A 69,892-nucleotide genomic window follows, 5' to 3' on the forward strand; every position below is an offset into this window, starting at 1 on the left:
CTTGCATCTTGTGTTTGTTGAGCTCCTGTTTCCTGGGGTTCCCATTTCCTCTGACATCAGCATGTATGAGATACGTTTCCTTGGCTTCCCCTTCTGGCTGCTCTTTCAAACAAGGCATTTCTAAGAAAACAGTTTTCTGCCTGTTGCTGAAGCAAAGCAGACCTGCAGCAACAGACACCTATCAGTGCAAGCTGAGCAGCTGAGAGGCCTCCTGGGCACTGCAGGTCTTGCCTTCTGTCCTCCGTCCACACTGCCTGATTCAGGATGCAAGGAGGGAAACCAGAGGCCTCCCTCACCAGGGATTCCTTTTCTCTGCTCACGTCAGGCAAGTCTCCTACATTTAGACTTAGTGGCGCTCTTTCTTCTTTTCAGTTCCTGATATGGGGAGCAAACACCAGAAGGTTAGGAAAGACTTGAGATGACCACGCATGAACGACCGCCCAGCCCAGAGACCATTCCGAAACCCACCCTAGGCAGTGGGGAAGTGTTGTGAGTTTGGCTTTCCTGGATTTAAATCTTGGCTCCCCAACTCTTTAGCCATGTCCCTTTGGGTAAGTAACTTTAACCTCTCCATGCCTCATCTTCCTCATCTGCTAAATATGGAAAGGAATAGCAGCGATTTCATGGGGTGGTTGTATCAGGGGCGCCTGGGGAGCCTGCGACTCTGGATCTCAGGTTCGTGGGTTCGAGCCCCCACTGGGCATGCAGCCTACTCGGACCCTGTGCCACAATCGTCTACAGTGATGCGGACGCAGTGCCGCCCTGAATCCCCGGTGAGGAGGGAGGTGCTGGCCACAAGCCTGGCCACAGGAGGAGCCACCGGAGAGCTCACGGCACCGTCGGCGGGGCTGTGGGCATGCCAGGCTCTGCGGTGAGCCAGCCCAGAGTTTGAATTCGGTTCCACCCCTCAGTGTTCTCCTTGGTGTGATGGGCGTGTTCAGGCCGCCGCGTGCGCCCCGACCCGCCCCGGCCAGGCCGCGCCCAGCACACGCTGACGCCTCACAAGAAGGCTGTCCTGGCTGCACAAACTACCGGGACGCAGGGGCTTCAAGCCCACAAACCCGAGGCACAGCAATCGGGTCCGGGCCGGTGGTTTCCTGCCCAGCTCCCACTCGGGGTGTAAGCCCTGTAGTTCAGGCGGGCACCCCTCTGCTGCTTCGGCTCAGGCTCAGACTGCGCAGCCTCGGGCAAAGGTTCCCAGGCCCGAACCTTAAAATCGCCTGGGGGCCCTGCAGCACTGGGGCGCGGGACGTCCGAGACCTCTCCATTGTCTGAGGTCACGCCCCTGCTGTGCGCAACCTGAGCCACCAGCCAGTTGGACCGGCATTTCCTTCCCTGACTTGAGATTGGCTTAGAAATACACACGTGATGCCTTGCGGGCCAATGGGATGGGAAGATGGTTGCCCCGTGGGATTCTGGGAAGGGTTTTCTTTGTGACAGACCGAGAGAGCAAAGGAGCGAGCTGCCTGCCTGGTCAGTCGGGTGTGTGCCTAGTGGTCGCATGACGGGGTCCCGTGAGGTGGTCCCATGAGGGGGTTTGTGACATGGTCTCCAGGGGTGGCCCCGTGTGGTGGGAGCGTCCCCATGAGGGGGTCCCACGAGGAGGTCTCATGCGGGGGTCCCCGTGAGGGGGTCCTATGAAGTGGTGCCTGTGTGGTGGTCCCACGGGAGGGTCCGTGACGGGGTCCCATGTGGTGGTCCGGTGCGGTGGCGCTGGGAGGTCAGGACCCAGGGCGGAGGTGGGGTGAGAGCCAGACGGTAAGTGGGCTGCGGACCCCACCACCGGGCCAGCCTCAGGCTTCCCGTCTTCAAGAGCAAAATCAGCAACAGCAGAAAGAGCCTCACTCCTCGAAGCTGTGGCTCCAGTTTAAAGCTTGTCCAGCCCAGGGTGAATGCCCAGGGACTGTTCATCTTCTGGGAAGTGAGCCTGAGAGACAGAGTTCTCGCACGTATTCCCACCCCGAGTTCTCCAAGACGTCTGGCGAGGAAGCTCAGCCCTCTCACTGCANNTGCTCGGAGGCAGCCGGGGCTTGCTCTTATCTTCTTCCAAGTGGTGTTTGGACGAAGTGCTTTGTTTGGTTTCTAGCTTCCACAGCATGTAAGGAATGCTAAGGGCTTCTTTTCCTCAGAATCAGTGGCTGCTCCTTAAAATCACCCGGGCTCTCTCCAAAGCTGGCTGGGCCTGGGCTCCGGGCCAGAGGGTCAAAGTTACTTGGGCTGGGCCGGGCCTGGCATCAGGGGTCCTAAGAGCCCCTTTGCCACTCCTTCCTTTGTGCTCATGTGAGGTCAGCTGGGAACCTCTGCTCTGAGGGCTCGATTGGATTGGGACTGAGGGCCACCCGAAAGAGACAGCGGCCCACGGAGTCCATGTGTTGGCTCCAGCTCTCTGCCCAACTTGTGCTTTGGGTCTACAAGGGCACCTCTGTTCCTTCAGTTAGTGGGTCTGGATCTTCTTGCTTAAACTGTGCCCTCTGCAGCCAAGGAAACAGTCAGAAAAACTAAGAGGCAGCCCATGGAATGGGAAAAGATATTTGCAAATGACACTACAGATAAAGGACTGGTATCCAAGATCTACAAAGAACTTCTCAAACTCCATACACGAGAAACAAATAAACAAATCAAAAAATGGGCAGAAGATATGAACAGACACTTTTCCAACGAAGACATACAAATGGCTAACAGACACATGAAAAAATGTTCAAAATCATTAGCCATCAAGGAAATTCAAATCAAAACCACACTGAGATACCACCTTACGCCAGTTAGAATGGCAAAAATAGACAAGGCAAGAAACAACAATTGTTGGAGAGGATGTGGAGAAAGGGGATCCCTCCTACATTGTTGGTGGGAATGCAAGTTGGTACAGCCACTCTGGAAAACAGTGTGGAGGTCCCTTAAAAAGTTAAAAATTGAGCTACCCTATGATCCAGCCATTGCACTGCTGGGTGTTTACCCCAAAGATACAGACGTAGTGAAGAGAAGGGCCATATGCACCCCAATGTTCATAGCAGCAATGTCCACAATAGCTAAATTGTGGAAGGAGCCGAGATGCCCTTCAACAGATGACTGGATTAAGAAGTTGTGGTCCATATATACAATGGAATATTACTCAGCAATCAGAAAGAATGAGTTCTCAACATTTGCTACAACATGGACGGCACTGGAGGAGATAATGCTAAGTGAAATAAGTCAAGCAGAGAAAGACAACTATCATATGGTTTCTCTCATCTATGGAACATAAGAACTAGGATGATCAGTAGAGAAAGAAAGGAATAAAGAAAGGGGGGGTAATCAGAAGGGGGAATGAAACATGAGAGACTATGGACTATGAGAAACAAACTGAGGACTTTAGAGGGGAGGGGGGGTGGGGGAATGGGATAGACCGGTGATGGGTAGTAAGGAGGGCACGTATTGCATGGAGCACTGGGTGTTATATGCAACTAATGAATCATCGAGCCTTACATCGGAAACCGGGGATGTACTGTATGGTGACTAACATAATATAATAAAAAATCATTAAAATTAAACTGTGCCCTCTGGAGCAGGTCAGACCTTGCTGTCCTCAGCCCAGCCATCCCATAAGAGCTCTGCCACAGGGGATAGTCTGAACAACACTGTGGCTGCTCGGACAGCCTCTCCTGCCACATTTGGGAACCATCTGGGAGAATGGAGATCAAACGCAAGCCTGAGAAGAAACTTCATGAGATCCAACTGGCAAAAGATGAATAAATATGCAGAACACAGGGACAGAACCCACAGAAAAGCAACACGAAGGCAAAAGTAGTGGGGATCTGACCTAGGAATGCTGTCCTGCAAAAGGCAAGATAGTGGCTGGCAGTGACCTGTATGCATCAAACACTTGTGGAGTGCAGTTATAATCTCCTTGACCCTTAATCTCACTGCCATGGGATAGGCACTTTTATCAGGTTTATAGACTTCATTTAAACACTTCTCATCATACTTAGCAAGTCCCAGTGTAGGTGCTTTACAAAGACTACTCTAGCATTCAGGACAGCAGTCTATTGTTGGTGTTTTTACTGCTCCCATATCAGAGATGAACAGGTGGAGGACCCAACAGCCAAGATCTGAACCCAGCTGGTTGGCTTCTGTGCCTGTGCTCTTAACCTTAGTGCCAGCTGCACTGGCATAGCAGGCAAAGGCCAAAGTCTGGAGCTAGCGAGTCTGAGTTTAAGTCCTGCAAAGATTAGATATGATTAGCTTTGACCCCAGCCTAGTGAAAATCCAGAGTTCCCAGGGATTTCTGTTAATTCATGGGGACTCTCACTTTTGTGACCTCTGTGTCCCAGCACCAGGGTCTGTACACTGTCCCTAGTTCTACTCTATATCCAGTGGGTACAGGACTCCTCACATCTCAGTACCTCTCAAAAACTTTGAATGAGAAACATAGACTATACTGAGTGGTACATGGGTAGTGGAGGAAGAGGTTCAGGTAAGAAACTAAGATGTGCCTGACCTTCTGAAGTCCACTTTGCTCTCTCCGGCTCACCTCCTAGACAGTCTCAGCATTTTTGTCCTCCTTCTCACATTTAAACTTCTTTAGTGACTTTAAACTCCCCCCTCTACGGTGTTGTACATCCCCATCACCTCCTCCCTTTTCCAAAGACTCGTTGCCCTCCTTGATCACAGTGAGGGGAGAGGAGGCCAACTCCTTTGCCTTTCTCCTCTAGTACTTTTTAGGGAGTTCTTTCCAAGAAAACAAGTGCTCTTTCCACCAAGACACCTCACACTGAATGAAACAATTTTTGGTCAGATAATGTTGCTTCTGTCCCTGCCATATTAAAGAAGTAAAAGTACAAGACAGGAATGAGAAGTCTCCATGCTATATAGCCCCATCACTCACTGGCCGAAGCTCTGAAAGAAGTCCCTGGTTTCTTCATCTATAAGCCAGGGATCAAAGCCACCACTCCACCCCTTTGAAGAACTGTCAATTACTTCTGGCTTAGGAGGCTGGGTGAAGCCAGTTCTCAGTCTCACTATCCTCAAACACAAGAATATAAACACAGGGATTTGGAGAAGCGAAGCCAAATAATAGTAAAAGCCTTTATTGTTGAAGGAGGGAGACCAACTCCCTGCTGCAAAGCAGCACTTGCCTCCACCCTGCCTGGAAGCTTTGGAGAGAGATGACGCAAGTCAGAGTCTTGGGGAAAATGCCCACCAATCCTGTCAGTATAAGAGAGCTGCAAGAAATGGAAGTCAGCAACCCTGGAAAAGGAGGTGAGAGTTTCAGAGAGAGTGGAGCCTTTCTTACCCCTTTCCTCTTGCCCCAACAACTGTAGTGATGGTGATTTCTCCTGGGATAGGATGGGGTGGCTAGCTGGCAGGGAGAATGAAAGATGGAACACCTAGTGCAGCTTATCACCACGGACAGACAGGAATGTGGCCAAAGACAAGGAAAAGAGAAGACAAATGAGTGAAGACCTGAGAGAGCAGGATAAGGGGCCTGGCAGAGTAAACGTGCTAAGGGATTCAGTGTGGTGGTCCTCAGCTGCCTGCTGTGAGCTTTTATTCCCTTCTGAATGGAGGGAAAGATACGAAAGGCGCCAACTTCCAGAAAGAGATGGAACAGACAAAAAAGCAAAACCAGCTATCAGACTTTGGGGTGACACCTGAGGTCCCCCTGTCCTGGCCCAGGTGTGTTCTGGACAGGGTAGAGTGGATTCCTGCACTAGACATTGAACAGAAGCCAGAGCCCAGGCCAGCAGCCAGCAAGGCACACAGGCTGGCTTGGTCTTCTGGTTTGGGAGAGCCCAACCTCCAAATGGTCATAGACGGGTGAAGGAGAACATTGAGATGATTCACCTGAACATATAAGAATAAGGAAAAGATTTAGCAAGAACTAAGCAAGGTACACATGAGCAAGGAAAATATAAGCAAAGCTAACATGCGGAAGCATTTCTCAAAAGGGCTCTTCAGCTGGACCACAGGACACAGAAAATAGTTGAGTAACTATTTTCTTAGTTCTCCCGGGATGGTTTATGACTAGTACTCTTCCAGATGCAGAGGAATCAAGTTGATTTGTTATCAGCAACAGATGTCTTAAGGTATTAGGGCTTATTTTTCTTTGGGAACCTAGTTGAGAAAGGCTGAAAGAAGGCTAATATGAAAAATTATTTTCTGGAAGAAAAATACCAAAGGGGTAAAATCCCACAGGCACTTTTAGTAGTGGAGGTAACGTCAATTATACTTTAAAAAAAGATTGCAGTGATACGATGGTTAACAAGAGAGGTGAAAAAGGAAATTGCCCAGCCGAAGATGGGATGAGGGAACTGAAGCGCTGAAAAGTCAACAAATGCTATGCCATGTCAAGTCAGTCAAATAGAAAAGCAGGAAAAAGATAGTCTCAAATATGAAATTACTCTGGGTGTTAGCTGCCAGGGACTCTTAAATAAAATAAAACTCTTTAACCAAGAGATGAAAGGAAAAGCTACAAGGCAAAAATAGATGATGAGCACAGACTTAACACTAGAAAGGCAGGTTCCAACAACTATAGGACAGAGTCTCAAAAGAAAATGTCATAAATCATGATAAGGTAAAATTGACAAATCAAGAGGTTTGGCAGAGGGAGTATGAGCGTATTAGAATATTGATCTTTCACAGTGGGAAGACACAGATAGTCTCTAACTTGAAAAAATCAAAGAATAGGGGCGCCTGGGTGGCTCAATCGGTTAAGCCTCTGCCTTCAGCTCATGATCTCAGGGTCCTGGGATCGAGCCCTGTGTCAGGCTCCCCACTCAGTGGGGAGTCTGCTTCTCCCTCTCCCTCTCCCTCTGCCCCTCCTGTCCCTGTTCCTGCTCACTCTCTTTCAAAATAAATAAATAAAATCATTTTAAAAAATTAAAGAAGCAGTTATAAAGGGACCCAGACCCAGGAGGAGAAGAGCTAAAATAGAAATGAACATGAATTAAAACCAGGAAAAATCAGAAAGTAAGCAAGGGGAGGAGAGTTGTGATAAAGAGGCCATCTTTGATTTTCTTATCTTCTTTAACAGACAGTCAATGAATACTGTCTAAATATGCTAGATCTATGAAAAGCGTTAGGGTATAATATATGAAAGAAGAAACTGGAATAATTAAACAGATTGTAACCCTTTCATATTATCAGAAGGAAAATACCCCACTTCAGAAAGAAGAAAGTCAAACAGCGAGAGTGAAAAAATTTAAAAAGCATTATAAATAGGGAATGTAAGATGCTGGCATTAAGGCAAAAACTCTGCTATATCAAATGCAGATTAAATAAACTCATCTGTTGAAAGTAATAGCAAAACCCACATACATGTTATAAATAAGAAATTAATCTAAAAGTGATTCAGAAAAGGTTCATTAAACCTTAGGAAAACAAGGCAGACTGAACTTAAGACACAAATTATGAAACAAGTTACAAATTACGAAACATCACTGTATATTTATAATGAAGATAAAATTGTCATAAATCTCAATGCACCAAATAATACAGTGATAAAAATACATGAAACTGACTACTTCTCTGGGACATGGACATACTTTTCCCTATTCCACCCACTAAGCACAGCTAAAAACCTGGATACTGTATATAAAACATGTTTTAAAAGATTCTGCAAGGTAGAGAGAAGAGAAACCAGTCGGGGACATTGTGATCTGAGGAACAACATGGTGGTGAGTTACCTGGGTTTTCTTTTTTGCCTCACACATTTCAGACTTGTTGCTGAAGAAGCTGGTAACTTAGAAGTAACGATGGGTGCAGACAAAAGGAGTTGCAACAAAAACTTTCTAGTCAAAGGACTGGGAAAAAGGCAACCTAGAAAGGCAGAAAACTTTGAGACAATAATCTCTCTGTTCTAGTTATAAACCACATAAAAGGAAAACTGTGGCACCATTCCCACTATGCAAGCATAGTCCAAGTGGGGGAGCCTAGACTTTCACCCTCACAAGAATGATATTACAGAGTGCCATGTACAGAGCCAGGATTTTCATCCCCACCTTTTGGTAATGAGGCATGACTCCCTGAAGTTCAGTGGAGACCACAGAAAGACGAGAATTCCACCTTTATCCAGCAGTCATGAGGTATACTTCCCCTTCCTCACGGGAGTGGTGTCAGAGGAGCCTGTTGAAGAGTTACGACTTCCACATGGCTCAGCAGTAATGAGACCCACCTCCAGTGTGGTATCTCTGGAGACCATATAGGGAGTTGGAACTCCCACCATCACCCAGAAGTAACAAAAAGTCCCCCTCCCCTTGGGTATCAATGGAAGATTTCGTGGGGAACATGGACTTCTACCTCTACCTGGCAGGAACAAGGTAGTGCTTCCCATGTTTGCCAGAGCACTGTAAAGAAAACCAACTAAAACAAGATTTAAGTGAAATCCAGAGTCACGTAACATAATACAAAAATGCCCTGATTTCAGTCACCCATTACTAATTATACCAAGAACCAGGAAGATCTCAAAATGAGTGAAAAAGACAATCAATAGATGCTAATACTGAGATAACAAAGATGTTAGAATTATCTGACAAAGTTTAAAGCAGTCATGATGAAATGCTTCACTGAACAAATGTGCTTGGAAAAAAAAAGAAAAATAGAAAATCTCAGCAAAGAAATGGAATAGAAAGTTTCACTAAGTAGAAGACATAAGGAAGAACCAAGAGGAAATTTGAAAACTTAACTATAATAACCTAAATAAAAGCTCGGTGTGTGGGTTCAACAGTAGAATGAGGAAAGACTCAGTGAAATGGAAGATAAAACAATAAAAATTACCCAATAGGAATATACAAAGATAATAGACTTAAAAAAAAAAAAAGAACAGAGGCTCAGGGACCTGTGGGACTATGACAAAAGATTTGGCATTAATGTCATCAGGGTCCCAGAAGGAGAGGAGCAAGAGGGTAGGGTTGAAAAAGTACTCAAAGACTTTCCCACAAAGGTGCAAAATGAGTTCAATAGAAGAAAGATTGCCATTTCAGTAGATGGTTCTGGATCAACTGGACATTCATAAATAAAAAATGAACCCCCACCTAAGTCTCACACCTTATATGAACATTAATTTAAAATGGATCATGAAACTAAATGTAAAACATAGAAATAACAAAACTGTTAGAAAAAAATAGAAAAATTTTAGGATCTAACACTAACCAGAATTCTTAGACTTGATACCAAAAGCATGATACATAATAGGAAAAGTTTGTAAATTGGACTTCATCAAAATTGGAAACTTTTGCTCTGTGAATGATTCTGTTAAGAGGGTGAAAAGCTATAGAGTCGTAAAAAATTTTTGCAAACCACATATCTATCAAAGGACTAGTAATTAGAGTATATAAAGAACTCTCAAAGCTCAACAGGGGAAAAAAACAACAATCCAACTAGGAAATAAGCAAAAGACATGACGAGAAATTTCACTAAAGAGGATATTGATGGAAAATAAAAATATTCAACATCGTTATCCATAAGGGAAATGTTAATTAAAACCACAGTGAGATTCCATTACATATTTATCAGAATGGCTAAAATGAAGGGTGGTGTTAGCACCAAATATTGTTGAGGATATGGCGAGACTTACTTATACAATGTTGGGGGTAATGTAAAATGGTACAGGAATTCTGGAGAACAGTTTGGAAATTAAAAAAAATGCAACTACTGTATGAGCCAATAGTTGCATTCCTTTATCCCAGAAAATTGGGCCTTTATCCCAGACAATGGAAGATTTATGCTCACACAAAACTTGTACACAAATGTATATATCAGCTTTATTCATAATAGCCTCAAACTTGATACAACCAAATGTCCTTGTGGGTGAATGGTTAAACAAACTGGCACATTTATACCATGGAACACTACTCAGCGGTAAAAAGGACTGAACTACTGATACGCACAACACCTAGATAAATCTCTAGAGAACTATGGTGAGTGAAAAAATACCAATTCCAAAACATTTGTGAAATGACTAAAGAAATGGAAAACATAGTAGTGATTGCCAGTAGTTAAGGATGGAGTGGAGGTGGGAGGGAAGGGCATAGGACCATAAAATAGCAATGGAGGGAGCTTTGTGTTTGATGGAACGGTTCCGTATCACAACTCTGTCAATGTCAATACCCTGGTTGTGTTGTACTGTAGTTTTGCAAGATGTTACCATTGGGAAAAATTGGATCAAGTGTACACAGGATTTTTCTGTATTGTTTCTTAAAACTGCATGTGAATCAATAATTATCTCAGAATAAAAGATTTTTAAAAATTTAAGTACAAGAAATATTACAAAATTGGTTTCACATTTGAAAATCCATTAATATAATTCACCATGATAACAAAAAAGAAAAAAAATGTATGGTCATGTCAAAAGATGCAGAAGACACATTTGATAAAATTCAGTATCTTTTCTTGATTAAAAAACATCCCAATAAACAGAGAGATCTACTATATTAATAGTATTGTTAAGATGTTATTTCTCCCCAAATTGATCTATTGATTCAATAAATATTTTAACAGACTATTTCATAGAAATTGATTAGCTGATTTTAAAATTCAAATGGGAATGCAAAAGAGTAGAATAGCCCAAATAGTTTTGAAAAAGAAGGTTGGAGGACTAATCCTAATTTCAAGACTTACAAGCCATAGTAATCAGAGCAGTGTAGTATTGAAACAAGATGTATCAATAGATCAGTGTAACAGAATAGAGTTCAGAAATAGGTCCACACATATATTTACAACTGATTTTTACAAAGGTGCAAATGTAATTCAGTGAAGAAAGAAGTCTTCAACAAATGGTACTGGGATGATTGGATATCCACACGTAAAATAAAATGAGTGTTGATCCATATCTTGCACCGTATGCAAAGATTAACTCAAAATAAGTAATTTAAAACATAAAACTATACACTCTATAGAAAAAATACTGGGTTGGGCACTTTTTACATGTGATACCAAAATATGTTACATATTTTTTTTAGAGATGAAACGGTCTTCAACAAAATTAATAACTTGTGCTCTTTGAAAGACATTGTTTTGGGAATGAAAAGCCACAGACTGGGAGAAAATAATTGCAAATCATACATCTAATAAAGGACTTGTATCCAGCATATATAAAGAGCCCTCAAAACTAAATAATAAGACTAACAACCCATTTTTAAAAAATAGACAAAGGATTTGAAGAGACGCTTCGATGAAGAAGATATATGGATAATAAGCACACGAAACCCCCTCAACGCCATGAGTCGTAAGGGAAATACAAATTAAAACTGTAGTGAGACACCACTACCCTTTAGAATGCCTACCACTTAAGACTGATCACATCAATCGTTGGTGAGGATGTGGTGCAACTGGATTTCTCATACACTGCTGGTGGGAGTGTAAAATGGTACAACCACTTGGAAAAGAGTTTGTTTCTTAAAAAGTTAAACATAACTTTGATACGACCCAGTCATTTCACTCGTAGGTATTTAACCTAAAAGAAATGAAAAGGTATGTCCGCACGAAGATTTGTATACAAATGTTCATAGCTGATGAACATGTGGAGAAATGGTCATGGCCATGCACTGTCAGTCTTGCAGAATCTTGGGGGGGGGGGGCGGAATTTAGCAACATCTATCATTTTTTCCCCAGAGAAACTTAGTCCTCAGCTTGTGTGAGGCTGGCTCTGTGGTTACCTCCTTCATTTGGAATGTTTTGGATTACTCTGGATATTCAGAAAGCAATAGAAATAGAACTGTTTATAGGAATGCACACTAAGATATGTTAATTATGCAAGACGAAATCAGGGAGGGAGACAAACCATAAGAGACTCTTAACCATAGGGAAAAACCTGAGGGTTGCTGGACAAGATTGGGTGGGGAGATGGGGTAACTGGGTGACAGGCATTAAGGAGGGCACGTGATGTAATGAGCACTGGGTGTTATATACAACTGATGAATCACTGAGCTCTACCTCTGAAACTAATAATACAGTATATGTTAACTAATTGAATTTAAGTGAAATAGAATTTTAAAAAAATATGCTAGTTATGTGTTTGTGAGGATTTTCCTTTACATGCCCTATTTTCCTTGCTTTTTATTAGTAGATTTATTCCAAATGGAAACTTTGTTGAAAACATTTTAATTGTGTGACTGTTAGTACTTTTGCAAAAGTTGCTTATTAAAACTTCTAAACAAAGGCTAATTTCATCAGTGAGTATAGTTGGTATTATTTTTATCCCTAAATACTTCAGTGTGTGTTTCCTAAGAATAAGAACATTGTCTTACATAAGCAGTGCCATGATCACATTAGGAAATTTAACATCGACAGAGTGCCATCATCGAATCCACACACTGTGTTCAAATTTTGATGATTGTCCCAGTAATGCCATTTATAGCTTTTTTTTTCTCCTGCCACATGATCCAATTTCAGATCACATGTTGCATTTAGTTGTCATGTCTCTAGTCTCCTTTAATCTGAAACAGTTCCTTAGCCCTTCTCTGTGGTTTATGACTTGACATCTTTGAGTAATACAGACCAGTTATTTTGCAGAACATCTCTCAATTTTGGGTGGCCGGATGTGTCCTCATGATTAGATTCTTTTAAGATTATTTATTTATTTATTTATTTATTTATTTATCAGAAAGTGAGAGAGAGAGCGAGCAAGTGCTCAAGCAGGGGGAACAACAGCAGAAGGAGAAGTAGGTTCCCTGCTGAGCTAGGAGTCCGATATGAGGCTCAATCCCAGGACCCTGGGATCATGACCTGAGCCAAAGGCAGACGCTTAACTGACTGAGCTACCCAGGCGTCCCTCATGATTAGATTCTGATTATGCCTTTATATCCCTATGTTATGGGCAGAAATACCACAGAGATGACATCGTGTCTTTTTACCGTATCATATCAGGAGGCCCATGAAATCTGTGAGTTTCAGGGGTTTTTTTTATATATGGCAGTTTGGTTTCTCTTACACTATTAGTTGAAAGAGTTTTCTTTCCCCAGCAGGTTAAATCTTTGCTTTCTCTTCCCCCTTTAATCTATGCTTTTCTTTGGGCCTCTTGCACGCTCCCCAAGTATGTGCGGTTCAGTGGTCAGCCAAGGATCTGGAGTTGACATGCAGATTAGTGGATCGCCACCCTGCCCCCTCTGTGGCCCTTTCCTTTCACAGACCCTCCACAGACACATACATGTTATAATATACACGCAGGGTAATTTGAGGTGGCTCATAGGCCTACATGTAAATGTGGAAATAAATGTTAGAAGAGAGTGTCCTCATGACTTGGGGTTAGGAAAATATTTTTTTAGGACACAAAAAAGTAATAACCATGATATAAAAACTGAATATTAGACATAAAGATTGAAATCTTCTGCTTATCAAAAGGCAACATTGGGAAGGTAGTAATTTTACAAGTCATAGAGCGGAAAAAATATTTGCAAAGTATATGTAACAAAGGACTTGTATTCAGACTATTAAAATAACTTCTACACAACCACAGACACAGAACTAGAAGACTACAGAGCTCTTGGGCAGAAGATTGCAGCAGGCACTGAACAACGGAGTGACCAGTCAGTGAGTTAGTCCTTAGCGATTAGGAAAAAGAAAATTCAAGCCGTAATGATACAGCACTACGCACCCACAGAACGCTAAAAAAATTATTAAGACTGGCAGTATTAAACGTTAACAAAGATGAAGCCGCTGGAACACATACGTTTCTGATGGAAATATAAAATGGTACAACACTTTGGGAAACAGTTAAAACGTTAAACAGATACTGTATAATCTGGCCATTCCTCTCTCAGGTGTTTATCCAAGAAAAATGAAAATATTGGTCTGTACAGACAAGTTTATAGCAGCTTCATTCAGCAGAACGCAAACCTGGAAACAGGTGCAATCGTCACCCGCGGGGAGAGGGTAATCAGAACGCCCACACGGTGGAAACTGGCTGTGCTCAGCAGCGGAAAGGAACAGACTCCTGATGACATGGATGGACCTCAAAACCCCTCTTACACTGAGCGAAGGAATATAGACACAAAAGAGTATAATTGCATGATTCCATTGTGAGGCAACTCTAGAATAGATCTACTCTGTACTGTCGGAAGGATGTCCTGGCTGCTTGGGGTCTGGCAGGAGGCCCGAGGTCGGGGATGTTGATGTTCTTGGTTGTGGCGTCTGCTGTGCAAGAAGGTACATTTGTCAAAACTTACCTAACCGTGCACTTAAAACAGGCTTGTTTTATTGTTTGTAAATTTGTTTCAGTAAACTTGATTTAAGTAAAAGAACACAGGGGTCTTGACTTTTTTTTTTTTTTAGAAAGGGAGGGGGCGGTGGGAGAGCAGAGGGAGAGGGAGAGAGAGAATCTCAAGCAGACTCCCTGCTGAGCACAGAGCTGGACATGGCGCTCATCTCACAATGTTGAGATCATGGCCGGAGCTGAAATCAAGAGTCAGATGCTTAACTGACTGAGCCGCCCAGGCCCCAGGGGTCACGATATTGATATTGTGCAGGACACATCTGCGGCTAAGGCACGTTAAATGAGAGGAGGGAGGGCATGAGACTGTGGCTGTCTTTCCTAATGATTGCGTTATAGAGACAACTCTTCGTGCAGCAAATGACACGGCCACAATTGTCGTGAAGCACAAACTGTAAGACAAAGTAAGAGAAACAGAAAGAAATCCTGCTGGTAGGAGCTTTAGCGCTCCTCTATCGGTCCGAAACAGATCAAGGGGACACAGGGAGTTAGAATGTGGAAGTCCTATACAACACGGCACGGCAGGTCTCGTGGGCAGCTGTTGACGTCTGTGCTCCCATCAGAGCGAACGCATTTTTCTGCTCCAGTACACACAGAAGAGTCAGGAAAACTGACCACATATCAGGCCACAGTGAACGTCTCAATTCCAGATAACAGAAGTCATGTAAAGAACATGAGAAAAACTAAAAATCAAAACAGAAAGTATAAATGTTCTTTTGCCTAAATATTTTAAAACTTTGTTGAAAAACTCTTGTGTCCAAGGGCAAAGTCAAACCAATTTCAGAACTGCTAGGGAATGATGATCATGAAAACATACCAGAATCTAGGGAGTGCTGCTCAGAGTTCAGAGACAAACTCACAGCCTTATGTTTATATCAAGAGAAACAAAAAGAAACATAAATGAATTAAATGTCCAATTCCAAACTTTAAAGTAAGAACAATTGAATAAACTAAAAGTGGCCATTAATAAGGCAGTCCGAAGTTAACTAGTTGGAAAACAGGAAAACAGTAGAATTAACAGATAAAAACCCAGTTCTTTGAAAACAACCAACAAAATAAATAAATCACCAGATAACCTAATCCAGACGAGTAAAACCATGAACTCACATAACGAGAGTCCTGAAAGGCGGAAGACATGACTACCAAGATAGAGGAAATGAAATCTTAACCGATCATTTATAACTCTAGGCCTAAACACCTGGGTGAAAATGCAATTTTCTATGGCTTACCAAAATTGAGTAAATTAATACAGAACGTTGAAGCCGATGCATTCACAAAGAAAAATTAAAACTTTTTTCCTCCATCTCCCATCCCCAAATCATGAGGCTTCAAAGTGAGCTAAGGAGAAAATTAGATGACCATCTCCATATATGCAAAAGATTTATTCCCTCATCTTTTACAGACAAATGGGGGGAAAAACAGTGATTTTATGGGGTGCACTGAACACTTCCACTGAAGTTGGGAGAATGACCAGAATGCCCACTATCGACACCCCTACTATTTAACATCCTGTTGGAAGCATCACCAAATGCAGTTACACACACACTCACATAATTGTACGCAGACAAACACACGCACACACGAGCACAGGAATTGGAAAGGAAAGGGCGAAAGATTGCAGATTGTACTTCTGTAAAATCAAGGCAACCGACTGAGAAACTGCTAAAACAATAAGAGAACTCACGAACGTGGCAGGGATGAAATCAACTAGCAAAACCAGTGGTCCCCATAGAAACAACGACGGAGCAATAGTAAACAGGAGTCAACAATAAACATGCAACATTTATGTGAAGAAAGCTTTAATTTGAAAGAGACTGAAGTTGACAAACGAAAATGTAGGGCAATTTTTTGGACAGAAAGATGGGTATCATGAAGATGTCAAGTTTCCTTAATTTATAGCTAAATATACAAAGGGTTTTTCCTCTCCTCCAGGACCTAGAAAAATTGATTCTAAAGCTCATATGAAAAAATAAGATGAGTCAGGAAGATGCTGGAAAAGATTAGCAATGGCAGGGGGGATGGAGTTATTCCGAGCAGTTGGAAAAAATATGATAAAGTGTCCATAATAAGTGTGGTGCTGGTACATACATGGACTGATCAGTGGAACAGACTAGAAGATCCAAAATGGATACACGTACGTATGTGGAGTTTTAGTTTAATAGAAGCAGCACCTCAAGTTGAGGAGAACATATGCTTTTTTTTTTTTTTAAAGATTTTTATTTATTTGACAGACAGCGAGAGAGGGAACACAAGCAGGGGGAGTGGGAGAGGGAGAAGCAGGCTCCCCGCGGAGCAGGGAGCCCAACACGGGGCTCCATCCCAGGCCCCTGGGATCACGCCCTGAGCCGAAGGCAGACGCTTAATGACTGAGCCACTCAGGCGCCCCAGAAGATATGCTTTTTGATAAATGGCATTGGCTGATTTGGATAGCCATTTGGAAAATAAAATCGGATCCTTATACCAACTATACGCACTAGGATAAACTTCAAATGGATCAGAGATCTAAATATAAAACATAAAACCATGTAAGTACTAGAAGGAAACACATGAATTGCTTTATAACCTGGGTATGGGGAAACCCTTTCTAAATATTTTTCAAAACTCAGTATCAGTAGAGGAGGTAATCAATACATTCAACTGTATTAAAATACAAAGCATCCCTGACCAAAGTTTAAAAGCAAAAGCAAAATATCGATGACGAGTTGAGAACAAACACTTGGAAGTTGTCACTAAGGGCCAATCTACTTAGCATGAAGAGTTTCAGAAATGGAGAAGAAAAAACCAAGAACAATGGAACAGCGGGCAAGAGCCACGCACGAATGGATCTCAACATATAAATAAGCACTCGGCATCATTTGTAGTGAGAGGGGTGCAGATCCGTGCACTGAACCGCCGGCTCTCACCGTCAGGCTGATAAAACCCCAGCGGTCTGACAGGTGGCTTTACAGGTGAGGATGTGTTTCCCTCGATCTGTTCTAAGGATGCGCACGTGTGCAAGAACAGGAACCGACACGCACACGGGGGTTTTCTTTGCAGCCTTAGGGGTGGAAACTGCCCAGATGTCTTATTGGACGACACTGCTTGCATCCATGGCAGATCCGCAAGACGGAGAACCCGGGCGCCACCAGTTCGGAAGCATGAGGACCTCCAGCTCACGCTGGTCGGTGAGGACGTGGAGCGCCGCCCTGAATACAGGCCACTTTCTTTCCTATGGAAATAGTGTTGCAAAAACGAAACACTGAGAGAACGAGCTAGAAACCAATGAAAAGGGGTGCCTGCAGGGAGCCTTGACCTTGACTTTTGAACCAGGTCAATATTTTACATATTTGAACAATTAAATCACAAAGAAAACATTTCTGATATTGAAAAGAAGCTGTGAAAAAGTGACCCTACTTGCTTGCTAGCTCCTTGATCCTCGGACCCAGGCAGGAGAAACCCCTTCAAGTCCTTGGAGAGCACACAGCTTTTCCCTCCGCCATTGCTGCCGCACCGGGTGGAGGGGCCCAGAAGCAAGCCCCACCCTTCAGTCAGGGTAGGAGGAAAAACAGCTTCTAAAAGACAATTTCGGAAAATTGTGGAAATTTAAATATGGCCTGGGCATTATATGATGTAGAAGCTATTTTTAGCTTGGTATTGTATTTTGAACTTGATCCAGCAACAGTATTATGCTTAATAAGAAAGCCGTCATTTTCTTTAGAGATGAACACTGAAATATTAATGTGTGAAACGTCATAATTCTGTAATGTAAAATATCTCAATGATTGGGTTGTTCAAGGAAGCATGGCAAATGTAAGAAGCTAGAAAACGGGTTCAGGGTTGGTCCTTTCTCCGCTCTCCCTCCTGTACTCTGTGTTTGAGGTATTTCATAAGGGAAAATCAAAATGGCTATAAATGAACCAGCAGGATCCAATTTGAACAAGGGACAGAGGTGGGGGCTTTGAGCTGGCCCTGGAGCATGAAGAAGTGAGTGTTGGGAGAACAAGGGGCTGGGTCTCAGCAGGAGCAGGGCTTGGGGGTGATAGAGTTTTGGAGTGTCGTTGGGGTCCGGAGCCGACGGCCAAGAAAAAATTCTTGAGGCGTTTTTGGTGCAAAGAGGTGATTTTATTAAAGCGGGGGCGGGGGGCAGGACTCCTGGGCGGAAAGAGCTGCTGCCCTGGGGTTGTGTGGGGTGGCTGATGATACACTTGGGAGTTGGGGGAGGTAAGGAAAAGGGGGGTTCCCAAAAGGACTTTGATCTGCTCAAGAGGACTCGCAGGCTCCTGGAGGCCTGGCTATTGTCACGCTAACGTGGTTTTTCTTTCTAGTAAGGGATTAGCATTAACACAGTTGGGAGCTTCTTGGAGGAATGTTGCTCTCTTTCTATTACAAGTCCTTGTCACTGGGCTGCAGGTCATAAAGAAACAACTTTGTGTACACTTCCCTGTGCCTCGGTTTCCTGGCTCACAGAGGGGAGAGTGATGTTAGGGCTCCAGGAAATTGAGTTACGGGTCTCTGGAAGTCAGGTTGTTGATAAGAATGCGCTTTCCTTGTAAGTCACTAAGACATGGGTACACTGATGGAGACCGTCTCGCAGGACTGCTCTCTCCGGTAACCATCTGTGCTTCCCTTTCCTTCGGTTTAGGGCAGCCAGCAGTGCCTGAGGAACGCCGCACAGACCCCGTGTGTGCGTGTGCACGTGCATGCGTGCAGGGTGTCAGCTCGCGATTGTGCTCAGCCTGTCTTCTGCTCCCTCATCAGGGTCCCAGGCTGTTGGCACAGTCTCCTGACCCCTCATTTTTGGCATCTTTCTTTATCCCGGAAAAGCATTCCCTCAGAAAGCTCATAAGCTGTCGGGAGGGCCGACCCTTGCAAGGAGCCATCCTTCCGCGCAGGCCGAGTTGGGGTTTAGCCTCCTCCACGAACCGGACATGCGCGTTCAGCCGGCAGCTTCTCTGGAAACGGGGTGAGGCTTCAGAGATGGACCAGCTGCTCCCTCCGCCCGAGGAGGAAAGGGAATTGTGCGCGCTTCCTCTGTGTCCCAGAGAAGAGAGCTCTTAGCCCGTCCGTGGGGCTGAGGCCCGGTTTGGGCAGGTCCCTCATGTTCTTTTGGCTGCTTTCTAAAGAATAACAAAGGGTTTAGAAGCCAAAGTGATATAACCCATGTTCAGGATTTGAGGAGCAAAATCACGTTACAAACTTGATTTTTAGAAACACATCAATTCATCACTCATTGACCCTAGCAACCTGTTGGACGGTCCAGTAGATCTTCACAGCTCACCCAGAAAGTTCCGGGAGTGTGCAGGCGCTGGCCGGGTGGTGGAGGCAGGCCTGAGAGACGGGCTGCATTTCAGCTAGAAAGTGTGTGTCCTGGGTGCCTGGGCGGCTCTGTTGGTGAAGCGTCTGCCCTCGGCTCAGGTCGTGATCCCGGTGTCCTGGGATCGAGTCCCGCGTCGGGCTCCCTGCTCGGCGGCGAGTCCGCTTCTCCCTCTGCCTCTGTGTGCTGCTCCCTCCGCTTGCTCAGTCTCTCTCTCTGACAAATAAATAAATAAAATCTTTAAATTAAAAAAAAGAAAGTGTGTGTCCTTTGCTGCTATAGAAAATCACTATGAAATCGGTGGCTTAAAACAAAGCAAATTTAACCCTTCACAGTTCGGGGGGGGGTCGGAAGTCTAAAATGGGCCGGTGGGGCTCCAGGGAAGAATCCGCGTCCTGCCTTTTCCAGCCTCTAGAGCCACCTGCACGCCTTGACTCCTGGCCCGTCCAGCACCTGCAAAGGCAGGGGCATTCTGTCTTCAGTCCCTCTGACTCTTCCTCCCCTCCCCCACGCACGTCTCCTCCCAGTGGCGAGACCTTGCTGATGACTGGGCCCGCCCTTGCCATCTCCCGCCATCCCCCCATTGGAGAAGATATTCGCAGCAAAGAGGGCATGGAAGCGGCAGGAGGGCGTGGAAGGCCAGGAGTGGACCAGCCCTGGAGGGGTGCCTAGTGGCTTCGCTCCACTGAGAAGGGTGGGTGGTCTCAGGGACCCTGACAGGAGACCTTCCTCCTGGGAGAAAGGAAGGGTGCACCCAGTGTGGGCTGATGGGCCCGACTTCAGGAATGAGGGGTGGGGAAGGGGCGCAAGAGTTTACCAAGACTGGGGGCTGAGACCTACCGACGGGCACGTGGTTGTAGCTAACACGGCTGTGTAACGAATGACCACCAGCTTAGGGGCTTAAAACGATACAAATGGACCGTCTCACGGCTCCTGTGGGTCTGAGGGCTGGGCACAGCTCAGCTGGGTCCCGCTCAGAGTCACAGGCTGGAACCAAGCTGTCGTCCCATCTCATCTGAGGCGTGGGGGCGTCTTCTAGACTCGCCGGTTGCGGGCAGGATTCAGCCCCTTGCTGCTGCGGGGCCGGGGTCCCCATTTTGTTGCTGCCCGCCCTCAGGTCCTAGCGGTGGACCTGCCCACGGGCAGTTCACGGAAAGACAGCAGGAGCAATCTCTCTGACTTTCAGGTCTGACCCACCGGTAGGACCTTCCATTTGATGAACTCAAGTCAACGGCTCAGGGACCTTAGTTGCTCTGTAAATTCCCTGTGTCACAGTGATTCGCACTCAGGGGAGGGGCATGAATGTGTGTCCTCGGAGGCGGGCTCAGTATGAACAAGTGTTCTGCCTTCGAAGGGGGGGGAGGGGCTGCATTAACAGAAGCACGGAGGGGATTCCCACCCCAGGAGCTCGGACATGTGGCCCTGGGGAGCAGGAAAGGAGAGTGTGTGAGCTTGTGGGGCCGGTGTAGACGGGAGAAGCAGCGGGAGCAAGTGTGCCTTTTCTTTTTTTTAAGGTAAAGCAACTGTACATGGAAATGTGCAGATCTTTCGTGTACAAATCTGCGAAATGAGCCCACATAACCCACACACTGTCGAGACAGACGACATTCCCATTGTCCCGAGAGTCCCCTGTGCCCCGCGGGCCAAGCCCCAGACACAGGGCCGCGCTGCCGGAGCTCTAGCACCCGCGATGACTCGGGCCGGTCCGCGAGCTTCCCGCAGGCGGGGTCCTGCATCCTCCACTCAGCCGTGTCCGGTTTCTTTCACTCAGCACAGCGTGTGTGAAACTTATCTGTGTCATGTGCTCCTTTTGTTGGGGGGGCGTTCAAGGTGTGGGTGAACCGTGGTTTGCTCGTCCATTCTCCTGGTGATGGACGGTTGGGTTGCTTGCAGTTTTTGACCCTTATAAATAAGGTTGTGCATTCTCCTACTGGTCTCAGAGTGGATGTTTCCGTGGCTCTTGGCCGGTACTCTGGAGTGGGTGGGGAGCCGGGTGACCGGGGCACGTGGCACTGCAGGAAAGTGCCGAGGACATGCTAACTGCTTGTACCCTTTCAGGCCACCACCAGCCCCGTGCATGTGGTCAGGTGAACTTCGGCCATTCTGGTGGTTGTCAGGGTTCCCCTCGCGTTCCCTGCGGAAGCATTGAGTCTTAGCTTGAGAGGTGGGCTCTCGGTCTCCAGGGGACCCTAAGTGTCACCATCTCAACAGCTAAAGACAGGCCACATCCCGGGAGGCCCTATGGTCGTCTGTCTCTTTAGAAAGTGGCTGCCAGACAGCAGAAGACTCTGGTGTGGAGACACCCCCACCCTACCCCTCGCCGGGCAAGGCTGGTTCCGAGGGTCCCGGCCAGTGAAGCTCTCTGACATGCTGACATGGGTTTTCAAAAATCATAGATGGAAAAATGTCCCTTCCCGCATATCCTTAGCATAGAAAGTGCATTATGAAGACCAAATGTCAGTTACAGTAGCAAATGCAAATGTGTTTGATTTTTCTATGAACAAGGACTATCAGAATGGGTGGAAAAAATGACTTTATAGGTGATCAACAAAAAACACACCTAAACTGATGTGTGGCTGGAGAGATCAGAAGTGAAAGGATGGCCAGAAGACTCCCGTCAGGGAGGGAAGGGAGCAAGAGTTGCAGGCCTCACCCTGTCTGGGCGGAACTCCCCGCCGAGCCCCAGGGCAGCGAGAAGGGAGAACTGGCCACATGTGGGTGGCAGTGGCCTGTGGCCAGGACGTCTCTGGCTCCCCTCGTCACTTGGAGGGATGGGCTACAGGGTGTCATGGGGCTAGGCCAGGAGCTGGTGGATGGAGCCCGGGGAGCTTCCTGGGTCAGCAGGTGACGTGACCTGCTGGTGGAGTGGGTGGGGCTGGCAGGGACCCCCAGTTTCTTTTCCTTTGAGGACCACCGTTCCCAGGAGGAGGAAGGAATTGCAGCCAGAGTCTCCTAAAGGAGGAGGTGGCAGGGCTGGGGAGAGGCCAGGGGTCGGCCCCCCAGTTCTGGGTCAGGGCAAGTGGAGTGGAGGAAGGAGGATGCCCCCATGGTGGCTAGCGCCTCCCCGCAAAGCCCAGCCTCGTAGCTCCAGCCGTGTGGACAGACGGCTCAGGGAGCGGGTGGCAGAGCCGCGAGGCACTGGCTGCTCCAGGCGTGGGAAGGAACGGGGATCACAGGGCCCCTACAATAATGGGGCGACTGGCTTTGCACTCATGTTTTGAGACTTCATGCTATGATCTAAAATACTGCTTTTATGGGGTGCCTGGGTGGCACAGCGGCTAAGCGTCTGCCTTCGGCTCAGGGCGTGATCCCGGCGTTCTGGGATCGAGCCCCACATCAGGCTCTTCCGCTATGAGCCTGATTCTTCCTCTCCCACTCCCCCTGCTTGTGTTCCCTCTCTCGCTGGCTGTCTCTATCTCTGTCGAATAAATAAATAAAATCTTTAAAAAAATAATAAAATAAAATACTGCTTTTATAAACTTGGAATGGACACAAGGATGACGGAGCCAGAGGTTTCCTTCGTAAACTTTCTCTTGAACGTCGAGTCCACAGTGTGACGGAAGCCCCTTGTCTTTTCCTCGTGGGTGTTGGGAGGCCAGGGCTTGAGGAGGACAGCAGGGAGCAAAGCGTGGCCTGATTTCAGACATGAGCTCCCAGCCATCCGGTTCCAGTTAGAGGGGATTCAGGAATTTAAGGCGCAGACCCTTCTTAAAGGGGAAACACACATTTCTGCTTTCCCACATGCCCTCCGGAGGGGTGTGTGGGGAGACCACTCCAGGGTCAGGCAGGGTGGGGACACCTGCGGAGGAGGAAAGCCCACAGACCCCACCTGACGGGGTGCAGACCTGGACCACCAGGAGCCCGTGCCTGGGGCAGAGGGACAGGGTCCCGTAGCGAGCGGTAGCTGAGTAACCAGGGCGCCGCTGCCTCTCCCTGCGGCCTCCCTTGCCCAGCCGGCCTTCTGGCCTCCCTGCCAGGGGCACCCGGTGGCTGAATTCCTCGGCCCCACACAGAGCAGTGAGTGACCGCAGCCCTGCCAGGCAGACGTTACGGGGTTACAAACCCATTTTGCAGTGGATCAAACAGGTGAAGGGGCAGGAACTGGCTCAAGGTTACCCAGCTGCGGGTGGTGGGGAAGGAGCCAGGATCTCGGTGGCTCAGGGCCCTGAGGCTCCACGCTGCAGGTCAGGCTGGGGGCTCGCAGGGCATGACGGGCGCATATTAGGTTCCCGTGGCAGCACGTGGGACCCGTGGATGATGGCCTGGTGAACGGAAACGTTCCCTGCTGGCAGCTGTCTGGTTCTTAGCATTGGAGCAGGGGCTGAGATGGGGTGTCAGACACCCCTGCTAATTCTTTCTGGAGTGCTGTGCTCCACTGGAGTCCCGCCCCTGCCCCCCTGCTTGGCTCCCCATGGTGCGTCCAGTGAGGGCTGTCCCGTCCCTCCCCCACTTGCCGGGTGCCCTGCTGGCCAGGACTGCACACAGTTCCCACCGCCTGCCCTCCTTTCCCCCGGGGCCTGAGTGTGACCAATCCCACATCCTCCCCGCTCTCTGGCAGCCCAGCAATAGGGCGCGAGCCCTGGGGATTTCAATGGCTGTGCATTTCCTCCTTCCCCATCTACTCTGCTCTTTCGGAGGCCAGGGCCACTCCTGCGAGGGGGACAGCCAAGCCCCCCCGCCGCCGCCACGTCTCTCTGGACCACGGCTGGGTGTCCCGGGGCAGCTTTCCCTGCGGCCTGCTGGTCCTGACTCCTCCTCCAGGACATCCGGGGGCTCTGAGGCCAGAATGCTGGCCTTTTTGGGGTTTTGTCTTGTTGGGTCTGCCGGCTCTCCTAGCCCCCCGAGACCCAGTGTGCTTCTGATTCTGCAACCCAGGGTGTCAGGCCCCTCCCACCCCCTCCCCCTCCATAGACAGTCCCCCCCCCCCAGACCCAGGGGGGGCTGTCGGTTGGTAGCCGGTGGCTGACAGCCTGCTTATCCGTGCGTCCCCACTGGACCCCAACAGTCTCCACGTTCCCTCGGGTTAGGGTGGGAAGTGTCAACATGCGGGTGATTTCAACTCCTCAGAAAGACGACCATGGACAGAGGAGTGAAAACCTTTATTTTGAAAAGTCGCGGACATGGACCCAGTGAGCAAAAACACAAGAAGGAGTAAAAATAAAACTAACATATAAAGAGGGTCTTCAACAGAACGTAGAACCAATCACTCCCTTGAGGAAAACGAGCTTTGGGTTGTGTTTGTTTGTTTGTTTTTTAATCAAAAAACACAAAACACATCACTTTGTGTCACTGGGTGGCCTAGGGGCCCAGGCCTCCGAGTAGATGGGGAGGGGGGTCTACAGGATAGCACCTTTGTTCTCAGGGTTTTCGGGGACACAGGGTTGAGGAGCCCCTTTCCTGCTGTTGGCTGGAGATGCTGGAGCTCACCCGCTCGCCCGGAGCTCCGCAGGCCAGGGAGGCAGAACCGAGGTCCGAGCCCTGAGCAGGGAGGACCCTGTGAGGAGGGGCCTACTCATCGGGGTGAAGCTTGAGAAATCCCCTCACCCTGGCTTTCCAAAAACGAAGGGTCCACCCTCTCGCGACGTCACCAGCAGACTGAGCCCGTAAATGAAATGCTAACTGCAGAGTCGGGTAGGGTTTGCGAGAAAGATCAGGCTGGGAGGGGAGCCAGTGCTCAGGCGACCCGCCCCCCCCGGAAAGGCAGAGAGGTTCTGGGGATTCAGGGCCTGCAGGAGATCTGGGGGTGTTAACACGGAGGGGAGGGGACGGGCCGGCGGAGTCCCGGGACCAGCGGGTGGGGAAAACACACGCGGCTCTTCTAGCCTTTGTTTTAGGAACACGTAGCCCGTCGTTGGTCGGGAACATCGGCGTCACATTTCACTTCCTGTTGTAGTGGCGGGGGAGGAGCTGCCCAGCGCTAGCCCAGCGCCACCTTTCTGGACACGGTCTGGTAGAAGACGCCGCGCAGCAGGGCCTGGTAGCTGGGCACGCGGAACAGGTGGCGCTCACCAAAGGCCACGTCGTACTCGGCCGTCTTGCCCGTGACCAGGACGCGGATGTGGGGCTCGTTCACCTGGCGGCCCACCACCACCACGAAGATCTCGATGTCAGCCCGCTGGGCCTCCTGCACCGCCTTCTCGATGGCCGCCGCCGTGGCCCCCTGGGAGTTGCCGTCGGAGAAGAGCAGCAGCCTCTTCTTGGCTTCGCGGGACGAGGCCTCACGGTAGAAGCGCGTCACGTAGCTGAGGGCGTCGTTGACGTCGGTGGCATCGTTGAAGAAGTCCATGCCGTCCACGGTGCTGGCCAGCATGGTGTAGTTCTGCAGAAACTGCAGTGAGCCTCGCTCCGGCCGCTGCTGCCCAGGGCCGCTGTACTGCACCACCGCCACGCGGACGTCATGGGACGGGTCGGTCCTGCCCGCTGTCAGGAAGCGCTCGGCCAGCCGCTTGGCGAAGCGCTTGGTGGTGTCGAAGTTGTGGCTGCCCACGCTGGCCGAGCCGTCCAGCAGGATGGTGATGTCGGCCGGGGAGGAGAACGTGACTGCGGGATGGGGGTGGGGGGTTAGGGCGCGGCCAGGGCCTCCTGACACGGCCGCCCTCCGACCTTCCTCTGGGAGCCCCTGCCAGGGCCCTCTGCACACCCCAGGTACTCACTTGGGCAGGTGTAATCTGGACATTTCTTGTCTGTAAAAGAGAAAAACACAGCATGAAGCCAGTGACCTTACGGACCACTCTTCTATCTGTAACCCCCAGCAAGAGGGCACCAGAGCACAGGGGTGGCAGGCGCGGCGTGGCCACACGCACAGGTGGGGCTCCTGAATGCCTGGCGCGTGCCGACTCGGCCCCCTTGGCCCCACCAGCAGCTGAGTGTCCCCTTATTCAAGAGTCGGTCTTTGCATCTTAGGGCCACCCCCCCCCGTTCTATTTTGTGGTCTTTGCTCCAACTCCTTGTGGGCCCCTTCAGAGGATGGGAAACGGAAGCTCAGGACAAGGATGGTCTGCAGGTCAGACACCCCATGCCGCCCTGTCCTCGGGTGATGCTGATCAGGTGCCGGCCACGCAGGCACATCTGACCCGAGCAGGTGTCTCCAGCTGTTGACCAGCTGCCTGCACCGTGGACCCAGGTCTACCGCAGGGCAGAGCCCAGAAGGACATGTTCTGAGGTGGGGGACTGGGAGTGGTCTTGGGCTCCAAGGCCACCCCCTGTGCAAGTGTGTGGATGGGCCACAGTGAGTGGGAGTGCTCCCAGGACAAAGTATGAGAAGCACAGGGCGGCCCATGCTCTGGGGACCACCTGCACAGAAGCCGGGCCATGTGGGAGCTGGGCCATGTGGGAGCTGGGCCACGGCATCCTCAAGCAAGACTGCGGGGCTGCTTGTGCAGAGGCCTTGTGCTGTTGGCCGGGGATCACGGGGAGCTAGGGGACAGCCGCGTCCCAGCTGCCCCGATGCCGTGTCCCAACACAACTGCGTGGACGGGTCCGCGAGCCCACCTATACAGATCTGGGTGGTGACGTTCTTTAGGAAGTTGTCCTCCAGCAGCTCCGCGTAGTTCTCCTTGACCAGCGAGATGCCTGGCCGGCCCTGGGGTGCCAGGCCTTGGCAGGAGATGACGTTGAGCTGGTCAGAGCCCGCGACATAGCCGAACATGTCCTTAATGCCCACGGAGACCACCTGTAAGGGAGGGACGGTGTTGGCACGGCCCAGGGGGAGACGGCGGCGGTCTGGGGTGGAAGGTGGACGCGTGGGGCGTGGAGGCGGCCCCACCTGGATGTCCGGGCCACAGAGCACGCTGAGCGGCGTGGTGTCCCTCTGGGTGTCAGAGCGGCCGTCGGTGATGACGAGCGCAATCCGGTTGTTCTGGGTGGGGGGCAGCAGCTGGTTCCGGGTGTACTGCAGAGCCTCTCCCGTGAACGTGCCCCCCGCCATCCACCGCAGCTTCTTGACGGCTCTGTGGGGGGGGGGCACCTCCTGTCAGCACCGGGGCGGGGCTCAGGGTCAAGGGCGGGCCTCGGGGGCCACAGGTGCGCGGGCGGCTGGGCACATGGCACTCACTCCTTGAGCTCCTGGACGTTCCTGATGTTGGCGTCCCTCAGATCCACGTGCTCCTGCATCTGGTTGTGGCTGTACTGCACCACGCCCGCGTGCGAGTGGCCGGGCTCAAACTGCACGTGCCACACACCCCAGTGAGGAGGGGACGCGGGGCTCCCAGCAGCCACCCCCCACCCCCCGTCTGTCCCCGGCCGGCCTGGCCCGCGGACCTGCGGGACTCTCACGCTCCGGTGGGGGAAGGTTACTGCTTTTGAGAAGTGCAGCCCCGGGGCCCAGCCGTCTTCTGGCCCGGGGTCTGTGCAGGGCCCTGCTCCCTGGGAAGCCGCGGGCGGGCCTGGCTCACCTTGACCAGCTCGTCTCTGGTCAGCCGGTCGAGGACCTTGACGACAAAGTCCTTGGCTATCTCGAAGTTCTGCAGGCCAATGCTCTCCGAGCTGTCCAGCACAAAGAGGATGTCGATGGGGCCACACTTGCACTCTGCGGACAAGGAGAGCGTCAGTCCTGGGGGCCTTCTGGGGCCCCACTCGGCAGAGCCACCCCCTCCCGAGCCAGGACCCTGGGGCTTCTGTCCCCGCCTGTGGCCGGCCGTGCAGGTTCCTGGGGCGAGGACGGGCGGGCCAGCGCCCCGAAGTCATGGTGGTACGAGGGGGCTAACACAGGAGCAGGGAGCACTCGAGAACCGTGCTAATGACTCACCACAGCAAGCTGGGGAAAAGAAGAGAAACAAGGAGTTACATTCCAGTGGAGACCCCGTGTTCTAGTAGAAATCATAAACCCTCAGCAGGGTGGGCTGCTCCGCCCGGCGCCCCGGCCACCCTGGCAGACCAGCAGGGGTGACAGTGGCCTGGCCCCTGCGTCCCCCCCGGGGAGTTCCTCGTGAGTGGGGCGCACTCCCGCCCCCCTGCTTGCCCCCCACCCCACAGTTCAAAAGATCCCTCTGTGAGCGCCAAAGGTAGGTGGGACCTAGTTCCTTCCAGTTAAGACACTTCTCCAGAGATGAGATACTCACAGCACATTTTCATGATGATGTCCAAGATCTCACATTCCTGTAGGGGGACGAGACACGCGCACCGGGCTGAGCGGACCACAGTGGGATTCACTTTTCAGGGTGTTAGGCACCCAGGGCAGGGGCACCTGACGTGGTCACTGATATGTGGACACCCCATGTCCCTCCATGACGATCACATGCTCCCCTGTTGCTGTCATGGTGCCCCACCCCATGGGATCCATGGCCGGAGCGGTCAGCCCCCCAAGGACATTCACGTACGCCCACTTACATCTGGCCCCGGCGGTCCTGTGTGTCCTGGGGGTCCCTGTCAGAGGAAGGACGGGGGGAAGGTGGTAAGGGCGCATCGCTTCCTGAACTGTGGGTCTGATGGAGCCCTGAGCAAGCCTACCCCTCACCCTCCAGGCCCTTGGGCCGACCCCACCTCCCCTTCGGAGCCCCGGAACCCCTGCACACTAGGGGCTGCTGGAGAGCCCGATTGCCACCTGCTCTGTGATTGCTGGGGCAGCAGGTGGGCTGGGCACGGGCCTCTGTGGGGCTCTCCGGCACTCACCACGGGGTGGACGGTTCATTCCAGTCTGATTGTGCCGTCTTGATGGACAGGGGATGCCGCCCCCCAGCCCGGCACCCACCCTAGGCTCTGCTGTGCTCTCTTCATGTCTCACCTGGTGACCAGCTGCTCCCCCTTCTCTGAAGCCCTCACAACCCTCAAAATGGCCCATTCCCTTCCCTCCCGTCAAAGGGCCAGCCTTCTTGAAGCCTCCCCCAGAGACCTGCTCCCCGGTTCTGGCTCAGACCCCTCTGAAGCCTCAGAATTTCAGGGTGCCCGACCTGGCTGGCCACGTCACTCACCTGGGGGCCTTCGGGTCCCCGGTACCCCTTTGCTCCTTTGACACCTGGGGGTGCGATGTCATTGTTCTGGAAGGAACGGCACAGTGTCACCACACACAGCCACACAAGCCAGACCAGCTGCGACTTGTCCATCCCCGGCCCCTGGGTCTGGTGCCCCCATGCCCGCCCGCAGAGCCTCAGCAGCCGAGGTCGCACGAGGCCGCCTCCCTGCACACCCCCCAGCAGTAGCAGCCCCTCGAGGGGATTTCATAGCTTCCCGGGTGGGCTCGGCACTCACGTCCTCTCCAGGGTCTCCGGCTTCTCCCTCATCCCCTTTGAGGCCTGGGTAGCCTTTAGTGCCCTGCAGGGGACAGAGGAGCACATGGTCAGAGGGGCAGGGAGTCCTGGGGAGCCGGTATGTGTGTGTGGCAGGGACCCTGGCCCAGGGTTGGAGTGGGTTGCACCCTGGGGAAGCAGGCCCCTGCAGTGGGTGGTGGCCAGAGACACATCGCCACTCAGGTGAGCCCCTCGGGCAGGCTGGCTGTCGCCCAGCCCCAGCACCCAGCGGTCCCTCTCCTCCACCAGATTTCTATTTTAAATCAGTTCTATTAACTGTAAGTCACAGCACTGCGTTTCCTTTTTAAGAAGCAGAAGTTTTAAAAGGAAAAGATAAAGGAGACACTATGCCCCACCTGGGGAGACAGAGGCCATGCACCGGTCAGAGGACACCCCAAGGTGTGGGGTGCAGTCCTTGGGAGCCCAGAGAGGAGGCCAGGCAGGGGCACCCACAGATCGAGACACCCATGAGAGGGGCCTAGGCGCCGAGACTGGGCCAAGGATGCATGTATGTTGCACATGTGTGTGTGTGAATGAGCCAGCAGCCCGACGGTGGGCGTGTACTCACGTTTATCCCGGGCGGGCCCCTGCTGCCTGGATAGCCCTGCAGGGAAAGACAGGACAGTCACTCCAGGCTCCAGTTTGGCCGGGGGAGGGGGCACCCCATGGATAATCCCGGCCGTCACGTCCTGGTCCAGCCCGTGGTCCTGAGCCCACCCCAGCTGGTCCAAAGGGGATGATGGGGCAGGAATCTGGGGTACTCACAGGGAAGCCAGGGAAGCCCTCGGTGCCGTTTCCGGGTGGACCGTCTTCCCCCTGCGGAGAGGAATTGCCCAGGCTCAGGATGGTGCCCGAGGGGCTTCACCAGCCTGGAAAGCATGCCCTGCGTGGGATTGCCCGGCCGTGCCGACTCTGCAGCAGGAGGGGCAGTGCCTGCGGTGACCACAGGGACCTCAGTGGCTCCAGCAGCCACGGTGCCTCCGGGCCCAGGGGGACAGTCGCCTGTGGAGAGTGCACCTCTCCGGACACCACGACTGGGACCCTCACACCCACACGGAAACTTCCTGGCAGAGGCCCGCGGCTCGAAACCACAGCTTCCGCGGCCCCAGCGGCCAGGCATCAGCCCCACCCAGGCCCTGAGCCCTTGGGACCGCCACTCACCCTTTCACCCATCAGCCCGGGGTCTCCGGGGGGTCCTGCGGGCCCTGGAGCTCCTCTGGAACCCTAAGGAGGGGAGGAGTGGGTTTGGGAAAAGTGCGCGGACATCCAGGCAGGCTCAGAGGCACCGCACCTCTCCGAGGAGAATGAGCGTGCGTTGAAGAAAACATCGTGTTTCCACCCATCAGCACAGCAAAGATTAAGGGAAGGGTTTTTACATCCATCGTCCTGAGGCTGCCCGCGGGCTAACAGACTCCGTGGGGAGGCCGTACCTCCCGCCAGTAGCCCGCCCAGGGAGCGCCCCCAGGACACGACCAGAGAGGGGACCCACGTGCTTGCGGACAGTCACCTCTGGGACTGGGAGTTCCAGACAGGCCAGAGCCCCAGCCCCAGAGCTCAGAGAAGCAGAGGGACACAGCCCGGTGGGGCCGCGGAGCCACGTGTCAGTGAAGTTTTGCAAAATCATTAAGGGTCTTAGAAAATGTTCAAAATGACAAAATTAAAAAAAAACCCAAAACTTTGTGAAGCCAAACTTATAAGGCTATTGTGCAAATAAGGAAAATAAATTGGGAAGAAATAAGCTAAAATGTTCACATTATTTATCTCTGGGTGGCCGTATTTTAGATTTCAATTGTTTCATTTTTTTTTCTGCATTTTCCAAGTTTCCTGAAAGACACAGATACCACGAAATGCACTAAACCATCTGTGTGTGTACCTAGACCGGAATGGGGGGCGTTCTCCAGTCCTACGGACCCTCCCGGGGTTGGGATGTGCAGGTGGGGTGGGGGCAGGGCACTCACCTCAGGCCCCGGGGGCCCCTCATCACCTCGGTAACCTTTAGGTCCAGCGGGGCCAGCCTCTCCCTGCAGAGAGGGACACACCAGTTATACCCCTCTCGGCCCACACCAGCCCCGCCCCAGACCCACGCAGGCTGCTTGGTCTACACTTCTCCTTGGAGGCCAGCTGCCTGCCTTCCTGGGTCCAGAGTCTCGGTGCCCCGAGCACATAGGGACATCCCTGGCCAGGCCTGAAGAAGGGGCAAGCATACACCACATGTGGGGCCGCCTGGATGCTCTGGACCCTGCCAGGGCCCCAGGCCTTGGCATCACACACAACCTGGGACTTTGCTCGCCAGCCAACTCGGGGTTCCTGGAGGGTGGCCCCAGGGACTTGAAAATGGGGGCCAGGAGGGACGATGGGGAGCAGAGGCCCTCTGTGCCCTCGGCCAGGCCAGGGGGAGGCGCGTCCGGGCCCCATGAGACAGGAACACGGCGGCTGCCACGCTTGGGGACGTTTCTGCAGCTGCCCCAGCCGCCGGCTCGTGGGACGGGTGCCTCCTGGGACACAGTCTGTGGGCCCCGCGGCCCCTGGCAGGCCATGCTGGCGTCCACACCGGGAGGTGCTGGTGCCCACCGCAGGGACAAGACGAGGGAAGAGGCGAGGCCAGGACTGTGACCTTTCCTCCAGTTTCTGGATTGCTCCATTGCTGCATCTTGGGATTTGGGAAAACACATTTCCCAGAAACTTCCGCACAGACACCGTGGTGCAGAAGCTAACTGCCCCGAGGGTCTCCAGGCCTGAGACGGAAACAGCGCTGAGGCCGGCAAGTTGGATGTCCAGTGTGGACAAACCCAACTCCAAAGCTGCCTAACCCCTCGATGGGGGTTTGGGCAAACAAGCGGCCGAGGAACCACAGTCAGATGCAGACGCTCCCCAGCTGGACCACGGGCTGGAGGGACACAGGGGCCTCCTCCCCAGCGATGCCATGGGTCCCTCACCCCCACAGGCTTTGGTAGCATCCAGTTTTTAGTGACAGTGGCCCTGAACACTGGAAACTCAAGAGCAAACCCCAGTGACACTCTTCCTTGTAGTGTTTTATGCTGTTAGTGTCTTGAACAGCTTCCTGAATTGTGATGTGGGGGAAGGACCAGATAATCGGGCAGCAGGATGGTCGCCAGCTTGTCCTGGCAGCCGGACGACCGCTTGGGAGCAGGAGCACGGGGAAGGCAGGGGAGCCTGGGGACGTGGCGGGCGGCAGGAGCAGCCCCCTGGGACTCCTACTGTGAAGCCCACGATAGCTGCTGTCATGGGAACGGGGGCATGAGGACAAGGGCAGCAGGCACAGGGATTCCGGAAAGACACAGATAAGAGAAGCTAAAATCTAACGCTCACATCCTCTATCACCAGGAAAGGTCGCTCCTGCCGTAGGCGGTATTGTGAACACAGGCTCACTAGTCACAGAAAAGGCCACACCAGCTCAAGCCCCCTCACTTCTAGCCCGAGGAGATCCTCCAGATGAATCAAAGAGGAAGCCAAAAACGCAACGAAAGAGGTGAATGTACTTGGAATCTTATAAATGAGCAGGACACCCTAAGCGACAAGTCCCCAGGACAGTCACAGGCAGATGGCAAAGCTGGAAAAGTGTCTGCCTGCCGAGAAGGGCTTCCTGCACATTGACGCGGAGACGCGGACTCCACAGAAAATGAGCAACTGAAGGAAGAGCCAGAAAGAGGGGCATGGCCTGGAAACCTCAGAGACCACGCTCAGGCGTCCCCACGAATACAGGAGAGCACTCAACTCTCTCCTGAAGAGCAAAAACACACAGATGAAGTTTGACGATCTCTCGTGTTGGCAAAGGTGTGAACACAGTGGCTGTTTCATGCCCTTAGGGGGAATGTAAGGTGGGGCTAGATAAAGTAGAGTTATCTGGCAAATAACACACACTCACACACTCGCTCACACATACCCTCTCTCACACACACACTCACATCATTTGGCCAAGAAATTATGCGTAATAAGAATTTATGCTTTGGATGTAGCCTTGTAAGTATTTCAAGATGGATGGATGGATGGATGACTGGATGGATGGATGGATGACTAGATGGATGGAAATAAAGATGGATGGAAGGATAGATGGGAGGATGGATGGATGGAAGGAAGGATGGATGGATGGATGGATGGATGGATGGATGGACAAATGGAGAGGTAAATGAGCTGACAGACAGACGGGCCGTGATATTTATTACAGAATTTTTCTGTAAGCAAAATCCCGGACACTGTCTGCACACATGCGGACAGGAGACCAGGCAGGACCATTCAGCAAGTTTACAAGTGGAGTCCATGGGCGCCGACCTGGACAGTCCCCAGGTGAAGAGCATTGCAGGACAATGCTGTTTGTATGAACAACATGTATACCCCGCACCCTCTCACACACCGTGTTTTTTCTGGAAGGACTCTAGAAGAAACTAAATTTTAGAAGAAAGTAAAATTGATCGTTGTGTGTGGAGATGCAGGGACAGGAGAATTCTGCTTTTCTCTTGCTGGAGTTACAGATTCAACCACTTCTCCAAAATAGGTGAGATGGCCTATTCACAGGGGTCTTTGGTCTACAAGCCTCAGAACTTCTACACCTATTGTATCGGAGAGGTATCATCTGCCTTTCCTGCCTGGACGGGGGAGAACCAGATACTCAGCAGCCTCGGGCTCCCAGCCGGCAGCTCCAGGGCCACGGCGCCTCTTCCCCCCACACACGGCCACAGGCCTGGGAACGGCCGGCTCCCAGCAAGCCCAGCTTGCAATTATGTGGGAGGAAAGCCTCCCACCGAGCTGGTCTCGAAGTGGGTCAGTGCCCCCCGCCACCCCCCCACACTGGAAGGGACCCAGGTGCATTTTAATGGTCCCTCGGGAGACTTGGCTACCCTATTGTGGCTGCTGCTTCTTTCTTGCTTTTTAAATTCCTTTTTTGTTAAAATCTCAATTCCAAATTTCTCTCCACAAGAAAAGCCAGCAAAAAGACTTGAAGCCACAAGCCAAGCCCCACCAGAGCCCAAGGCCCGGCCCCTCTGAGGTCGGCCCCCACTGTCCGGAGCTCACCCACTAGGAGGCCGTTCCCTCCTCCTGCCCACTGGGAGGTCCCCATCCCAGCTCCACAAACCCCTCCCTGCAGGCCAGGCAGCCGCCCCGTTCCCAGTGGGAGGAAGTTGGGGATGCCTGGCAGGCGACCCCTATCACAGAGCAGGAGGCAGACTGCGAGGGTCTGGGCCAACCAAGGGGGTTGCCTGAGGGGCTGCAGGGAGGACGTGTCCCACCCAGGCCCTTCCTGTGCTCTCTCGGGGGTGGTCACCCTAGGCCCGTAGCCTGGGAAGCAGGAGAGCCTCAAGGTCCACCCTGTGGGGGTTTCCGGGCTCAGACACCTGGAACAACATGGCCTCCAGGCAATGAGGCAGGAAGGCAGACCCCGCCCGGTGTGCTGGGGATGAGACCTGGTCCAACCCTTTGCTTCCTTAGCCTCCACTCCCCTCTCCTCTCCCAGCATGATCTCTGGAAAGTATCACAACCAGGAATTCTGGAAACTTCTATGCAGGGACAGTCCCAAATCCACCTCCAGCCAGGATCTCACACCTGGATTCCAAATGCTGAGCAAGCCTCTTCCCCCTGGTGCCTCCTGGGGGCTCAAACATGGTCTCTACTGTGGGGTGACCTTGCCCCGCCAGGCCAGGGGGCAACCCAGGGGTCCCAGGGTCCCCTGCTGCCTTCTTCCAAAGCCAACTGAGCCAGGGCAGAGGGCAGAGCTCCGAGGGCGACTGGGGGTCTGCTCACTCAGCTCTGCGTCCTGGCAGATGCCTGCCGGGTGACGGGCAGCCTCTGACTGTCCCTCTGAGCACGGAGTCCCTGGGGGCCACAGGAGCTGGGCCGCCCCGGCTGCCCCCGGCCTCCTGCAGCTGGCTCCTGACCCTGGGCATTCCTTGCAGGAACCCCCCAGTCAGACGTGGAAGGAGCCCTCCCTTAAATTCGGGGGCTGCTGTCGGCCTTCCTGCTGGCCCGAGGACAGAGGCCGCCCCACCACCCCCAGACAGCTTCCTACCGGGTCTCCAGGGATGCCGACAGGGCCTTCTCGTCCCTGGTCACCTTGGGGTCCAGCTTCGCCCTGGGGAAGGATGAACCGGTGAGTGAGGAGGCCAGGAGAGGTCAAGACGCTTGGGCAGCACTGGGGAAGGCCAGGCGTCCCCTAGGTCTCCGAGCCAGGAAGGGCCACTCTCCACCACGGGCCTGGCCTCAGCCTTCCTCCCCGGTATTTAGCCTGCTGTGGCCACGCGCACAGCCTCCTCGAGCCCCGTGTGGTTTCAGGAGGCTGCAGTGAGGAGGCTCCTGAGGCCTGGAGGCAACCCCTCACATTGGCTTCTTCTCCAGGCAGCTCCCTGACGGGCCCCGGGGCCCAGAGCTGCTGGGGTGCTCCCTGGGGTGCAGCCTGCCCTTCGGTCCCATTTCCCGAACTCAGCAGGGTAGCTTGGGAGCGGGCAGGCCATGCTATCCGTGACGTCCCTCCCCAACCCCGGAGCTGTGGGCTGTGGGGTTCTGGGGACCGTGAGAGCAGGGGTGGGGCAGAAAACAAATCTCTCTTCCAGTGACCTTGGCCTCAGGCTGAGCTCGCTCTCCCCCTCGGGATAGCTGGACACCTGTCCTCAGGAGGAGCGGCTTTGCCTGGGTGGTCACAGCAGGTCACATGCCTGCCCGACAGCTGCGAGGCCTGGTCCACACCCCAGGTTTAAAGAGCACCGTCCCCTCCTCCGGGCTCCGGAACGTTGGGGTGGCGCCTGTTGCCCCGGCCTCTGACCAGGCACAGCCAGTCTGGCCTGCCCTCGGGGTCCTGCAAAACCTTCCCAGAGAACCACGGGGCCAGAGAAAGCTCCGGAGGGAGGTGGGGGTGTGGGCGGCAGCTCGGCGAGGCGGCTGGGCCGTGGAGACTACAAGGCCCGAGGTTTGAGTGGCCTGGCTTCCTAAATTTCCTTCTCTTCAGGTTGTAGGAAAGAATCTTTCAGAGCGGAAGCTCGTCTGCAGCATTAACGGAGCCGCTGGGGGAGCAGCAGGCGTTTGGGACCATTCAGGTGTGTGATGGGCGTGAAGTAAACCGTGCCGTGTGCGAGGCCGTGCAGCGACCTCAGGGACAGGCGAGCGGCGTTGTAAACAGCGCTGTGAGTGCTGCGTGCGGGGCACACCCTCTGTGTCCCGGTGTGATTGTGTGTGTGTGTGTGTGTGTGTGGTTTCCTCGGACGCGCTGGTCCCCAGGGAGGAGGGGAGAGGAGAGAACCCTGCACTTTGCTCTCCTCTTCTGGACCTACACCCCCCTTCTCCTGGCCTCTCTCAGGCCCCTTGAGATGCCCGGGGCCAGGGGGTCGGGGCTGGGTGTTGGGACTGGGGGTCCGGGCTGGGGGCTGAGCACAGGAACTCCCACATTTCCTGAACCAGGGAGACAACCTTTGGGAAAACAGCAGGTGAGATGTGGGTCACCTGAAATCTGGGGCTAAAGGGACCTGGTGACATGTGTCCTGTGAGGCGGATGGCCTGACCCCGCCTGACCTCAGGCTCTGGCCCCCTCCTGGGGCGTAGGGTCTCAGCTTGAGAAACAGAGACTCACCGGGTCTCCCCGTGGGCCCCGCACACCTGGGGTCCCCCGTGGTCCTCTTTCCCCAGGGCCGCCCTGTGCAGACAGAAGCAGAGGGAGGCGAGGCCGCAGCTCAGACTCAGCACCGAGGAGGGGTGCTCGAGGCCTGGGCGGGGGCTGACCTCTCCGAGCAAGACACCCCATCCTCACAGACACCGGCGTCCCACCGATCTCAAACAGGAGCTCTGGGGCCTGTGAGCCACACCGGCCACTTCATGGTGAGACCCAGGGCCCAGACGCCACCCCACCCCACTCACCCTCTCGCCGGGGGCACCGTCCGGTCCCGGGTTTCCCTGGGAAAAGGGGAACAAACAACATCAGTCAGTTTGGGAGGGGCTCTCTCCTTCGGGCGGGGAGTTGGGAGCAGGAAATGGAACGTGGGTGCTCACCTCGTCACCGGCTTCTCCCTTCTCTCCTGGGGGACCAGGCAAGCCCGGCTCGCCCTGCGGGGGACAAGTGTGGAACCGTTTGTCTCTGACCCTGCACTGGGCCCAGAGCTGCCGCTGGCCCCTGCTCCTGGCAGCCCCTCCCAGGGCCCACCCGCTTGCCCGGGGGCTCCGTGAGTGCTCACCTCATCTCCCGGGGGCCCCGTGTTCCCTGGCCTCCCGGGCTCCCCGTCAGCTCCTGGGGCACCCTGGAAAGATCCGAAAGGTCAGCGTGCGGTGACCCTGCTCTGGGGCACAAGAGCCTTGGATGCCGAGGACCCGCCCCACCCACCCACGTCTCTACACAAATCCCGCCTGAAGCCACCTGCCCGCGGCACCTGCTGGGGTCAAGCCCGGCTCACACAGAGTCGCGAGCGTCCCGAAAAGTCAGATCGAGGGAGGCTCCACACAGCCATCGGCCAGATCCTGAAGTCGGCGTGGTCAGGACGCCTTTGGAGGGTCACCCTTTCCCCGCCATCTCCCCTAGCACTTCGTGTCGCTGAAAACGCCGGAAAACTACCAGCCACAGAACGCCGTGCTCTAACTTAGGCTCAGAACCTCGCGTCCTCCTTCTTCCCTTTTCTGCCCCCTGGCAGCCATCAGCACCCCGTTCAGTCGTAAATCGTGACGTCTGCATGAGCAGACGGATTCCACGCTGCGCGGACGCGTGGGCCATCTGGTCTGCTGCAGGCGGGCAGCGTGCGGGCACAGGGTGCGTCTGAGGCTCCGTGACACGGGGTGGCCTTCTCCACCCCAGCGCCCTGCCTGCCCCCACGGAGGCCTGGGCCTCGGACAGCGGGTGGAGAATCTGCCTCCAGGAAGGATTTCTGAGTCACGCTGGGTAGGCTGGGTAGGCGGGGAAGCCTGACCGCGTCACTCACCTTCTCTCCTTTCCGTCCGAAGGCACCCGCGTCACCCTTGGGCCCGGGGGGTCCTTGAGCGCCCTGGTGAGAAATCGCAGGAGGTCAGTGCTTGGTCTTCATCAAGCAGCCATTGGGCTGGGTGCAAATAGGTCAGACGCTGGAAAGGTAGGTCTGCACGCGGTACGGCCCAGTGGTGACTTCTTAGGGCCTTGGGAGCAGGGTGGAGTCCCCATTGGCTCCTGAGGCCTTGGTCTTAAAATGTCAGTGACAGAACACAACTTACGTCGAATCCGGGCGAGCCCTTGCAGCCTGGCAGGCCGGGGTACCCCGTCTCGCCCTGGAAGGAGGAGGCAGATCAGCGGCCAAGACTCTCGCTCTGGTTCATCTACTCCCTCCCAGGAAAGACCCGCCAGGATGGTGGTCTGAACTCGGCCAGGAGGCTTGGGGTCCACTGGGCCCGGGGCTAGCAAGAAATGTCTCCTGCCCTTCCTGCTGCCGCCAAGTCCCCCGCCCTCCCGCCTCACTGACTTACCTTCATGCCGTCCACACCATCGATGCCACGCTTGCCCTTCTCGCCCTGCAAGGTGCAAAGACCAAGGAGGGGTTCACAAAGGTCAGACGGTACCCCCTGGGGCAAAAGACGCATCCCCACCCCCACACTCACCTTGTAGCCCTTGGCTCCCCTGGAGCCCTGCAGAGACAGGAAGAGAGAGTGAGGGGGTGCCCCCAACATGAGGCAAGTTCCCTGGAAACTGGCAGGGGCATCTTCCCGGGGAGGCAGAGGAGGGCAGGATGGACCCCCCACCAGCGCATGGAGGCTCGGACACGACAAAGATGGGCAGTGTTGTCCTCACATGCGGCGGGGAGGGAGGGGCAGCTCTGGGCCCTAAGGACATGACCTGAAGGTCTCCTTTACTCACCTTCTCCCCTCGGCTCCCTTTTTCTCCCTACAGAGCAGACAGAGGAGAAAGGGGGTGTCACTGGGGTCCCAGGGCCCAGTGCCCTGGGACAAGCCCAGATGTGTTTCAGCCGGGCCCCAGGAAGGGCTGGCTGATCTGAAAGAGGAGGGGGAGACACACCTTCATCCCCTGGTAGCCGATGGGTCCGAGGTCCCCGGGCCTGCCCTGGAACACAGAGGAGGTGGCCTGTTAGGCGCCCCTGGGGGCAGAGGCAGCCCCCTTCCAGTCTGCCCTGCCCCCCACTCTGTTCAGGCCTGTCAGCCAGAGAGACTGGGCTGGCTGACCATGGCCTGAGCACCAGAGAGCAGCCCTGGTGTAAAGGCTCCCCCTCCCACTCCTGGGGGTCTCCTCAGGGGAGCTCCTGGGAGGGGAGGGGGAGGTCAAAGGCCCCCAGGAGGAGAGGGGGGAGGGGAAGGTCTAGGACATCCCCCCCAGGAAGAGTTGGGGGAGGGGAGGTCAAGGGCCCCCAGGAGGAGAAGGGGTGGTCTGTGGGGAGACAGCCCTGGGCTGACCCCCACCTGCCCCACTGACAGCTGGGCCTGAGTGAAGATCTGGGCGGAATGTGCTGGAAGGGATGGCCGCGCACGCCTTCTGGGCCCTCACTGCCCTTGGGCCATATGCTCTGAGGGTCCGGCCACATGACCATGCTGCCCAGAAACCAGCTGTCTTCTAGAAGCTTCCACAGAACCCAGCTCCCCTCCCAGCTTCAGGCTTCTCAGTACCCCCACCCCCAAGGTCAGATGCTCGGCACTCGGCACTCACGGGTTCTCCGGCTTCTCCTTTCTCTCCTGGGAGACCTGGCTTCCCACGTTCTCCCTGGAACACAGAGCAGATCAAGGTTGGGGGACAATTTCTGTGTATTTCTAATAACCTGGTAGAAAGGACCCCTGATTTGCTCCCAAGAAAAGGATTAACAAGATACTCCATGGACCTTCAGGGTTCTCGGGGTGTCAGGCTCCTTCCCTGTCACCGTGGCCTGCCCTGGGGTTTGCGAGGTCAGGTGCACATTCCCACCCGCAGCCCACCAGGCTCTGTGCTGCCCCATGCTGGCTGGCCTGTCCCTGGACCTTTCTCTAGGGCTCCCGCCCCTGTTCCTGCTGCGAGTGGTGCTCCCAGGCCGGGGAAGGGGCCGGCTCAGCTCCTGGGGCCATGTTCATGTGGCTTCGCGGCCATGGAATCTAACATTTTCAGGAGTAAACAGAAGCCTGCACTTTGCCGAATTGTACGTGTTGGCCACTAGGCTGACTTTCCGTGCGAGCCACACCTGGCCTTGGGCCCCACACTGGGAGCCCAGACCAGAGACAGTGGGGGGAACGCAGGGGCCAGTGGTCAGACCCCACCCCCACACTAGCCCTGGGCCATGGCATCGGCCACAGGGTCCCTGTGCCTGGACTCTCTCCCCATTGGTGGGGGCACCTTCCCTCTCCCCACACTTGGTGTGGATGGGAGCTCCGCGGGGGTTCAGGACAGCTGCCTGGGGTCCCACTGCATCCCTAACACCAGGGCTTCAGGCCGCAGGGACATTCGTCCGGCACTGTACTGCACACGTCTCTCCCTCCAGGGAGGGGTCAGCCACTCACCTCGTACCCAGGGTCTCCCCGTGGCCCGGGAGGTCCTCTGGCAGGCTGCAAATCAAAGAGAAAGGTCAGCCTGGGCTGGCATCCTGGGTGACCCCAGAGGTGGTCAGGGTCCCCCACTCACCTGGCATTCGAAGGAGCAGCACTGCCGGAGGAAGGAGGAAGGACAGAGGACTCGTTAGAAAATGGGGCTCTGCCAAGGGCCCTGGATACCCACCTGCACCCCGGTACAGGGGACCCACGGGAAGAAGGGGCTGGTGATGCCCTGGACAGCCGGTGGGGGGGGTGTGTGAGGACAGAAGTGGGAGGGGGAAGGGGAGGAGGTGGGGGAGGGGGCAAGGGAGGGAGGGGAGGGGTGGGGGGCAAGGGGAGGGAGGTAGGAGGGGAGGGGGCAGGGGAGGGAGGTGAGGGGAGGAGGGCAAGGGGAGGGAGGTGGGAGGGGGAGGGGAGAGAGGGGCGAGGGGAGCGGAGAGAAGGGGAGGGGCTCCTACCACTTGTTCCACATTGTTTTTCTGAAAAGCGAAAGGGGAAAGTGGTGTTACTTTCTACTCAGAGCTGCAGGATCCCCCTGTGCCCCCTCCCCCGCCAGGAGCGAGGGCGGAGCCGCTACTCACGATCATGTCAATGATGGTGTCGATGGTCTGGGCGATAATCTCCTCCGCGTCCCGGGTCTGCCCCCAGTCAGCCGCGGTGAAGTTCCGTCGGTACATGTGGTCCGTGGCTATGATGCTCAGACGTGGCTCCTGGTGTGGACGAGGGTTGAGGCCGAGGACAGCGGGAGCCCGGCCCCTCCCCACCTCTGTGGCACCTCGCCTGCACCCCGGGGCCCCCCAGGCCATGCCCGGTGCCCCTGCCTGGAGCGGGTGAGGGGACGGGGGCGCCTACCAGGTGGTCGGGGGTGATGGCCACCGAGAAGACTTTGACGCCCAGGTGCTTGGCCTCGTTGACGGCGTCCTCCAGGCCCCCACACGGCTCCTTGTAGCCCTCCAGGGGGTGCCCATCGGTCACCACAATCAGGTACTTGTTCTCCTTCAGGTGGGAGCCCCTGCAAGGGGGTGGGCGGTGGTGAGGCCCCCACAGGCCTGGCCCCGTCCGGCCCCCTCTGACCCTGACAGCTCAGGGCACCTCTGGAACAGAGCTGGGACCCCCAAGACCGGCGGTGAGGAACGGGGCTGGACGCCCTGCAGGGAGTCCCAGACCCAGTGCAACTCTCAGAGGCCGTTGGCCGTGTGGCCGGACAGGCTCTTTCTGCTCCTCGATCTGGGCTGGAGAGTGGGGCTGTAATAAGGATATTGAAACGGAAAATAAAGATTTGCAGGGTCACATTTCTCGAAAATTCCATCTTGGAAGATGCACATATCCCCAGGGGAGAGGCACAGGTCCTTGCCTGCCCGGAGGCACCCTGACCGCGGGACCCGTGACCACGGGGAGCGGAGGGGACGGCTGGAGAGCCACCCACGGTGGGGGCTGGGCCCCGGGAGCTGTGGCCGGGCGGAGCCACCCAGGAACGAATCCTCTCCCTGGAGGAACCAGGCCAGGCAGATCGTCCGGCCGGAGTGCAGCCCGCTCAGGGTGGGGCCTGTGCTCTCCCAGGAAAGCCCTTCCCGCCGTCCCGGACGCAGGCACCACCTCTGCGTGGTCAACGCGGGGCACTGGCTGGGACACTTCAGGCCCCGTGGGCCCCTCTCCCTTCCGTGGTTGAGGAGACGGCACAGCTCAAGGGGAGCAGAGGGACGCAGACTGACCCTTGGCAGCCGCGGGAGCGGGCTGGGTGGCGGCCACCGGCACGGCGCCCACGAGCACGAGCAGGGTCCCGGGCAGACCACGAGACGCGTCAGGACGGCAGGGTGGCCGCGAGGGACACGCTCGGGACGCGGGAAGGCACAGGCCCCGGACGAGGAGCCACGTGCGGACGCAGGGCGCTCACCCCACAAGCAGCTCCTCCAGCCCCTTCTTGATGGCGCAGTCCGTGTAGGTGCCCTTGCCGAAGTACTTGACCGCGTCCACACTGGCCTTGAGCGCGTCGCGGTCGCTGGGCATGGGCCTGAGCGGGCTGATGATCTCGACCTCGTCGCTGTAGTGCAGCGCGCCCGCGTTCCACACCAGGTTGCGGTCACAGCGGTAGTACCTGCAGCCCGCGAGGCCGGTGAGCCGGGCACCTCCGCGAAGGCACCGCCCACCGCCGGCAGCTCAGGAACCCTCCCCCGCGGCCCGTGTGTGTCCCTCCGCCGGCACTGGGGTCACCCATTTCACAGGCGGGTACATGGACGAGCCCGGTCACACCCCGACAGGGAGGGGCCGGAAGTGCAGGCTGGACTCCCCGGGTCCCTGCTCTGGGGACCACACGTGACGCGTGGTGGGGTGGGGGCGGTCAGGAGGGCCAGCCCCAGCCAGCGCGTGACCACCATAGCCCCTGATCTCCAGGGTCCTTGGATGAGGAGCTGTGGGCCCCTCCAGGGACAGGGGCCACCGGGGAGGGGCAGACCCTGCGTGGACGACAGTGGGGCAGGTGACAGGGCAGGGGAGGCCAGCTCTAAGTCAGGTTTCAGTGGGACACTCTGAGTGGCCATCTTTCCCTGTCCCTGTGCACCTTTGCCGGAGGCTTCCAGGGGTTCACCCTGTTGGGGCCCTGGGGGAGACGTGCCTGCCAGCCTGTTCAGCAGCCGGTGTGACCAAGGCCCCTACGGTGATGCTAACAGCATCAGTAGCAGGAAGAGCTAACCCCATTTCACAGGTGGGGAGACTGAGTCCTAAGAAATTGAGTAATGAGGCCAAAGTCCCCGGGAGGGGGTGGTGGACTCAGGAGCCCAGGCATTTTGGCTGAGTTCAAGGTTTCAGGTCATATGCCCCAAAGTGGGTGGCCCTCACCCTCTGTCCTTGCAAACCCTCAAGGAGGGCTGGCAGCTGGGTGCCCTGGTCCCCAAGTCAGCAGGTCATCAGGGACCAGGCTGGACTGGGACCAGGCCCTGCACAGGTGAGGGGAGGGAGGAACCCAGTTCTGGCCTTGACCCTCCCTGCATGGCCTTGCCGCCCCCCATGGGCGTGTCCAATTGTGGGTCACACCCACTGCTCGAGGAGCACCCCAGTACCCCATCCCCCCCCCCAGGGGCAGATGCCTCAGACAGATGAGTGAGTGAGTGAGTAAAGCTGGCAGGCGCTCTGGGCCCCTTGGACCAGGACACTAGAACACTGGGAGGTGAGCAGAGGTCAGTGTCCAGGAGGTGGCGAGGGGGGCCTCCTACAGGCACCGGGTGGAGCCACAGAGCCTCCCACCACCTCCTGAAACCCACTCAGTTGGGGGGCAGGGAGACGCGTTTGGGGTCCTGGGAGCCCCCATGGCAGCACTGCCCCCCAGGCCCCTGGCTGACCAGGCTGCCATCCGCTCCTTCTCAGACTCAGCCCTTTTCTGGCCCGTGGGAGCCGCTGTGGACGCAGGAGGCTGACTGAGTGGCCTGGTTCACAGCAGCCTTCTAGAGGGGAAGGGGGCTCGGCTCTGCCTGCCGGGCCCCTGGGCCCCCCACCCTTCCCGAGAGGCTCACGGACCTTCGGGCCCTCCTACCTGTCTCTCAGGCCATCGATGAAGCGCTTGGTGAAGGCCTTGACCTTGTCCACCAGGGCTCCGTAGGGCTTCAGCCTCAAGGCCACGCTCTCCGAGGTGTCCAGCACGAAGAAGAGGTCCACAGGGCAGTCTGGCCAAGCATGGGGTGGGGGGCCTGAGGCTCATGCCCTGCGCCCCCCTGGCACAGGGAGGCCACCTCCCCCGAGCGTGGGCCTGGCCCCAGCGAGGGAGCAGGTTGACCGTGAGAGCCCCCACGCGGGTCCTGGGAAGCCTGCCTGGCTGGGGGGAGAGCCACCACGCCCCGGAGAGCAGGGAGCCCCGCCCTGGCCTGCAGGACCAGGCCGTTTGCTCTGCACTGTCCCTTTAAGCATCTACAACTACCAGGGGCACCACCTCCCGGACAAGGTGTGAGAGCACAGGGGCCCCGGTTCTTGACAGCCTGCCCGGTGGGGTCAGATGGAAGGAACCAGGGAGAGCGCTGAAGACTGAGGCCGGGATGGAGTCGCCAGCGGTTACCCAGTCCGGCCTGACGCCCCGGGCTGTGGGGAAGCATGAGGAGCCCAGGGCCCAGGCCCTGCTGGGGGCCACGCCCAGGAATTTCGCGACCCCCGCGGCCCCACCCGTCATTGGCGCGCACGTCGGGGGAAGGGTAGGGTCAGGTTCCCGCAGCAGAAGCAGAGGGAGAGGTGCCCGGAGTCACTCACCCTGGAAGGCCACAGCCCTGGCGTTGCCCGAGACGTCCTGAGCGGTGGCCCAGCAGGCCTGCAGCAGCAGGGGGAGCAGAGCGCGGGCCAGCTTCATGTTACCGCCCCAGTGTCACCATCGAGCGAGGGCAGGGGTCCGGGTGGGCCGGTGATGACCAGAGGGCGAGACAGGAGTTGCTCTGCTCTCCACCCGGCGAAGTCCCAGCCTTGGAGGGAGGGCGGGGGGAGGGCGGGAGGAGGAGCTGGGGCGGGGGCGGCGCGGAGGGCGGGGGTCTCCCGGTGAGTGAGTCACCGCCCACCGTGCTCTGCTCCCGCAGCTCTGACCCAGCGCCCGGGGCCCAAGCCTTCGTCTCCCGGTTTGTGGCAGGTCCGTGGGCTCCCCGCACACAGCAAACGGCCGCGGAGTTTAAGACGCCGAAGGAGAACGGGCACCACGCTGCGGATCTCCTCCAAGCCCCGCGGGGTCCTTTCTGACCAGACACCGTCTGGTGGAATTAATCAGCCCGGAAGCGCCGTGAGGTTGGCTTAAGCTTTCCAACCCTTTGCTCTGTCAGGTTTCCCAGTTACTGCTCCTGTAAGCCCTCCTTCCCGGGTTGCTCAGTACATATTTGGGAAAGACCTTTCAGGTTGTACTTCGGGAAAGCGAAGTCAGCCACGGCGGCAGGAAGGCCACGGGCTCGCGCCCCACGCTGCTGTGCGGCCCATCGCACGTCTTGTATGTTACATGTCTTACCCGCTGTACTGACAGCCAATCAGCTGGAGGAAAGTTTTTAAGTTATTAAGAAAATCTTCAGGAAGACACGTTTGCAGAACTGCATATTTCAGAGCAAACCTGTATGGACGTGGACCTGTGCGGCTCACACCCGGTCGTTCAGGACTCGAAGCCACGTGTACGGATATGGAGAGAGACACCCTGCGTGTGAGGACGGGTGTGAAGGCCCCACCCTGGGGCTCTGTGGGGTGGGCTCCAGATGTGGCCAGACCCACCCCCGCCCCAGAGAAGGTTCCAGAAGACGTCCTCCAGAGCCGTAGCTGTTGGTACTCGTCTAACATCAGCCTAAGTGTTTTGTAGTTTAAAAACGTACCAGGTTGTATCACCATAATAAAGAAACTTTTGGGAAATCCTTGAGAAGTCACCCTTCTCAATGATTGTTCTAGGATTTCTTCCAGTGTTTTCCTCCTCCCTACTTTATGGTATTTCTGTAAACTAAGAGTGAGAAATTCTACCTGCCTCTGATATCATCCCCTCTGTGCTCCTGTCTGGGGCCATGGCTCCCAGCTTCCGGCTTGGGGTTCAGACGCAGGGAGGTCGGCCCCCGCGGAAGCCTGTCCCCACTCACTGGCTGGCTCCTCCCGTCTGAGCTGTTGGAGCCGCGAAGTGCAGCAGGTGCTCAGGCTCCTGCAGGTTTGGGAGAATCGGGAACACGTTGCGTGAATCACCGAGGACAGTGAGGTGCCCAGCCAGGCCTTGCCCCGATTTCCAACCTCCGGCAGCCTGAGCGGCGCATGTGCCCGCTAAGCCGTGGGGTCCGGGGTGATTGGTTACGCAGCAGGCCGGCAGGCGGTAACCAAGCCCTGTGGGCCGGCGGCCCCTGTGCTGGCAAGTGGCCTGAGCTTCTCCACGTGGGCCGGGACCACGCGGGTCTGCAAGGCAGGAGCCTCAAGCTGCCAGAGGGGCCAGCCCCACTCGGGTGCCTCTGCTCACGGGAGCTCAGCAAGGGTGTCTTCAAAAACTGTTATTTTCCTCTTACACAAAGGTATGTGCTCATCATAGGAAGACTACAAATTAGAAAAACATCACCTCGTTTCACTGCCCAGAGGTAGTAAGAGCTAATATTTTTGTGTCTGTAAATATTTTTTAAAGTTTTTATTTAAATTCCGGGTAGTTAACATACAGGGTAATAGTAGTTTCAGTGTAATATTAGCACAAGGTCGTGATTCGACGCTTCGTCCATCCCCCGGCGCCCCATCCCCCCTCCCCTCTGGCAACCGTGAGTTCGTTGCTATAGTAAGAGTCTGTTTCTTGGTTTGCTTCTTTCTTTCTTTTCCCCCCCTTTGCTCGTTTGTTTTGTTTCTTAAATTCCACCGACTGAAATTGTATGTTTTTGTCTCTCTGACTCATTTCACTTAGCATAATTCTCTCCAGCCCCATCCATCTTGTCACAAATGGCAAGATTTCATCCTTTCTGATGGCTGGGTAATATTCCATCGTATATAATTACACCACATCTTTATTCATTCAGCTGTGGATGGACGTCTGGGCTCTTCCCACAGTGTGGCTGTTGTGGACGTTGCTGCTGTGAACATTGGGGTGCAGGTGCCCCTTCGGATCACTGTGTTTGTATCTTCGCGGTAAATACCTAGTAGTGCAATTGCTGGGTCGCAGGGGAGCTCTATTTCCAACTTTTTGGGGAACCTCCATACTGTTTTCCCAGTGGCTGCACCAGCTTGCATTCCCACCAGCAGTGCACGAGGCTCCCCTTCTCCACATCCTCACCAACACCTGTTTCCTGACTTGTTAATTTTAGCCATTCTGACAGGTGTGAGGTGGGATCTCTCTGCTGTAAACATTTTGACAGACGTGTGCTCACCTGGTACATGTCTGTTTTTATGCCTTCCCCTGCGTTCTTTTCCGAGCATGAAAGTGATGCAACCTCATACTAGAGAAAATATGGGAAGTACAGGGAACGCACGGAAGAGGTAAGAACCCAGGCTGACCCGCACCGTGGGCCGTGCGCTGCTGCGGTCCTGCAGACGAGGCTGAACCCCTCCTCCCTGTCTGGACCCTTCTCTCCGGGGCGCTGCACGGTCCTCCCGAGGGGGGCTTCCCCGGACACCCCGGCCACGGACAGTCAGTGTTGGCACAGAGCTGCGCCCCTGCCCCGTGCTGGGAGCCGGTGTGGACCGCTGGGCGAATTGCTGCCCTGAGGCGCCGTCTGCAGGGAGAATTCTGGTGGGGTGTGGGGTGCAAGGCTCTGCAGCCCTGCCTCTGCGTGGAGAGAAAGTGAAGTGGGCAGCGAGGCCTGGCATTCTTTCTCCCACCCCCGCTGGGCTGCCTGGGCCTTGCTGGCCCCTCTGTGGTCACAGAGCCAGCCCTCGGCGAGTGGGTCTTCACCTTGAGGCTGCCGCCCCACACACGGTGCCCGGAACCCAGGGGGGAGCCCGGCTGGGCAGAGCGCCCGGAATCCACGGATGGGGGGTCTTGTCTGCCCTCAGGGAGCAGCTGCTGGGGGTGTGACCCCAGTGGGGAGGGGTCCCGAGGGAAATGGGCCGGCGATCCCGGGGGGGTCCCGGGCAGGGACGGGCTGCAGAGCCCTGGGGGTGGGGAGCAGAGTGACGGACGGACAGGTTTGAAAGGGTCCTGTGGCACAGCTCGCTGGCTTCCATGACAACACTGGCGGGCCTGGCGGGGAGGTGGGTCTCCAAGGGAGAGGAGGGAGGAGCAGCTGGGCTGGGGTCCTGCAGGAGGGCAGGCCAGCCCAGAGCAGCCGTCCTTGCCCTGGGCTCTGGCCCGCACGCTGGGGGCTGCTCAGGGACTCAGGGCTCGCCCGCCCCAGGAGGCCCCACAGACACGGGGCGGTCAGAGGCGCCTGAGGACACGGGGCCCAGAGTAGGGCTCTCCTCCGACGGCCTCCAGCATGAGTGTGTGGCCAAGTGTAAGAGAGCATGAGTGTGAGAGTGTGAGAGAGGCGTGACTGTGTGAGACTGTGAGCGTGCGTGTGAGTGTGAGTGTGTGGGCGTGTTGTTAGAGTGCGAGCGTGCGAGTGATGTGAGAGTGAGTGTGTGGGGGTGAGTGTGTGAGTGCATGTGAGCGTGTGCTCCGTGGTCCGCACCTGTGTCCCCACAGCCTGGAGGCCAGCCCCTCCCCCAGGCGCAGGTCCGAGGGGCTGGGCGGGGCTGGGCGGGGCTGGACGCAGGTGCGGTGCGGGGACCCTGGGCCCCCCAGACGGGAGCCCCCCAAATGCACCTGTTTCTCTCTCCCTTCTGCCCACGTCCCCGTGACTCTTGGTGTCTGGAAAAGTAAATGCAGGGAGGGGGGGAAATTACCCACCACACTCCATTGTTGGGTTTTTAGAAACCCCGTAAAAGTGGGTAGAAGATGGAAGGAAAGAATATCCTAACGGAAACCGCCTTTGCCGGAACTCAAAGCAGCCGAGCTTTGGTGCTGGAGCCACTGATGGAGGGGCTGCAGGGACGGGGCGGGGGGGACCCCCCAACTCCCCCTCCCCCTGCCTCCCTCCCCCCACTCCGTGGAGCAACAGCACCCCCTCATGCCGCCCCCTAACCCAGCCTGGCAGTGGGGCCTTCTTCCTCCCGGCTTCCCTGCTCCCTCCACCCCCCTGTTCCTGGAGGCAGCAGTGGGCTCAGGGAGGCCAAGGGGGTGGACCGCCTCCTGCTGGACGCCCCAGCCACAAGCAGGGCCAGAGCTGTGCCTGGATCCCCGGAGCATGTCCACCCACCCCGTGCCCCCTCACCCACGGTACCCTTAGCCAGGGGCACCATCAGGCGTGGGGTGGGGGTGGCCATCCTCCCGCAGCCACAGGTCAGGATCCCACAGACACTGGGTCCACCCCAGAAAGGACAGCAAAGGGTGACCAAGGGGCCTTCAGGAAGGGGCTGGCAGGGAAGTCTCCAGAGCCAGGAGGTGAAGACCGAGCAGAGGAGAGGGGCTCCAACCCACCCCTGGCTCTGGTCACCAGGCCAGTGTCCTTGATGGGTGAGGCCCGGGGGAGAATGTGGGCAGCGGGCGGTGGGACACCTGCCAGGACACACTGTGACAGATGGGGTGACATCGGGGGTGTCTGTGGAGTGACGGCTGGTGTTTCCAGAATGATCTTCTCCTTCCCAAGGGCGTGGGTGATGGAAAGGGGCCTTCGTTTCTAAGCACCAAAGATCCAAGCTCTCTCAGCATCCGTTGAACAAAGACCGATTTTATTTCTTTTTAATCCTCAACTATCCAGTGAATTTTCCTCCCAATTTAGAACGTGATTCACCAGGGAAAATAATATTTTCCAGGGGTTACACATGTGGCCGTTGGAGCTGGTGCGGATGCCAGCCTGCCCCCTCCGGCCTGGGCTCCTGCCCCAGCCCCCGTCCTTGTCGCCAGGTGATCCCGTGTCCTTGGCCACAGTTCCACCAGGAAGGGCCCAGCAGGGCCGGCCCTGGGCACCGCAGACAGGGTGGTCCTGTCTCCTGGCCTCCCTCTGCCAGCTGCAGAATGAGCCAGCAGGACAGGAAGCAGCGGGTGACCGGACCCCCCCTCCCCCCGCCGCTGGGGTTGGGGTGGGGCAGGGCCGCCCCCCGCCCCCCCCTGCCCCGGGCTGCGCAAGTCCGTCCCGGAGCCTCTGGGCAGACCTGTCACGGCCAGGTGGCTGCCTGGGAGGACGGCGCTGGGCGTGCGGGTCTGAATCACGCCGTCCTGCAAGCGGGTCCCTCAGGTGATGACTCAGGGCCTAACTGACAAGGGGCGTGCGCCTGCGGGCAGCAGAAGGCGAGGCCGGGATGGGCAAGGCCGTTCTCCCAGACGCGCCCGCGGGCCCGGAGCTGGGAGACGCCAGTGCTTGAGAGCGAGGGAGGAAGGCCCAGCGCTTTCAGCCGCCGGCCTGGAGCACAGGGCGGAGTGGCGGGAGCCTGTCGGCGAGGCGCGGGCACACGTGTTGGTGAGCACGAGTTGGGAGCGTCTTGGAGAGCACCGTCTAACCCGCTTACAATGCAAGTTAATTGCCAGGAAGCACCCCACACACTCACTTGCAAAAATTACACAAAACTGCATGGTTTTTGGACTGAAATAATGTAGAAACACCCCAAAGACTCAACAATATAGGATTGTTCAGAGAATTACGGGGCCCCGCACGGACCCTCGGCCCCCGGCTGTAGGAAGAGAACGTGCTGGAGGCACAGGCCTGGCGAGGAAGCGGGGTGGATGGGCAGTGACGTGTCCGTCCACGCAGAGCCGGCGTGGCTCCTGACTCGTCCCGGAAGACTGCACACCCGGACTCTGGTTCCTGCGGGACGGTGGGACCAGGGCCAGGACCTTCGTGCTCGTCAGGGAGCTGCGCTCACGGCCTCTCCTGCGTTCCCGTGAATCGTGACCGTGCGCGCATGACCCTAGCGTGAGGTGCACCGAACACCTCTCAGCCAGTCCTGTCCCCACCCCCGCCCCCGGGATCCGGGTGGCCACGGCAGCTGCACCCGGAGAGGCGGGGAGTCCACGCGGCCCACCTCCCACCAGGGGCCACGAGGTCGGCCTTGTTTATTCTTGTGCTGCTGCCCGAGAGCTGAGAATGTGATTTTCCGGTCGGAATCAGACCAGAGGCTGGGCCTTGAGCACCATGGTTTGGAAGAAACACAGAGAAAGGGGGAAAGGGAGGGAGTGGGAGGGGGCGTCCGGACGACACTACCTGTGACGGACGCCCCGCCAGTGTCCTGGGTGGTGGAGAACCTGAGGCGTGGGGGCCGTGGGCGCCCCTTCGTGGTCCCTCGGGGGCTCCGGCGTCCTGGCAGCTCGGCCCCGCCTGGGCCTCCCTGCACAGGTGGGGGAGCCCCGGGTCAGTGGGACAGATGGTTCTAGGGGTAGTCGCCAACTGTTCTCTCCCGAGTCCCCACACCTTTTGGTGTCACAAACTTCCCAGCATCATGGTGGCCTCGTGTCTTTAGGGAGGGTGCCCCCATCCATCTGAGAAGGTCTTTCTTGGTTCTGAGTGACCTGGGGCGGGAGTGGGCGCAAGGACTCCATGGAGGACAGGCCAAGGTCGGTGGGGCTTGCCGGGGGACACGGACACGTCTGGTGGGCCCCAGGACAGGTCTCCAGGACATGGGGGGCTGGGGGCCCTGCAGGGAAGCCGGCAGACACGTGCCAAGGGCCATTGGTCGTGTGCGGGGTGGGGGCCAGATGTGGGGCCCGCGTCCGCCAGAGGCTGGGGCCCTGAGACCCAGGCCTGTGCAGGGCGCGTCTCCAGGCCACAGCCGGTCTTCCAGGCCTCAGGCAGGGCACCCACCCCAACCGACACGGGGACCCCGGCTGCGGGTCTGGATGGGTTAATCTTTTTCCAGTTACCTCATGCTGGCCTCTGCTTCCATGGAAAAAAGCAAAACATCTGGCAATGATATTTCTTTAATGGCTGTCTGAGCCGTGTGGGAGAAGGCTGGCTGCTTTCCCCAGAACCCAGTGCAGATGTGGGGAGGACCCCTGGGGGAGGGGGCTTCCCGGGAAGTGGCGACAACCCCGGGGCCACCCACCTCCAGGCCCCAGGGCCCACCCGCCGGGTCCCCATGGCCAGACCAGCCGGGGGAGGCGAGATTCCTGCGCACTTGAGTCATTTCCTGCGCTGCTGACCCTCTTGTGGGGTCCCCAAGGCACTGGGACGGCCTTGGGGCCCTGGGTTGTCCCCTGGGCAGTGGGGGTGGGGGAGTCCCAAGGCGGGTTAGGGTCACCCATGGGACCTGCATGTCCGGGGGCCTGTGCCCCCTGCCCCTCACCCCCAAGCCTCCCCAGCTCCTGCTGCCCTTGACCTCGTGAGGGGTGGGGCTCCCACTCTCACCCGCTGGGTGGGGTGCAGGACCCTGCCCCACTGGGCTGTCCTCCTCAGTGGGGTGGGGGACGAGGGAGTACCTGCAGGGTCTTCTCCCCTCCCGAGTTTCCTCAAAGGTGGAGAGCTGAAGGGACGTCAAAGCTGGGCTGGGGGGCCTTTACCCCACACTGGTCTCTAAGGCCATGACAAGGGGGCTTGCCTCAGGGCTGCCTTGGCCTGGGACTCCCCACCCCCCCAAATTATGCAGCAGCTCTGATGAGACTTGTAGGAAGGGGAGGGAGGGAGGGTGGAGCAGGGGCTCCTCACAGACCAGCAGCTCCCACCCCCTCACAGATGGCTCCCCCAGACTGCAGGACTCTGAGAAAAGAGAGCGTGCTCCCCCACTCTGCCAGGCACAGTTGACCCCACTGTGTCCCTGCGGGCCCGCCCCTCACTTCCTTCCCAGGCACTCCCCAGGACCACTGCATCTGCAAGCGGTCACTCAGTCCCTCTATCTCTGAGCCGGACCACAGCACGGGTCAGCGAAGCCCCGGGCATCCTGCCGCGGGGACCCCAGGGCCAGCCAGCCTGGGCGAGGTCCCCTGTGCACTCTGGGGAACATCTGGTGTTAGGAACACGGCTGGAGTCTGCCTGGCTCCCACTCATCCACTCGAACCCTGAAGAGGGTGCCAGGGGAATGCCACTGTTCCACGGGAGACGGTCCCTTCCAAGGGCTGGGGTTTAGAGTTTCCAGTCCCCACTGGCACCCCCACGGGCCCCGGGGTTGTGCAGCAGGCAGGGAGGGGAATGGGGTCATCCGTTCTGGGCCACAGTCTGGTCCCAGGGTTCAGCAAGGAGCTGAGGGATCTCCGTGGATGCTGACCCGCGTCCTCCCTGAACATGAGCTCCCAAGGTCCTGACTGTTGCTTCAGAGCAGAGGGAGCGTATAACACGGGACCCTCGCTCCTTCGAGCCGGGCCGGAGCTGCAGGATCTCCCCTGGGGACCCAAGGGTTGGAACACAAGCCGCTCCTTCCATCTGCTCACATCCTCCACGGGCCAGGCACCCAGCCCCGGGGTCCCAGCACTGGGGGGGTCTCAGCCCCAGGATCCCAGCCCCAGGGGTCCCGGCCCCGGGCTCGCAGCATTGGGGGGTCCCAGTCCTGGGTCGGAGGCTGTCCCCATAGTGGGAGGATAGCCCGGCTTTGATGTGAGTGTGGGACCCTGCCCCCCAGGGAGATGCAGCCCCTGTCCCTAGGGGCCCAGAGGGGTCAGTCTAGCCGGGGTACCCTCCTTCCCCTCCCTGATATCCCTGGACACCAGGACCAGAAATACCAGGGCCAGCGTTTTGGGCAGGGGTGTGTGTGGAGGGCCTCGGGCGCCCTCTGCTGCCCATGATGGGGGAAGCCCCGGAACCACGTCAACGCCCAGCCTGCCCAGAACGCAGGAGGTGGGAGAGGCTGCCAGCTGGGGACAGGCGGCTTGACCCCAGAGGCCCTGGGTCCCCAGCACGGGCGAAGAGCAGCACGTCTGGGTCGGGCACTTCCCTGAGCCCGACCAGCGCTGGCTACGCCAGGCATCCCTGGTCAGTCCTCGCCACCATACTAGACCAGAGTCAACCCAGCACCCAGCACCCTGGGCCCCACGGCCGTGGGGGGCGCTCAGGATGGGGCCCCGCCAGCCCCAGGACTGGGGTCACAGCCCAGGAGGGTGGGGGTGGGGGCTTCTGTGAGTGGGGGGTGCCGGTCAGATCGCACATCACTGTCACCACTCAGGGAACATACCCCTGACCTTCCAGCTTCACTGATGAGACGGAGACTTCCAGAAGGTCAGTGACGCCTCCAGGCCGAGCGTGGGGCCCCTCTTCTCCCACCTGGGTTCCCAGCCCCTGGCGAGGGCAGGTCAGCAAGAGGAGACCAGACCGGTCCGTCCAACCCCACAATGTGGGGGTCCTAGCCCGGATGCGATGGTTAGGAGGGGGGTCTCAGGAGGGCATTAGCGCTTGGGGGAGGAGCTCTAAGGAACGGGGTCAGCGAGAGGAATTAGTGAAAGGGGACCCCTCACCTCTCCCCCGTGAGGAACCCCCGAGAAGTCTGCAGCCCGGAAGGGGCCTCTCTGGTAGTGTGCCAGGGCAGCCCGAACAGACGAAGACCTACTGGAAATACGTGGACGGAAAGCAGTTTTTCCTTATTAGGGTTTTTAGAAGCACGTCCACACTGTCGATAGAGGCCCCGGCTGGGGTATGTGACAAGCAGTCAGCTAAGGAGGGAGGTCCGGCTCCCGCCCAGGCTCCATAAGGTACCTGTGTGTACCCTGGGAAAGGTGTGATGGCTCCGGGCCTCAGTTTACCCAGCTGTGCAATGGGTACAGTGTCTGGAAAACCAAACAGAAGAGAATACAGTGTAGGTTCTCCCACGTAATTCCTGACCCCTACCTCTGCCTCGAAAACTCCCGCACGTCGTGTCCCCATCAGAGGAGACCCCGAGCGGGGCCACTCCCACAGGTCACGCTAGGTCACACCTGGTGCCTTCCTTGCCGGAGTCAGGCCATCGTCCCGTGACCCCCACAGCCCTGCCCGGGGGCTTTACTCTGTGCTTCTCCGGGGCCCTCAGCCACGGCACTGGTGTCCCCGGACGCTGGGACATGCACCTGCCTGTCCTCCTCCCCCTCCTTTGCACACCTGCCGCCTTCCCCTGTTGTCTGCCCCCCACTCTTCAGTTAGCGTTCTTTACTTCTCTACAGAAACTTTCTAGGACACGGACCCCATCATGGAATTTCCTTGGCTGAAGGCATTAGGTGGTGCCGGGGCCTGTGGAACGCTGTTCAGATCCTGGGGGCTGGGGTTCCCCAACCTGGCCCCCTCCCTGCCCAGGACGAGCCCCCAGGAGCCCCCACCCCCACTAAGGGGCTCCCCACAGTTTACGGGCTCAAGAACAATGCAGGGAAAGCCAGCGTCTTCACACTGGAGAAGCCAGCAGTCGGAGAAGCGAGTGTTTCCGGGATGCGGTGGAGACGTGAGGTTCTGAGGTGTAGGTCTGCTCTCGGACATTTCGTTGTCTTGTTTCTTAACTAGGACCGTAAGCGGGAAGCACTGCCAGCGTGTGTCGCCCACGGCTCCTGGTGCGTAAGGGCCTACGGACTCTGTGTTTGTTGCGGGCGTGTCTTTCTGTAAGTGCCCATCTGTCCGGACAGTCCTGTTGTTTCCCTGACCCCCTCGTGTGGTCCACGTGAGGCGCAGGACTTAGCCTCTGCGGGAGCCAGTGGCCATGGCCGCATTCGGGCCAGCTGGCGGGGGCGTCTGTGGACGGCTGGACGGTGACTGCGGACCGCGAGCCCTTCTGAGCCCACGTGGGTGCGGCTGCATCAGGGGCTGAAGCCACCACCCCCCACTTGCTGGTTTGCCTGCAAACGTGTTCGGCACCTCTTTCTAGAAAGTGACCTTCAATGGTGCGTCTCCACCCGACAGACGATAATAAAGGAGCCATTCCACAAAATTTAGAAAATACAAGGGCAGCGGGATCTCCGTAATTGCGCCATCCAGGAAGAACACAGTGGAGCTCCTGCTCCAGGCCTCGATTTACATAAAAAGTAGGTGGCAGGAAGGCCACGTGATGACAACCAGTGGAATTCAGATTCTCCAACAGAGCGCCACGACTGAGCCCAGCTGCGCTTCCAACAGCACGCGGGCGTTTAAACGAACGTGCATCACACCGCGCGAGCTTCTCTGAAACGCACGTGTCTCCAGAACAAGTCGTGAGCATTCTCTCGTGTTTTTGGCGGGGTAGTTTTCCCTTCCCCATGTCAGCGCTCTGCCGCTCTCCATGCCATCACCTCCACTCACCGCCGTCGCCGCTGGGCTCCTCCCAGAGCAACTGCCGTCCGGCGCCCCTGCGGCCACGTAAGAGGAAGCACAAAGGAAGCGGTCGGCGGAGCCAAAGCGGACAAGGCACACATCTGCGTGGCTGGCCTGCACCCAGCGCGGGGGCCGGCGGTCCCGGCGGGTCACGGGGTCGGTGCGTTCTCAGCTCAGCTGGAGGAACCCTCGGGATGCAGTGAGCACCAGCTGCGTTTGAGAGGAGACTTCCTGCCCCAAACAAAGTCTGGAGGGGCTGTTCTGGGACACGTATACAAATCACGGTTTCCCAGATCCTAGAAGTCAGCTCGGCCGGAACCTCCCCACATCCTGATCTCTGCAGCCCCGTTTCCCACCACGCTTTGCTCGTAATTCCTGTGTACCAGAAGAGGTTTTAACATCTCTGGAAGGAGTAAGAGAACAGGATGGCAGGAACTGGGGTCAGAAAGACAGTGGGGACCCCGACCCGTTCCCTCTGTGGCGGCCCCGGCCCCCCGGGCTGTGCGTCTCCTCTAACCACCCTGCAGGCACCCCTGAGTCCTAAAGCCCTTTGCTCCTGGTCTGCACTGCCTGCCCCTGCTCCCCAGACGCCCTGGAGCCCCAGCGAGGGTGCCTTCACCCCCGGGGGATGTACGCACTTGGAGCCTGTCGGCGCGTCGGCTTCCTACTCTGAGACGTTCTTCTCTGCTTTGAGGACGTTGTCTGCAGTATCGTTTCCTAGGGTTGCTGTGACCGATTACAGACTGGTGACCTTAAAGCAACAGAAAGTCATTCTCCCACAGTCTGGAGGCCAGAAGTCTGAGGTCCAGGTGTGGCTCTGAGGAACGGTCCCCGGGCCCCTCCAGCCCTGGTGGCGGTGGCCACAGCCCTCCGACCTTGGCCACCACCTCCCCGTGGCTGTCTTCACTGCACATCTTCTCATTCCCCGCAGTGTCCCCCAAGTCCAGTGTGACTCATTTTAACTTGATCACATCTGCAGAGACCCTATTTCCAAATAGGGTCACAGTCACAGGCTCTAGGGGCTTGGCCTTCAACATATCTCGGGGAATGTGATTCAGGCCACAACACCTGGTATCTCTGTTTTCCATCCTTTTCTTTTTTACCTTTCTGTGTCATATTTTTAGTATTTCACTTGGAAACAGCACATAGCTAGAATATTTATCCAATGTGAGAGTTTCTATTGCTTCAAGAATTAATGAATGAGTACACTTCATAAATGCAGTGAATTAACGACGTCATGAGTTTAACCTACTTCGCATGTGAGTGATTACGAGTACATTTATGCCTTCTTCCCTATCTTATTGGGTGATTTAAATTCACCATTTTTCCTTCCCCATTTACTAGTAGATTGGGCACATTTACTTTAATTCCTTCTTTTCATCAACCATTCAGAATATATAGCCCTATTTCTTTTTTGCATTTCTTCTTAATAAGATGTTTAGCCTGAGTACTCTGCCCTTCCTGAGACCCTATCTTGTTTGCTGCGTCTGTGCTGCTTTGCAGCGAGAGGAATCCAGTATGTTCCAACTTCCACCAGAGCCCCTGTCTGCGTCACCTTATCATTTTTGTCAAGAATTTTGGCTCCAAATGGAATTCTGGAATTTTTATTTTAATTTAGTTTTAGAGAGACAGGGAGAGAGAGAGAGCGAAAGTGCATGTACAAGCGGGGTGGAGGGGGTAGAGGGAGAGAGAATCCCAAGCAGACTCCATGCCCAGCATGGAGCCCCACGGGAGGCTCGATCCCACGACCCCGAGATCATGACCTGAGCCAAAATCAGGAGTCGGACGCTTCACCGATGAGCCACTGAGGCGGCCCTCCAAATGGAATTTTAAAGTATTATTTACAATTTGCAAACGAGAGTGCTCTTGTTATCATTCCTCTGCTCTGACTTACAGCCACGTTTCCCTCGTCTGCCTGTGCTTGTTTCGTAGTCTCCTGTTCTTATTTCATGGGTCTTGTTTTCCCCCTTATTTTTCTGAGGACTTAAATACTTATTTTGCGTCATGTTCTCTGTATCCTTGGGAAGTGTTGCTCTATTTGCTGGGTGCTGAGGGCAGACTACACTGCTCGAAAACATACCACTTTGTCTATGGATTATTCAAAACTAAAGGAATGTGAAAACAGCAGGTTCCAAGACTTAAGGCAATTCTAACCCAAATCCCATCATGATTCTTTGGAATGCTGGCCTCCTGGGTATTAAGGGTTATGATGAGTCTGTGGCTCCTGATACAGTCTGCTCCGAGCAAGCAGCAAAGAGCCGGGAAGCAGATGTGAGTGCACGTGGACACCGGGATGTCTCACAAAGCAGGTCCCACCTCACACCGTGAGCAGGACCATTGCCCGAGGGAATAAGCACTTGGTGTCAGATTCCAAATGGAAAACTCGGAGGAGAAAATACTGGAGGGTACAGATAAGACCTCTGGGTAAGAAAGGGCTTTCTCAAACAAGACTCAAAAATTCACAAGCCATAAGGAAGAGATGGACAAATTGGACTCGGTGGTACAATCATCAAAAGATGCTGAAGATTTTCCTAGAGCACGCCGGAAACTGGGCAATAGAACTCCGGCACACTCAGCGGACAAATGATCAACACCCAACAAATGTAAGGAGCTCCTGAAGAGTCATGAGAAAGACAAACAATCTGGCAGAAAAACAGCAATAGCCGTGACCATGTGCTTCACTAAAAGGAAGCAGGATCCGTAGCGTAACGTAGGAAAGAGAATTGTATTTGGAGTCAGGGGATGCAGATTAAATCACAATAGGTACCACCAGAGAAGGACGATTAAAAACTCACCTAATCCCTGGGACCATGACCCACTGGTGACGGGACCAGGATTCTGCACGGCCACTTTGGGAGACAACTGGGCACGGTGCCGTTGCCTCCAGCAGGCCCACACCCTGGGCACACAGCCTCCACAGGGTCGCCGCAGGTGCGGCCCTGAGGCTGGCTGCAGGTCCGCCAGGACGGGGCCTCCCTCAGGCAGCCAGGAGGCCCCCCGGCCACAAGCGTCTTCGTTCATTGTGCGTGGGGACAGTCCAAACGCTCGAGTTTCTTGTGGAATATGAACCCTGTGCCTGTGCGCCAGGAGCCCCCAGAGGAATGTTTGTATCAGCAATCTTTGTAACTGCAAAAACAGAAACGCGGAACAACCCTGATTCCGTTGGCCCCGGCGCAGAGGCACGTGGCCACACCCTGGGATGCTGTCTGGCTGTGAAAATGTGTCTGTAGTGTCCTCCCACACATACAGCCACATGGAAGATGCTGGTCACAGAGAACTCCGTACGACGCTACTTGTCAACATTTAACACTTGAAATGCTAAGCGTGGATGCCTACATGTGAGGTCAACCATAAGGGGCAAGCGGTAGAGTGATGAGCGCCAAGTTCAGGTGCGGCCCCAGCTGGCGCAGAGCACGGGCCTTCCAAGCCGCGTGGAGGGTCCTGTATGGCAGGGGCGGTGGGTTCTTTCTTCTCCATCCCTCACACTGTGCACGTACGTGAAGTGCTCTCCCTGAACACGAGACAGTGCATACATTTTTCTGGTATTTTAACAGCTTTATTGAGATACAATTTACATATCATGAAATTCACCCGTTTACAATGCACGGTTCAGTTGTTTCAGTCAGTACACAGCTGTGCAACTGTCTGATTTTAGAATACTTCATCACCCCCAGAAGAAACCCATTACTCGTCGGCACTGTCCCCGCAGCGCCGCCCGCTCCAACCTGGCAGCCATGAGTGCACGTTCGATTCCAAGAGCGGCCTATTCAGAGCATGTGCGTGAACGGATGCACACGGTGTGTGTGGCCTTTTGTGCCCGGCTTCTTTCCCGTTGCTCTCTGAGGCTCATCCATGTTGGAGCGTGTCTACGCACTACTCCTTTCTGTGGTCAAACAATATTCCATTGTGTGCCGTGTCACATTTCGTTTACGTGCTTAGCGGTTAAGGGACATCTGGGCTGTCTTCACACTCTGGCCGTTAGGAGTAACGCTGCCGTGACTATACGCGTGCAGGGTTGTCTGTGCACATGCTTTCACTTCGCTTGGACAGACATGAGTGGAATTACCAGGTCCTATGGAAACTGTTTCATCTTTTGAGAAGCTCTCAAACCTTTTCCCCCAGGGCCTGCACCATCTTACATTCGCACCAGCCGTGTGTGAGGACGGAACTTCTCTCCACACTCACTCACTCTCATTTCGTCTGTCATTTCATTAGAGCCGTCCTAGTGGGCGTGAAGTGGTGTTTCACTGTGGTCGTGATTTGCGTTTCCCCAATGACCGATATGTTCATTGTCTTTTCCTGTGCTTATTGGCCATTTGTTTATCTTCTTTGCAGAAATGTGTAGTCAAATTATTTGCCATTTTAACATTGTTGTTTGTCTTTTTATTATTGAATTGTAAGCATTCATTATGTGTTCCAGATACAAGTCCCTTGTCATATATTCAATCTGCAAACATTGTCTCCTAGCGGACGGGTAGTCTTGACACTTTCTCAATGGTGTTCTTTGAAGCACAAAGGCTTAGTTTTGTTTAAATCCAAGCTATTGATTTTTTTCTTTTATAACACGTTCTTGTGTCATATCTAAGAAATCACTGCCTGGTCCAAGGTCACGCAAATTTACTCCTGTGTTTTCTGCTAAGAGTTTTAATCTTCGTTCTCACAATCACGTCTACTATTTATTTTGAGTTAATTTTTGTCTTTGGTGTGAGGCAGCGGTCAAAGTCGTTCTGTGTCTGGGAATACCTAGTTGATCGGCAGCACTGGTAGAAGAGACTCTCCTCTCACCCACCCAGTTATCTTGGCAGCTTTGTTGAAAGTCACTTGACAGTGAGCGTAAGGGATTTTTTCTGGACTGTCAATCCTATTGCACGGATCGGTATGTCTGTCCTTACCCCAGTGTCACATCACCATAGCTTCACAGTAAGTTTTGAAATCAGGACGCGATCCAGCTGCTGCTTCTGCTTGGCTTTAGTTTGCTCCTGTTTTTCTATTATTAGGGTGGGATGTTAGGTATTCAATTTGAGATCTTTCTTCTTTTCAAAAATATAAGTATCAGAGCTATAAATTTCCTTCTAAGTACTGCTTTTTTTTTGTATATTGTGTTTTCATTTTCATTCATCTCAAAGTATTTTCTATTTTTTCTGGTGATTCCTTCTCCGACTTGCTGATTATTTAGGACTGTGTTGCTTAGTTTCTACATATTTATGAATTTACCCAAAACTTTGTCTGTTGTTGATTTCTAATTTGATTTCACTGTGATCACAGAACATGCTTTATATGACTTCAATCTTTTTAAATTTATTGAGGTTGGTTTTATGGCCTCGCATGTGATCTATCCTGGAGAACGTTCAATGTGCCCCCAAGAAGAATGTATTCATTCTGCTGCCTGGGGAGTCTTTCTGACGTCTGTTAGGTCCAGCTGGTCTATAGTGTTGTTCAAGTTTTTGTTTATATCCTTGTTGATTTCCTACCTAGTGTTTCTATCCTTTATTGAAAGTGTGAAATTGAAGTCTCCAGCCATTATTGTTGAATTGTCTACTTCTCTCTAATTTCTTTCAGTTTATGTGGCATGTATTTTGTGGCTCTGTTATTGTTGCATGTATGTTTATAATTGTTATATCTTCTTGATAGATTGGCCTTTTATCAACATAAAGTGTCCCTCTTTATTTTTTAGTAATTTTTTGCTTTAAAGTTTATATTGTCCTATATTAGCATAGCTATTCCAGCTCCCATATATTTGCTGTTTGCATGATAAATTTTTTTCAGATTTTACTTTTTAATTTCAACTATTTGTGTCTTTGAAGCTAATGTGTATCTCCCATAGGGAGCATCTGTTTGGGTCTTGTGTTTTATCTAGTCTGATCATCTTTGCCTTTTGATTACATTGTTTAATCCATTCACATTTAATGTTATTACTGACATGGTTGAATTTTTGCCTGCCAGTTCGTTTTCTGTTTTTTTTTTTTTTCACGTCTCATGTATTTTTTGGTCCTCTATTCCTACTTAGTGTATTTTTTATTGTTAACTGGATATCTTCCATTGTACCATTTACATTTATTTAATTATTTTTAGTATATATTTTAAATGATTTTCTTAGTGGTTGCTCTAGGGCTTACAATATTCACTTTAAGTTATATTCTATTTCAGATTTATATTAATTTCAGTGAAATACAGAAACTTTATTCCTTTGTAACTTTTTTCTTTATTTTTATACATATTATAACTATATATGTTAAAAACCCATTACATTGTATATAATGTATCATTTAGAGAAACAAAGAGAAGAAAGGAAAGGAAGCAAATATGTTTATTGATTTTTTAATATTAACACAATTATTTATTATTTTTCATTCTCTCCATTTCCCCTGTGCATTTGAGGTGTTATCCAGTGTCATTTCTCTTCCAGGCGAGCTTCATTCCCACTCCTCTCCTTTGTGCTCCTGTTGTCAGACAGCATATGTATATATATGTCATAGGCCCAACAGTATAATATTGCTTTATGCAATTGATTTTTAAGTCAGTTAAGAGGAGAAAGGAGAAGAGGTATGCAACTGTACTATCTTTATAATTATGTAAACAATTACTTTTACTGGTACTCTTTGTTTTTGTGTGCGTGAATTTGAATCACTGTTTGGGGTCACATATTTTAGCTCAAAGAAATTCCTTTAGCATTTCTAGTACAGCAGGTCGATGAGCAACAAACTGTCTCAGGTTTTGTTTACTTGCAGATATTGTTATTTCGTGTTCATTTCTGAATGATAGTTTTGCTGGCTACAAGATTCTTGGTTGACAGTTTTTTACTCTGGGTACTTCGAACAAGCCATTCAGCTGCCTTCTGACTGCCATAGCTTCTGATGAAGTCAGCTGTTCGTACTACTGGGATTCCCTTGTATGTGACAAGTCATTGTTCTCTTTTGGCTTTCAAGATTTTCTCTTTATTTTTGGACATCAGTGTTTTACTATAATGTGTCTGGATGTGTAGCTCTTTGTGTTTATTCTTTTTTTTTTTTTTTTTTTTTTTTTTTTAAAGATTTATTTATTTATTTATTTGACAGAGATAGAGACAGCCAGTGAGAGAGGGAACACAAGCAGGGGGAGTGGGAGAGGAAGAAGCAGGCTCATAGAGGAGGAGCCTGACGTGGGGCTCGAACCCGGAACGCCGGGATCACGCCCTGAGCCGAAGGCAGACGCTTTAACCGTTGTGCCACCCAGGCGCCCCTCTTTGTGTTTATTCTATTAGAAATTTGTTGAACTTCTTAAATATGTAGGTTATTGTTTTTCATCAAATTTAGGATGTCTTCAGCCATTATTTCTTTGAATATTTTTTCTGCTTCCTTCTCTCCTCTCCTCTGGTAATCTTATTATGCACACGTTGGTGCATTTAATGGTGTCCCACATTTCCCTGAGGCTCTTCTCCTTCTTCTCCTTTCCTTTTTATTTCAGTTCCTCAGGTTAAGTCATCTCTGTTAATCTATCTTCAAGTTCAATGATTATTTTCTTCTGCCAGTTCAAATCTACTGCTGTGTTCCTCTAGTGAATTTTCCAATTCAATTATTACACTTTCAACTCCATTTCCAATTGTTTTTTTTTTTTTTAATCATTTCTATTTCTTTATGTTCCCTAGTTGATGAGTCAGTGCTAATATATCTTCCTTGATTTCTTTAAACATATTTCTAGTATTTGTTTTCAGATCTTTATCTGCTAAATTCAACATCTGGGCCCCTCAGAGATAGTGTCTGATGTCTAGTTCTTTCCCTGTGTATAGGTCACATTTTTCTGTTTCTGAAAATGTCTTATATTTTTTTGTTGAAAATTGGGCATGTAGCCACTCTGGGTACTGATTCTGTGCCCTCACTTGGCTTGTCTGTCTGTTAGTGACATGGTTAATTCAGTGAAGCCCATCTTCCCACAGGGTGCAGTCTCCACGTCAATACTCAGAACTCTCCTCTTGTTTTTATGTTTGAGCCTAGCTTCCCAGAAGTCATTGGTGTGTCAGCATGGCTTCACAGTCAGCCAGGATTCCTCAGAAGCTGTGGAAGCCCCAGAGCCAGCAAGGTTTAACCATTTATTATTGGATCTGTGTTGGCTTGGAGGCTGCTCTCACAGTGTAGGCTTTGCCCCATGTTCAGCTGGGGACAACAGCTCAAAAATTCCCTCTTTGGCTGCTCCTAGAAGTACATGGCCTTAAGCATATGTGCAGTCCTATGGACGACCAGGAGTGACCGCACTTTAACCAGGGCCTCCTGACTGTCTCTTTCCTTGATTTCTCTGTGAAACTCCTGGCTGGTCTGTCTCAGTATTATGCTCAGCCATTATCTTCCATGGATTGCTAGCAATTGCTCTGGTTTTGGCAATGCCCTAGGACATAAATTCCTCCCCAGGCTAAGTAAAGTCAAGTTCCTCGGGCAGGGCCAGAGTGTTACAGTGTCTGCAGCTTGCTCTGACCCCTGGCCCCAGAAGACCCTCTGTGTTTTGGAGTGGAAGCTGGGGTAAGAGGCTCGGTCTTCACCTTAGGATTCTCCCTGTGGAGCAGGGGCTATTAGTGTGGGGGAGACTGGTACCCCCACCCACACGGTACAGTTCTTCCCACAACATTTGGTGGGGAAGCAGGACCTCCCAATGTTCACTGGCTGCCATGCTGGCTTTTCCACCGGGATCTGGGGAGATGGGCATTGCCATTTACTGCCTGAGCCACAGAATATCTCCTACACAACCCAGAGCTGGCTGGTTGTATCCGTAGTGCAAATGGCCTCAATTGCTCTTACTGAATTGCCATAGATTTTGTTAAATAAATGTTTTTAAATTTGTTTATTGGGCCCTTTGATTAATCTCCAAAGACTTCCCATGATTGCCTTTGCTAATTCTGACGATGATGTGCTTCTTTGGAGGGGAGCGTTGCTGAGCTCTGCACACTTCCGTTTCCGGAGTCCCCTCTACCAGTTTACACATTTTTAAAGGAAAAAAATTTTGAATTTCTTTTTTTAAAATTATTTGAATTTTAAAATGAACGTATACTGCTTAGACAGTAAAGAAGAAATAATCTCGTCTCAATGTTAGGACCTGTGGTGCTAAAGGAGTTGACCTGCTACCGCCACACTCTGCGTAACTCCACGTGGCTGGTTCCCACACCTGACAATACTTCCTCACTCCAGCCCCATTTATTTCGAGACTGGTAACATTTACCCATAAGTTCTGTCCTCCAACGTGTTGTATTTTCCCAGGACCTCTTTGTGCCAGAAGTTGGGTCTTTCCAACACCTTCCTCCCTGGGTGGACTTGAGGCCAGGCTGACATGTCTCCACATTGTGAGGTGGCCAGTGGTAGGTGTGTCTTCCGCTCTGTGGTTGGTGCTGGGATACAAGGCCCCCTGCAGGAGGTACCCCCTGCCTTTCTGGGGTTCCACCAAGGCACACAGTTCATCCTCGGCCTCCAAGGGAGTGCTTGGGCCCTTGGGAGTACAGCAGTCTGTCTCTCTCACTGCATGTACGGAAGTGCCTGATGGTCACCTATTCTCTCCGTCCAGGAGGACAAAGGCAACTCCGGGCCCTCAGCGCACAGGGTCTGCCTGGCTTGGAGCTGCCTGGAAATAGGAATCAGCCCCATCTGGAGGAAGCTGCCGGCAGCGTTTGGATGAGGGCAGTGCTGAGGGAACATCAGGCTCAGGCTAGTTTGGAACCCGGTTCAGCAGTCCCTCGGCCTGTGGGAACCTGCCAGCCCAAGACCCTGTCAGGGAACAGCCCGCCTGCCCCGCCTGCTCTGATCCGTCTGCAATTCACGCTTTAATTTCAGCTGTTTATGTCAAAGTTTCTCCCCCGGGGCCTCACCGTAGGCGTTTCAACCTTGTTTATTTGAAGATCTGAAACACACCCAGGGAGCCGGGGATCCGGGAACCTCCCTTCTGTGTCAGCTCACAGATCCCCATTGTGAGCTTGTGTGGCTGAAAGTGGGAGGCTGGGAGGCTGCCAAGTTTTCAAAGTCAGAACCAAATTTACACTTCGGCTGGATGTCATTTTGAATAGTCCTTAGGGCATAAATAGAAGCAAACAAAGCCCAGGAAAGCTTGTGAAAAAGGAATGCACGTGATTTGGGAATTAGAGAACTTTGTCCGGGAGCATGGGGAGTTACCCAGAAACCCCAGCAGGATTTCTACAGAAACCATGAGGTGTGCACAGCCAGGCACTCGGCGGCGACGGGCTGGAAACAAGCGGCAGAGCCCTGAGGCCTCTGTGCTGTCCCCAAGAGTCGGCGCGCTCTTCCTCTTCTGGTGTGATCTCTTCAAGGACAGGGGCTGCCCCGGCTGGACCCTAAAGCAGAGAACATTTCCACCCCCCGGGACAGAGGGGGAAAAAGGTGTTTACGTCCCCATCCTCCTTCTGGCTTTCCTGGTTTGTTGGGGCCTTCCTGCCACCTGGTGCTAGTCACAAGTCTCTGGGGGGAGTTCTGGTCATTTCCTGGGATCCAAACACTTTGGGCAGCCCCACGGAGCTATTGCCCACTCTTGCCTGCGTAGACCAAGCCCCCGACAGTCCCAGGGTGGCTGTTGGAGGAATTGAGGTGAAGTGGCCAGACCCTGTACAGCTTGACCTTTGACCCTAGCACTCTTGTCCCGGTGAGCCAGCTGTCTGTCCAGCCCTGCCACCCCTCCCTATTTGCTGTCTCTGGTGTGATGGACACATATGACGGGGGGCTGGTCAGGACAAGGTCCCGGCACGTGGAAGCTGCTCCATGCTTCTGGGGCAGCCCTGGAGATGCTTCTGTGGACCCTTTACCTCCTCCTGAGTTCAGGAGGTGGTCCGGGAAATGTGGCTGGAGATTCCCTGCCTAGGGGGTTCGTGGCAGAAGGGGCTGGGACACAGCACAGAAGCTGGGGCTGTGCAGAGGGCTTGGTAATAGGCCACCGGCATAGCCCCCAGTGGCAGCCACCTGAGCAGGCGGTGCCAGAGCCCACACCCAGGGCAGGGGCTGAAGACACTGCTCCTGAGGCGCCCAGCCACCACCTGAGGTCCCCACCCCCTCGATATCAAAGGCCACTTGTCTGGGGCCAAGTGTCCGTGCTGGGAGCAAGCTCTGCATCCCCGTCTGTACGACGGGCGGATTGGCTCTGACTCTCCGGGTTGAGTGTGCGTTCGCGGGCCTGCGTGTGTCTCAGGATGGGGTTAGCACACACTGCCCCGAAAGGGTGGGGTGCAGGTGTTTGCTCTGAAGCCTTGTGGCACCGCGGCCTGTGCCCCTGCCGGCCACTGTGGGAGCGGCTGCCATCAGAGCCCCTGCTGTAATTTAGATAGGTGCTCCAGGCCATAGGAAATCCCTTAGGAGCTGCCGTCCTGGGGCCTCAAGGGCCCTTGTATGTGGGTGGGAGGACGGGAGCCAAGAGCTGGGGGACACCGTGGGCAGTGTGGCTGACCACTGTGGCCATTCCCGGAGGCAGCGGGACTGCAGCCTTGGCCTGACTCAGAGGGGTTGGGCCAGAATCCTGCCCCAGGGCCTCGCCCCCTCCGCCCACCCCAGATTTCCCATCAGAGCCCCCATGCAAGGCCTCGTCATAAGCAGTCGGGCAGCTCAGCCAAGCCTGGGCACCCTGCCCACCCAGACAGAGGCAGGGGCCGTGTCCCAGCCGCCTCTGCGCACCCTGGGCCGAGCACCCCCAAACCTTGGCACTAGCCCCACCCACCCATTGCTATTTGGGAAGAGAAGAAACAGACTTTCCTCTGACATTCTGTTCTCCTTCCTTTCCATCCCTGCCCTGGAGTGCAGGCGGTACTTGCAGGGCTGGGCATTTCCGGAGTCAGACGTGGGCCAGAGCCCAGCCGTTCTCCAGAGGCCCCTGCTGGGCGGGGGGCTGGCTGAGGTTCATGGTTTCCTCCAGGAACCTTGTCCAGGATGATGGGAAAAGCCCCTCTGGACAGTCCCAGGGGACACTGTGGCCTGTGAGGATTCCTGGCCTCCAGCCACCGTGCTGGGCGCCAGCCCTCACGCCAATACATCTCACTCCGTCCACAGTTAGACCCAGGTGGTGTGGGGTCGGACCTTCTTGCCCTCTGAACGGGCACTTTCGGGGAGCACATCTCAGGCCCCATCTCTGGGTGGCACATGGAACCTCTTGGATGGCCCACGCTGGCAGTAAAAATATTCAATTAGGTATCAATGTCAGTCTTCACATAAAAATTCCAATTTCCAGAAACTGGCCCTGCCAGGCCTCTGCCCTGTGAATGAGTCATTCTGAAGCTGTCCCAGTGCCTCCTGCTGCGTGCACACCTGAGCACGCTGGCTCCTTGTGGCCTCTGAGCCTCCCCTAAGCCGGTCAAGCCCTCTAGCGTTACAGATGTGACGCCTCCCCTCCTTCTCTGCAGGGGGTGGACTGGGCACTGCCTGCCAGACTGGGCCACCACATCCTCTGCAGTTGGCCTCAGTCACTGAGCTTGTGCCAGGCTGCACCCTCGGACGTCCAGAGGGATGGGCCCTTGAGGAAGGGTCTACCTGTGGGGCGGCTCTTGCTCCCTGGGAGTGGACAAGTGTTTCCAGGTGGTGCTGTGGCCTTTGGCCCAGGCAGAGTCTGAGGGTTGGGGATTATCAGACCAAACCTGCTCCCCCTACGGGACAGGGTAATGGGGGGCCTCTGGCTGCAGCTGACCTGGTAAATCCGTACCCACAGGGTGAGGGCCTGGCTGGCCCAGGGACACCGGCAGAGGGGCTGCTTCCCAGGCAACAGAGGGAGCACCTGCTGGGGACATGATCTGCAGACACGCCCGCTGTACCACTGGGGCAACTTCCCACTGTGGATATGCCACAGAGCTCAGAGCTGTGGGCTAGGAACTCTCTGCCTTAAAAATCAATACTTCAGTCATTTAAACTGTGACCAGGTTGAAAATAGCAGCAGCGTCTTTGGACCTCACAAAGCGTGTGCCCTGATGATGGTCACCAGGACTTTTGTAAACTGTGGAGGGCACCTCCTCCCTGAGCCCCAGAACTTGTGATCCCCAGAGCCACGTGGCTAATTGTGCACAAGTTCTGGCTAAAGATACTCAAGGATAAGACAGATAAGCCACCTCCAGGATCACACAGTGCTGCTGGGGAAAGGTCTCGTCCCAGGAGCACCGAGCTTGTGTTTCTCACAAGGGCATTTCCAAAAGGGGAGCCTTGGTTGA

General features: G+C 54.6%; 1 protein-coding gene and 1 long non-coding RNA gene across 2 annotated transcripts; one reads left to right on the forward strand and one right to left on the reverse strand.

The window, feature by feature from the left end:
- Positions 1–24,555: 24,555 nt before the first annotated feature.
- COL6A1 (collagen type VI alpha 1 chain) lies at positions 24,556–45,565 on the reverse strand. The gene is made up of 35 exons (XM_040621779.1): positions 45,386–45,565; positions 44,682–44,811; positions 43,050–43,250; positions 42,008–42,167; positions 41,737–41,865; positions 41,614–41,634; positions 41,247–41,267; positions 41,126–41,170; positions 40,308–40,361; positions 39,666–39,710; positions 39,507–39,533; positions 39,251–39,277; positions 39,119–39,163; positions 38,870–38,923; positions 38,605–38,667; positions 37,870–37,932; positions 37,688–37,741; positions 37,556–37,591; positions 37,272–37,334; positions 35,721–35,783; positions 31,657–31,719; positions 30,860–30,922; positions 30,464–30,514; positions 30,267–30,302; positions 29,661–29,723; positions 29,384–29,449; positions 28,803–28,838; positions 28,535–28,571; positions 28,222–28,230; positions 27,869–28,002; positions 27,529–27,638; positions 27,241–27,424; positions 26,967–27,147; positions 26,129–26,158; positions 24,556–26,015 (listed from the first exon to the last, which is right to left on the reverse strand). Exons 1-35 carry the CDS (start codon positions 45,480–45,482, stop codon positions 25,393–25,395), a joined length of 3,084 nt encoding a protein of 1,027 aa, XP_040477713.1. The 5' UTR covers positions 45,483–45,565; the 3' UTR covers positions 24,556–25,392.
- On the forward strand, positions 44,820–46,509 carry LOC121100516. The gene is made up of 2 exons (XR_005832271.1): positions 44,820–45,330; positions 45,703–46,509. It is a non-coding gene; the product is annotated as an uncharacterized LOC121100516 (long non-coding RNA).
- The last annotated feature ends 23,383 nt before the right edge of the window (positions 46,510–69,892 follow it).

The sequence above is a fragment of the Ursus maritimus genome, unplaced genomic scaffold, assembly GCF_017311325.1.
Source record: "Ursus maritimus isolate PB19 unplaced genomic scaffold, ASM1731132v1 scaffold_4, whole genome shotgun sequence".
Taxonomy (NCBI): domain Eukaryota; kingdom Metazoa; phylum Chordata; class Mammalia; order Carnivora; family Ursidae; genus Ursus; species Ursus maritimus.

Excerpts from the sequence above, each read along its gene's own strand:
- COL6A1 (XM_040621779.1), bottom strand. The coding sequence starts at position 45,482 with ATGAAGCTGGCCCGCGCTCTGCTCCCCCTGCTGCTGCAGGCCTGCTGG. Across the intron at positions 41,268-41,613 it reads AAAACAATGTGGAACAAGTG|TGCTGCTCCTTCGAATGCCA; the intron begins GTAGGAGCCCCT and ends TTCCTCCGGCAG. Across the intron at positions 39,711-40,307 it reads AAGGAGAAGCCGGAGAACCC|GGCAGGCCCGGGGACCTCGG; the intron begins GTGAGTGCCGAG and ends TCTGTGTTCCAG.